The 64,417-nt window shown below is 38.2% G+C and overlaps 1 protein-coding gene across 1 annotated transcript; it reads left to right on the plus strand.

Moving 5' to 3' along the window:
* Positions 1-21,074: 21,074 nt before the first annotated feature.
* SULT1C3 (sulfotransferase family 1C member 3) lies at positions 21,075-36,746 on the plus strand (the record flags this gene model as incomplete). Its single annotated transcript, XM_080916919.1, has 7 exons — positions 21,075-21,246; positions 24,036-24,164; positions 26,507-26,604; positions 33,271-33,397; positions 34,773-34,867; positions 36,240-36,420; positions 36,634-36,746. The coding sequence occupies 7 exons, from the start codon at positions 21,075-21,077 to the stop codon at positions 36,744-36,746; spliced, it is 915 nt and encodes a 304-aa protein (XP_080773045.1).
* Positions 36,747-64,417: the final 27,671 nt, after the last annotated feature.

Consider the following 64,417-nt stretch of genomic DNA (forward strand, 5'->3'; position numbering starts at 1 on the left):
CTACAAGTATAAGCAAAAAGCGAAAGAAAAACCCAGCCCTACACAGGTTGCTTTTGATCTTGATACTTTATGCCAGAAGTAGCAAAGTAATAAGAATACAAGAACAACAGGGAGATATTTTTACTTTCTTCTGTTCTAAATTTAGGAAAGTTGTGTGTGTGTGTGTGTGTGTGTGTGTGTGTGTGTGTGTGTGTGTGTGTGTGTGTGTGTTAGGTGGGTGTGGATGTGTCTGTATAAATCTGTGTCTTAGTATGTATATGTATGTTATTTTTCTTTCTCTATATCTTTCATAAAGAATGGTATAGTGAGTTCTTGTCCCATAGAAAGAATGTGGAATTTTGAACCCTCAATGTCTCCTGCCTCCTCACAGGAGAACCATTTCTTAACTTTATTCTAGAATCAAGTGAACTTACAAGAAGACAGTGGAGGAGGGAAGAGGTGGGCTTTCTTGTGTGAAAGTTGGAGAATGTATCAGTAAACTTTCCATATCTGTAACAGGATTCTTATAAAAGATAGCTTAGAAGTACTAAATATTTGTTTTGGCTCATGGTGTTGAAAGCTGTAGTTTGTGATCCTTATGGCCTTATGATATATTTGTCTGCACTGAGATCAAGAATATCATGAGAAAGAATGTATGGGTTGCTTCATGACAACCAGAGAGCAAAATGACAAAGTCTTAAATCCTCTTCAAGGCCATGCCTCCAATGACCTATTTTTCTTCCTTTACATTTCACCTCCAAAAGGTTCACACCAGTTCTCTCTACAGCTTCTGCTAAGGAGCAAGTTCTGGACAACAATGAGCCCTTGGGAGAATGTTGAAATAAAAAACTCAGGACCCACAGAAAGCTCCAAATGTTCACATCCTTCCCAGAATACAAAATTTATTCAGTCTAGTGTAGTTCCAAATGTTGATTGAGATTCCAGGCATAGTTCACCCATCTTGAGTGTATCAAAAGTTGTCTGGAATCTCAGATGCCCACACAGTGGCACAAATGAAACACAATTGAAAATATAAGGAACTCAAGTACTTGACAACATCACTAAGTGACTTACTAAGCATGCTTTTCTAAGTCCTACTGTGTGCAATACTGAATGTTTTTATTCTCAGTGTCAGTTATTACAAGTATTTATCACAAAGCTAACTTTTAAAACTGAAGTACTTAGGCTTGATTTTTAAACTGAACTAAAGAGAGCAAAATAATAATGTAATGATAAACTTTTGGCGCTATTTTTATATTCTGCTTCTAACACTGGAAAGCATGATGGTTTAAATGAGAATGGCCTCCAGCAGTATATATACATATACATATACACATACACATACACATACACACATATACATAAACATATATATATACTTATACATATACAGACATAACACACACACACACACACACACACACACACACACACATATCGATTAGTCATCAGGGAGGGACACTATTTAAAAAGGAGAAGAAATCCTAGAGTGGGAGTGTATATATGTTGCCTTATTGTAGAAAATATGATTTTTAAGGTTTCAAAAGTCCATGCCATACCCAGGCTTTTTCTGTTGGCTTACAGGTCAGGATATAGCTCTTAGCTAATTATCAAGTATCATGGCTGCGTATTGCCATTTAAATTAATCAAATTATATATATATATGGTATCTCTTTTTCATGGTGTCTCTTGACAGCAATAGAACCATAACTAAGACAGAAACAATTCCTATATACCCATTCTGGTAAAAACAGGTACTCTGCAAGCACATCTGCCATAAGACTCACGCCCTTTCTGAAACAGGAAAGCCATATAAGAACACACATACTTTTCTTTCAGATGTATCCAGTTTTGTCATCAGCACACACATTTAACAGTTTACAACCTTCATAACTCTAACTCTGAAGGCTTCTAACTCTTCCAGCTTCTGCACAAAAAAAGGCCATAGAAATATGCAGACATCAATACATGTGTGAACTTGAAATCTTGTTAGACAGCATTAGGCAACTTCTTAAAATGATGTTATAAGCAAAGAGTTTTTCACCAGTATTTCTACTTTAAAAAAATCCAATAAGTTCTTCTTACTTATTACAGAGCAATCGAATTCTAGAAGCTGGTGAATGTCAACTAAGGCCCAAGTATCACTCCTGCACCATAAATTTTATTTATCAAGCATCAAGTAAAGTAGAAGTTTAAAGGGTTCATCCAAGAGCTTGCAGAAGGAAGAATAAGGGACAAGCTATCCTATTAATACCCCATGTGTAGCTTCTGTGTCTAACTTTCTTTTAGCCAAGGCCTCAAATTATATAGAAATCACCAGAATGCAGACATAATGTGGCACCAATACTGGATGAACATAGAAACAGACACGGCAATAAAGACTGCATGCATTTGAGCCCTGACCTGTGCTTCCACAGGGACCACAACTGGGTCCATGGCCCTACAGAAGCAACAGTCTGTTACCACCAGTGGCCAGATGATGTCCCTGTTATTGGCTGCACCCTGGGGACATCTGAGGTCTTGATGTCTGAGGTTGTACAGAACTGGCTCCGCCCCCACCTGAGCAGTGTGGGAGAGCCGGCCCTGGAAGCATGAGGGCAGGATGATGACTTGGTCCCTGTCAGTTGTAGCACTCAGGAAATTGGGCATCACACATTTAAAGAGGTGCAGGTGAGGGTGTGGAGCATGGGAGAGCTGGCCCTGCCACTCATGTCCCATGGGGTGGCATGTAAAAGAGAGATATGCCCTCCTTCCCCCTCACCTCTCAACACCTGCAGCAGGAGTAAGACATGTCCTTTGGGTCATGAAGGCAGGAATACTTGACCCTGCCACTCACAGCTGCAGCACTCATGGGAACAGGCCCTTTTCGTCCCCTAGACAGCAGAGTAAAGATGAGTCTGGTGGCAGGAACACGGGTGAGCCAGCCCTGAGTGCAGGAGCGTGGGAGGTCAGATCTGGCCACCTGTCTACTGCCTGATTAGATGGTGAAAGAAGACATGGACCCCCCACGTAGCCCTTGCCACTTATGACATGCAGAAGAGATGTCCCTAACCCTTACCTGTTGCAGTGCTCAGGAGAGCCGGCCCTGCCCATAACCTGTGCAGTACAACAGAATTGGTCCCGAATGTGGAGGCTGCAGGTGATCCAGCCCAAAAGCATGAGTGTGAGAAAGCCAGCCTTGCCTTGTGTTTGCTGTGTGGTGGTGACGGCAAGGGAGAGATTTCCTCCCCAACCCTTGTACCCTGCCATTTATAGCAAACTTCAGAGCTGGCCCTGGGCTCATGAGAGCAGGAGACCTGGTCCTACCGCAGCGTTCAGAAGAGCAGGCCTCACCTGGGCAGCACAGCAGAGCTGATCCTGACGGCAAGTGAGGTGCGAGCAAGCTGACCCTGAGGGTATAAGCATGAAAGAGATGTGTGTCAGCCTGTGTGACCAAGGGTGCTTTGTCCCACCCTCACCCCTTTCCACCTATGGATACCAGGAAAGCTGACTATGGAGTTACGAAAGCTAGAGAACCAGTCATGTCTCTCACCAGCTGCAATACTCAGGGGAGTGGCCCCACACCTCTCCTAGAAAGCAGGATGGTGTTGGCCCTGCTTGTGCTGGTTGCTGGTGTGCCAGCCCCAAAGCTGTGAAAGTGGGAATTCTAGTGGACTGAACAGATCAAATGCCTCTCAGACCTAGATCCAGTGTTTTGAATTGTCCCACCCTGACATTTACCCCTTTGTTGAACTGTTAGAGTGCAAGGAGGAGACTGTCCTATAGATCTAAAACTACAGGATCCCCATGACACAGGATAACAGCAGACTTTCTGAGAGGATGTCAGTCCTGGTGAATTTGTTAAGCAGCTGAAGGTATTTGCCACAAGTCTGGTGATCTGAGTTCTATCCCCAGGACTCCACATGGTTAAAAAAGAGAACTGACTCCCACAAATTACCCTCTGTCCTCCACAGACACACAGTAGCACACACAGTTCCACTCATATGTACATATAAACATAAATGCATAGATACATATATACATACATACATGTAATTTAGCTTATAGAAGAATCAAGGAGGGTGAAACTTGAAAAGGACACTCAAGGCATTAACACTCAAGGTACACTGGGCTCAGCATGGACACTTATGGAGACAAAGCTGCCTAAACACAAAGAAACACTCTGAGTCCGGCACAATACGCACAAAATAAGTAGAAAAAAATAGCATTTCAAGTTTGAGTCAATATCAAGACTGCAAGAGACACATGAAGATTTGTCCTAACCCTGTGGTGGGTACCATAAAATGAACAAATCTGTGACAGAGAGATGACAGAGTGCTTAAGAACCACCACAAACTGTAGATTTTAAAAGGCCCAAGTGAAGTTCAGCTGTCCTAATGTAGACAGTTTCTCCTCTAAAGTCTTACTGGAAAAATGGAGTTAATATCTACTGGCCAAATTTTCCACAGGGCATCTTCTCAAAAAACTTACAGGGTGAGTCTGGCTTCTGACCCTGGAGCTCCACCACAAATCCTCGCAGGAGATAGCTATATGGGGATTTCTTTTGCGAATTTACTGCCACCATCTATAGAAAAGCATCTTCTAGCCTCGAATCCTCTAGGACACACGCAGACAGACCTCTCAGGAGTGTTGTATCAGTTTTCATTTTACTTCTTATGTGATTTTTCTGCTAGTGAGCATTCATCCATCACTCTATACCATCCACAATTCTTAGTGTAGCAGAGATAAACTTACAATGAGGCAGGCCTATTTCTATGCAGGCCACATAGGTAGGATTATATTTTTCATCTATATATGACCTATGGACATTCTTACATTACTGTATATCACTTCATTGAGGCATCTCTGCCACATATTTTTCCACATCCAAAGGTATTCACCCCTCTGTACAGACTATAACAATCATTTTGCTCTGGCTGCTAGCTGCATATTACAGAATACACAAGTTTGTATCAATTTCTTGGGAGTGATGAAATAAAAACTAATATTTTGAAGCTTAAACATGAGGGATTTTTGTCTTATAGTCCTAAGGACTAAAATTTTGAGAACAAGATGTGCACATACCTAGTTTCTCCTTCACTTTCCTTAGCTGGTAGATGCCTTGTTCACATCTACCTGTTTCACTGGACTAGTACTCTCTTTAAAGAGGTAGTTCATAATCTATATATGTCACAACCCCAAAAGACCATCAGAAAACACATATATTTACATCATGACTCATAAAAATAGCAAAATTACAGTTATGAAGTAGCAACAAGAATAATTTTATAGTGGGAATCACAACATAATGAAAAGTATTAAAGGTCCACAACATTAGAAAGGTTAAGAACCCCTGTTCTAAAAACAATGCTTTAACATAGTGACCTCTTAAAGAGCATAATTGAAAACACAATTAAGTTCTGAGGTACAAAATGTTAAAATCTAAACATATAAGTAGATTATGACCATAAGAAACAAATTTTATATAACAAGATCATATGTGACTTGAGATGGTTAGAGCCAAAGAAAATGGCTTTACATTAAGACTACACCTTACCTCTTCATCTTGGGATAAAATATCATGTCTGAGTTTATCAGTTCTTTATCCTGCTCAACCTGCCAATTGAAGTTGAAACACCTTCCCACTACTCTCTCTATCCTGCCACCTAGTCAATGTCCATTTTTCTGCTTGATCTAGATCTGTATCTATATGGTACAGCCTGTCTTGAAGAAGCCGTACATATAGAACTACTCAGAAAAGCCTGTGTCTCTAACATCCAATATGCCAAATACAACTGGTTACCATCTAGCTCTAAATTCTTGTTTCAAAGGGTTTTTGCACAGCTAACCACATTGAGATAAATCTATCCCATTCATACCCCTAGATCCCATGGTGCTTTTCTCTCAGATCAGCTTTGTGACGCTCATTACAAACCACCACAGATAACAGACAATGCACAGGTAAGATTCACCTCCTCATTTCACAACATTCAAGAAGGAGCACTAGATTTGCTGTTTACTGGGCTACTACCCCATAAATGTTTACTATTGCTCGTTATAGTCATGATGCTTTCTGAGAAGTTGTTTTTACTCGGTAAGATTTTTCTCTTTTCATTTGGTTGGGAAGAAGGAAATCAGTGGAAGATTACACCTAGCTTTCTTCCCTATGCCCATTTATCATAGTCTCTAATCCTGTTCTACCTCGTTATAAGCTGGTAAACAATTCCTTAATCCTCTTGTGGCTGCACACGAGACAGCTTATCATCACAAGTTAAGAAATCTTATTAGTCCCCAAACAACAGAACCTCAAATTCTGGCTTACTTTGGAAACATTTCCCATCATGAGAGAAGCAAGTAATCCCTGCAGGTGTCCAAGAAGTAAGACAATCCACCTCAACAGGTGTTGGCACTGAAAAGTAGTCAACAAGCTAGGCAGATGTGACCTGAGATTTATCCTAGCTCATGGGCAATATCAAACTGTAATAATGTTAAATAGCATTAATCATTGCACATGTTCCCATAGTCTTTGCCAAAACATTAAATGCAGAACAAATGTCTTCTGCATTTGAGAATGAGAAAATGCTGCTGAGCAGTTATTTGACTACAGAAGTTTTTTTTTTTTTTTTTTTTTTTTTTTTTTCCTGAGCTGTTCTCACCATTGCATTTTTGCCTCTTATAAATGGCTCTCTTGAAGTATTCAGTATACTTTCCATTAAGTAAAAAGCAAAACACTAATTTTTAAGTCTAGAATTTTAAGTTTTCAATGACACACTTTTGATTTAGAATAAACCCCAAATTATCTCCAAGTTTCCAGACTTACCTTTCTAAGCTGTGTGATGAGCCCCTATGACTACCCACATTCAGATTTCCTATGAATTCAGCTTAAGCTCCAGCACTGGGGTTTGGAATCTACTGTTCCTTTGCATGCACACCCTTTGCCACAGAATTCACCATCGTGGCATCTCACGTCTCAGAGTTTATCTCACTACTTAACCAATAACCCAGAATTCCCATTACTTACTGACTTTTTTTCCTATTTTCTTGCACAGCCTAGAACCTGTTATAAATTTATGTATTGTTACCTGTGTCTTTAAGTTGAAGTAGAAGCTTCTCTGCATGGCACCAATGCTCAGACCATATAGAAAGTACATTGGTCATTACATTCATTGATACATGAAGGTCACATGGATAGGAAGCTGTTATGAAGATCTCATGTCTATGGCATTTGACTAAAGCTGAATTGCCCTATAGTTTTGTACTATGAATAATTACCATCTGTAGGCAAGAATTTATTTCTGAAGCCTATTTAATAGGAGTTTAACCTCTCCTCTTGCCTACCATGCACCAGACGTAGTGGAAGAAAAAAAATTAGGATATGGGTGAAGTGGATCTGTTTAGCAATAGTTATTTGGGAATGAACTCAGTCTTCTTTGTCAGTAGTTCAGTCTCATAGCAAACACCAAATACAAATCAGAAGCTGTAATACAGTCTTCTTCGTAGGTAGACACCACACAAACTACCAGCTATAGTTAAATTCTCAGAAAGCTACAAGGTTCACCAACTGTCCTGAAGCCACTGAAGCATCAACAAGCCTCAGGAACTTTAGCTATTTTTCCTCAATAGCAGTGTTACCACAAGTGGATATCAACAATACTATGTAAGGCAAACCAATACATGTGTGTCCTTAGCAAAGAATATCGAGGCAGAGAAAAACCAAACCAATGCTTCAGTTCCCACTATCTGTGGGGTCATATTTATATTCCTTCGTCACATGCCCTTTCACATGTTTCTAATAGCAGAACATCCTTTCACCTGTGTCTGCTTCAGGTAAATGTTCTTTTATGTGGCTGCCTTAGCAAAACATACTTTCATTTGTGTTCCCCAGCAAACATCATTTGACATAACTGACTTTCCAATGAAACTAGAAGTTTTCACTTCAGCTATCTCCGCTACTTCATAGACCTTACAAGCTGCTCATTCCTTTCAAATTTATCCAGATGAGAATGGGACTCTAGTCTACCCTGGGCTTTTCTTCTCAGAATGTATTCTACTCTTCTTGGTAAGTTCAGTGAGAAGTTCTGAGGCATTTGTATATGAACAGTAGAACTCACAAATAAGGCATCTGTTAAATCACATTTTGAAATATCAAATGTTCATTCATATTAACAGTGTCATTGAACATATAGAACAGTTTGAAGAAATGGTCAATAGAAGAAAGTGTTCCATTTTTTTTAACTCTTCCTTCAAGATAAATATAAATCTTGGAGTAAATTGAAATCAGAAACATGCATTCAGAGTCTTGTTGCTTTAAACAAATATTTTTAGAAGGTATTTGACTATCAAAATGTTTAATTATGACTTGGTACGTTCCTAAGATTATTAGTTTAGCCCAAAGCTAATTAGTTCATTTTCAAGGGCCTCCATGCCTACTAACTCACTGCCTAACAAAGGAACAGAGCTCTGGTTCCAAGAGCATGTGAAGCTCTCTGGGAGTATGGTGGTATTCCTATAATGGCAGGCACACCCTTGTTTCTTTCTTTCCCTTTGCACTGCACTGAAAAACAGGTAACTGGCTAATCTTTGGCACTCCCTAAAGGGGAGGAGAAAACAGGATTAATGTAGAAAGTGCCCACAGGCTTCCCCTGCAAGTGGTGTGAATCTGGCAGAATTCAAGAGCCATCCTGGACGACCAGTCTAAAGGCAGTGAAATCCTCAACTGTCAACAAGCAGCGAGTAAAAGCCAAGGTCTAGAAAGGCTCTCACCTGAAATCTTGTGAGTATTATTGTCTTCCTTGGCGATTCTTGAGGACCGATAGCAAGGTCAGTAAGAGGGGAAGAGCTAGCCACTGTTTATAGCAGAGAAGAGAGTACTACATTTCCAATGATGGAGAAATTGTTGTTTTGCCTCTAGCCCCAAATTTCTCAAGTTCTGGATTCGATCGATCTTATTGTTAGATTTAAGAGCAATGTTTAGCTGAAGGATTTGCAGAAGTCTCTCTGATCAAAAATTGTCAAGTACTTTCTTCCCTGAAAAGAAACACTAAGGTTAAAAGAATCTGCCATCAAGCAGGATCTTGATCCAGCTTCTCTGGAGATATAAACCTTCAATGAAGCTGAAATACTAGCTACTATAGAAATGAACTTACTATCTTAAACCCTACTCACTGGGGAAAGGAAATATATTATGGTCCTAAGACTTCCTAAAAGAGTCTAAGGATGGATATAATCTAGGATTTTAAGAGGCTAAGTCCTAAGATATAAAACAGAGGGATTGCATGTTGGAGGCTAGTGGGCCATTCAGTGAATTCAGGCAGGCCTATTTCCATGGCATGGAACTGTCTCAAAACAAAACAAAATACCCCTAGGACTTCAGATAATAACATAAGAGAATATGGCATATATAGCCATTGATACTTATATTTAAAAACATAGAATAGTCTTAACCCAAAAATACGGTTAACTATATGAAAGAACAGATATGCTGAGGTAGACATTGCTGCAGAAATATTTCTCTAGGTTGTGTAAAAAAGTCTTAAAACATCTCCAAAGTTGCTTTGTGGAACTAGCCAAACTCATAGGAAAATCAAGACAGATATAATAGGAATAAGAGAAGAAGAGCTTTTTGGGATGGGGACACTCTCAAATAGAGATGAGTCCTGAGACATAGCCCATTTCCATAGAAAAGGGAGTCTAATTATAGTAAACACACCAAGAGTGACCTTGTAGAAGAGGTGTAGTACACAGACCCCTATGCTGGTGTGGACCTGGCAAAGGAAGGTAATATTATTTCTTCAAATTTGAAATAACAAGCTGCCTGTCAAATATATATGCAACTCATGTTCACATTTCATACTCAGTGGGAGGATCAAATTTTATTAATTTTATTTTTTTTCATTCAATTTAGATAAATGTTTGTCAATCTTGTTAATATTTCCAAATAACCAACTTTCCATTTCATTGGTTCTTTGTACTGCTTTTTGGTTTGTTCTATTTCATCAATTTCAGCACTGATTTGCTTCTTATTTTGTTCAATCTAACACTGGCCAATTCTGTTTTGTCTTTGAGAAAGGGCCTTATTGTGTAAGCCCAGCAAACCTAGAACTCATTAGATAGACCAGAAACTCACAGAGATCGGCCTGCCTCTGCCTCTGCCTCTGCAATGCTGAGGTTAAATGAGTGTCCCAAAATATTTTGCTTTTATGATTTTGTGTTGGTTCATTCTTGTTTTTCCAAGGTGTTTAGATATAACATTAAGATACTAATTTGTCATATCAAAAATTTATGTTAGCATTTGGTGCTAAAAACTTTCTTTTTAGAATGACCTTCATTGTGTCTAAAGGGTTTTAGTTGGTGATATTTTCATTTCATTCAATTCCAGAAAGTTTTAAATTTCCTCTTTTATTTTTTCTTTAACCCAGTTATCATGAAATAGGATATCTGTGGGTTCCTAAACTTTCTGTAGTTTCTATTGTTGTTGATGCCTAGTTGTACTCTATTGTGATCAGATAGACTCCATGGTGTTATTTTCATTTCCCAATATAGTTTTTGTTTTTGAGATTATAATTTAATTTCATTTCTCCTTTTCCTTTCCACCCTTAAAAACCTCCCATATGCTCCTGTCCCCTCTCCTTCACATCTATAAACATTTTTACTAATTTTTATCAAATGTATTTATGTACATAAATATGTAGCCCTAAATATAACTGGTTTATACCATATAAGGTCAATTGTATGCATGTTTTCAGGGCTGTTAGACACTAGACTATACTTCCCTGTGGAAGACCACCTTTCCCTCTTCCAGCTTTCCTATAGGTATTTAGTAAGGTCAAGGCCTCATGAATTTTTCCCCTATCCAGTAGTTTGGGCAGTAATGTTGGTGAAACTTTTTTATATTAATAGATATATACAAATATGTTCTGATATTAGTAGAAGACACAATCTCACAGCAAAGGCACTGATCCTTGGATCTCACAGTCTTTATGCCTTCCCTTCAGAATTATTCCCAGAGCCTTAAGCATGGTAATATTGTACAGATGTATCAGTGATAATGAGATTCCACAACTCTGCATTGTTATTGGTTATTGTTCTCTGGATCTCCATCTTTTACATGAGAAGTTGATGAGAAGTGAAAACAAAACTTATCTGTGGGTATAAAAACTTGCTTCAGGTTCTAATATGTAGTCAGATTTTAATGAAGGTACTAGAGCTTTCATACAATACTGTTAAGTTAGTAGTATACAATCTCTTAATTTTTTAAAATTTTAAAATCTGTACATTTATCTTTGTTTTGCAAAATAAAGTCGTTAAAAAATTTTTTTAAATCTTTTTTATTAGATACTCTGTATTTACATTTGAGATGTTGTCCTTTTACCCCTGCCTGCTCCCATCCCACTTCCCCCTACAGTTGCCTTCACAAAGGTGCACTCCCTTCTGATCCCCCTCTCCACCCCATTGCCTTGTCATTGCCCTACATTGGAAAAACGTGCCCTCTCTGGAACAAAAGTCTCTTCTCACATTGGTGCCAGACACTACTATCTTCAGCTACATATGCAACTGGATCAAAAGGTCTCTCAAAGTGCACACAGAGGTTGGTGTTTTACTCCACGGGTGTTTTGGAGGGTTTGGTTGGTTGATAATGTTATCTTTCCATGAGGTTCCAACCCCTTTCAGCTCTGTAGGTCCTTTTCTAAGAAACCTTATTGGGATTCGACAGTTCAGACTGATGGCTAGCTGCAAACATTTTCAGCTGTATCTGTATGACTCTAGCATAGTCCCAGAGGGGTCATCTCTGTCTGGTTCCTGCCAATAAGTACGTTTTGGAACTAGCATTAGTGCTTGGATTTGGTGACTGCATATGTGGTGGATCCCCAGGTAAGGCGGCTTCTGAGTGATTTTTTTCTTCAGTTCCTGTTTCACTCTTTGACCTTGCATTTCCTCCCATGAGAGTTTTGTTCTCTTTACTAAGAAGAACTGAGGCCTCCCTATTTTGGCCTTCCTTCTTTTTGAGCTTCATAATGTCTGTGAATTGTTTCTTGGGTATTGTATATTCTGAGATTTCTGGTACTATTATCCACATATCAGTGAGTGCATATCATGTGTCTTCTTTTATGACTGCGTTACCTCACTCAGGATGATAGTCTCAAGTCCCATCCTTTGGCCTATGAATTTCATGAAGTCATTGTTTCTAATAACTGAGTAGTACTCCATTGTGTAAACATACCACATTTTCTGTATCCATTCTGTATCCATGTGTTGATGGACATCTGGTTTCTTTTCAGCTTCTGAATACTATAAATACAGCTGCTATAGACATGGTGGAGCATGTGTCTTTGTTATAGGTTGAAGCACCTTTGGGGTATATGCCCAGAAGTGGAATAGCTGGGTCCACAGGTAGTACTATGTCCAATTTTCTGAGTAACAACCAGACTGATTTTCAGGGTGGTTGTACCAGCTTACAACCCCACCAACAGTGGAGGGTTATTTCTTTTTCATCCCATCCTCGCTAACATCTGCTGTCACCTGAGTTTTCAATATTAGCTATTCTAACTGGTGTGAGGTGGAATCTCAGAGTAGTTTGATTTGCATGTCCCTGATGATTAGGGATGTTGACTATTTCTTTAAGTGTCTCTCAGCCATTCAATGTTCCTCAGTTGAGAATTCTTTGTTTAGCTGTTTACCCCATTTTTAATAGGATTATTTAATTCTCTATAGTCTAGCCTTCTGAGTTCTTTTTACAAATTGGATACTAGCCATCCATCAAATATAGAATTGGTAAAGATCCTTTCCCAACCTGTAGGCTGCCATTTTGTCTTCTTAACATTGTCCTTAGCCTTACAGAAGCTTTGCAATTTCATGAAGTCCTATTTGTCCATTCTTCATCTTAGAACAGTAGCCATTGGTGTTCTGTCCAGGAAACTTTCCCCTGTGCCTATGTTTTCTAAACTCTTTCCCACTTTCTCTTCTAATAGTTTCAGTGTACCTGGTTTTATGTGGAAATCTTTGATCCACACAGACTTGAGCTTTGTACAAGGGACTAGGAAAGGATCAATTTGCATTGTTTTGCATGCTTACTGCCAGTAGAACCAACACCATTTTTTGAAGAGGCTGCCCCTTTTTCATTGAATGTTTTTAGCTCCTTCTTTCAAAGATCAAGTGACCATATATGTGAGGATCCATTTCCCAGTCCTCAGTTCTGCTCCATTGACCTAACTGTCTATCTCTGTACCAATACTATGCAGTTTTTAATTACACTTGCTTTGTAATTTAGCTTGAGATCAGGGATGGTGATTCCACCACAAGTGTTTTTATTCTTAAGAATAGATTTTGCTATTCTAGGTTTGTGTTATTCTAGATAAATTTTCAAATTGCTTTTTCCAACTCTGTGAAGAATTAAGTTGGAATTTTGATGGGGATTGCATTGAATCTGTAGAGTACTTTTGTCAAGATGGCCATTTTTACAATGTTGATCCTGCCAATCCATGAGCATGGGAGATCTTTCCATCATATGATAACTCCTCTAACTTCCATCATCTGAGACCCTCTTTCAACTTTAGAGTCTTGAAGTTCTTGTCATACAGACACTTGCTTAGTTAGGGTGACACCAAGGTATTTTATAGTCTTTGTGACCATTGTGAAGGCTGTTGTTTACCTAATTTTTTCTCAGCCTGTTTATCTTTTGAGTAGAGAAAGGCTACTAATTTGTTTGACTTAATTATATATCTAGCCACATTGCTGAAGTTTCTTATCAGCTCTAAAATTTCTGTGGTGGAATTTTATTAGACACACAAGTTTATGATCATATCATCTGCAAAAGGTGATATTTTGATTTCTTGCTTTCCGATGTGAATCCCCTTAATTTCTTTTTGTTGTCTAATTACTCTGGTCAGGACTTCCAGTACTATATTGAATAGGTAGGGGATCAGTGGGCAGCCTTGTCTTGTCAGTGAATTCAGGCAGGCCTATTTCCATGGCATGGAACTGTGCTCTTTTAGGGTCTGCAACATATCTGTCCAAAACTGTTTTGGCTTTTAAAGTTTCTGTTGAGAAGTCAGATGTAATTCTAACCCATGTGCCTTTATAGTTTACTTGACTTTTTTCCTTTGAGGTATTTACTATTTTTTTTCTTCTGCTCATTTAGTGTTCTGATTATTATATGTCTTGGGAACTTTTTCTACTCTTGTCTATTTGGTGTTCAGCATGCACCTTGATAGGTATCTCCTTCTTTAGGTCAGTAACATTTTCTTCTATTATTTGTTAAAAGTACTTTCTCTGCCTTTACCTGGGTTGCTTTACCTTTCTATTCTTTTAATTATAATAATTCTTATATTTGGTGTTTTTTAGTGTTCCGTATTTCTGGGAAGGTTTTTACTAGGAGATTTTTTTTTGTTTGTTTTAAAATGTATTCATATACTTTTATGCAAAAATGCTTAAAATTTGTACATTTATCTTTGTTTTTTTAAACAAAGTTCTTCAATAAAAAAGATTTTCTTTGACTGATGTATTCATTCTTCTATCATGTCTTGCATGCCTAAAACTCTCAATTCTGTATCTTTTATTCTACTAGCAAAACTTGCCTCTTTGATTTCTGCCTGATTTCCTAAATTTTTTATTTTCAGAATTTCTTCAGTTTGTATTTTATTTATTGATTCTATTTCCACTTTCGGGTTTTAAATGGCTTTACTCATTTTCTACCACTGTGTCTTCATAAATTTATTTAAGGAATTTATTCATTTCCTTCTTAAGGATCTCTATCTTTTTCATAAATCCACCTTAAGTTCTTTTTTACTGTTTCAGCTATGTTAGAATACTCAAGACCTGATTTGGTGGGTTTATTTGGCTCTTTTGGAAACATATTACACTACCTGTCGTTGGTTATGTTTTTACATGGAATATACATATGTGAGATTGTAAAGATTGTAATTCTTGGTACTGATATTGTTTATTCTGATACTTCTCAGAAAAAAAGCAATTCAACCATTTTGCACCAAGTTTAAAGCAGATTCATTAAATATTAAATAGAGAGCAAGATATGGACTTTGTTCAGCAAAATTTGTGGAATTTCCCAGTTGTGTGTTCCTGGAACACATTATTTATAAAGACAAATATGTAGTCAACCTTAGTATCCCATAAGGCTTTCTTTTATTTTCCAAGACCTACAACTCCTAGCATTCTAGGAAGTTACCTTCTTTTCCTTAGGCAACTGGGACTTACAAGTTAATTTTGGGCATTACAATATCTTGTCTTCTCTTTGGTGAATTAAGTGTTTCATTTCTTATTTTTGTATCCTCTATGTTACTTAGGAGGATGTGGTGGCTGTGTGTTACCTGGTAGAAAATTCTTTTGTGGTCCTGATAGATGTGGTCACTGGGTGTTCCAAGTAAAATGTGTTTCTGGTTATTGGGAACTGAGTTAGGAATGAAATTGACTGGGAGGTGGCTCTGGGGATGATCTAAGAAGGAATAAAGCTAGGTGTTTCATGGGTCTCTCTTTAATTTCCTAAAAATGAGAACAGAGTGTGGAGAGGCCATGGCAGAAGTTTTACTACAGAGCATGTGTTGAGACTGGGGGATTAGACTTTATAGAATGAAGAGAGAGAGGCATAGATCTGTAGTTAGCCTACTAAATTTTCTTGTCAGAGTAGCTTGTGAGTTTTCTGGGAGTGTCTGTAATGCTGGAGTCTACTACAAATCAATGAGTATGGGAAAGGTAGTTAAGGGAGGAAGATCTGTGTGATCCTCTGGAAATGGTTACAGGAAGTTGGGGAAGGAGGCTATAGCCAGTGATTTACAGAGACATTGTTAAGACTGAAATTTTTGATATTGAAAAGCAGAGGGAATAGTGAAGCCTACCTGATTCCCTAGAGGAATAGCCCTTGGTTTCCATGGACTAGGTAGTTTGGTTTTAAGTAAAGTCAAAGCACAGTATTGGCTTCTCTCGTCACCTAGAGAAGCTGTTCTCAATCTTTGGGTTATAACCTCTTTGGGAGTTACCTGTCAGATATCATGCATATCAGATATTTACACTATGATTTATAATAGTAACAAAATTACAGTTAGGAAGGAACAACAAAATAATTCAATGTTTGGGAATCACTGAGGCATGATGTGTGTTAGAACCACCGATCTAGAGTAATCTCCTATGCTCTTTTCTTTTGCAGTACTCACCTTTGAGCATTTCTCTTATGTACAACGTGACTCACATCCTGAATACACAATATTTTTCCCATTTATATTTAGATTAAATAATTTGGCAAAAATACTACAAAAAATATTGTTCATATTTTAACCCTATTGACAACTTGTAAAAGATAAGATGTTGAATGAAGAAATGAGATCACATGAGATTTTCTCACATTTTTAACTAGCCTTTTCAGTTTCCTTGCTAATTTTTTCTTCCTATATTTGAGGTGGAACTCAGTCCCTTGTAAATTCTCAAATCTCTAAACTACAGCATCAACTACAGTAAAAATATACAGAAAGTATTAATTTTCATTTTATTTTTAAATACAAAAGAAATCCAAGTTACAAAATACTGTGAAGATAATAACATATCTAAATCTGAACTATGATTATAATTTATTATATGATTATGATTTCTGTGGTGAAGGAGGAAAGGAGGGAGAAAAATTCACAAGATTTTAGCTATCTATAATACTGCACCTATTAAAACAAATTAGGCAAATTGTTATCTTTTGAGTGTCAGATTTCAGGCTATTCTTAGGTCCATTTTCGTTGTTTTTTATTTTTATTTTATTTTATTTTATTTTATTTACTTATTTTGTGACTGGCACATAGTGCCACATGCCTTTAGTCTCAGAAGTGGGTGGATCTCTGTTTTCAGGCCAGATAAGTCAAGCCCCAGGGAAGTCAACCCTACATAGTGAGAACCTTAACACCATGCCCCCAGAAAAGCAAACAACTCCAAAACCAACACAAATATAGAAAGGAGAAAAGAAAGAAATAAGAAAGAAAGAGAAAAAGAAAGAAAGAAAGAAAGAAAGAAAGAAAGAAAGAAAGAAAGAAAGAAAGAAAGAAAGAAAGAAAGGAAGGAAGGAAGGAAGGAAAAAAGGAAGGAAGGAAGGAAGAAAAGAGAAGGAAGAGAAAAGGAAAGAGAAAGACATAGGTACAGTAGGAACATATGAATGGAAGGTTATGGGTAAAGTTCCCACAAACATCCATGGGTGGGAGTCTGCTGTAACTGCATTGCTACTGTCAACTGAGAGTTAATGCATACCATCTGCTCTTACCTACTACCATTGCACAGATGTGGAAGTCGAGTGGTTTTTCTCTTTATTCTCCTATACTGTGGCTTTGTCCCCTTCAGATGCTTTCCCTAAGAGGAGAGTAGCTATGCAACATTTTGCTGCTCTAGCCCCAGAATCTCTGGCAGGGAACTCAGGGCATGAGTGATCTCCTCTTAAGGGCAACTACATGAAGTAATTACAAGAACTCATAAAAGAACTTTGAGAACTAGAATCTCCATTTCTTCATGCAGGGTCTGACTGTGTCTGGCAGGTCTGTTCTTGTCCCTCTGACTTTACAACAGGGACTTTACTCAAGGCTGAGGAGTTTCTAGAGTGCTTCTGGGATGTTGTTGTTTTATTTTTCTCATCCAGTCATTACAAGTTTCTAATCCTAGCCTAAAAAATCAAATAAACATTATTTCATACTTTCCCCCTGGGTGTGTGGGATTGTTCCCTTTCCAAACATAAGGTCACCTGGTACCCTCAGGAATAAGTAGGTATCCAGGATGAGAAGAGTTGTTGCTACAAGTTTGATTTTGCCACATTGGGTACACAGGTACAAAAAAAATGTATCATCAAATGATTTATAAAGAAAAGTCTTGTTGGAACTTCAGCGGTTTCCAAGAAACAGACGGGAACAGGTATTAGGGGATTACCCAGTGATTTTGCAGATACCAGTTTCAATGTCTGGCTCTCACTTCTGGGTAACTGCTGTGTCAGATTCATATTGTTGATTAATAGATTACTTCAAAGTTGGGGATTTTAAAGCAACATAAGCTTTCTACCTTCCTCGTTCTGAGACACAAGTTATAAGGTCAGGCTTTCAGTGAAGCTGCTCTCCTGGAAGTCCTAGGAAGGAGAGAAGGGACTGTCTGCCTACATTCTTAACTTCAGCTCTTCCACATGGTGTCTTCAACTCCATCTCTATCTGTCTCCATGTCTTCATCTCTGCCTTTCTTTCTCTCTCTCGATTAGTGGCTGGTTTCAAACTCACTATGTAGCTGAGGGTAAGCTTGATCTTCCTTCCTCACTTCCGGGATGACAAGTCTACCCCAGTATGCCTAGGTTTTACACATACATCCTATGGAGCTCGTATAACAACTGGTATTCACAGTCATGTTATCATGCAGTCATTTCTGCCCCCTAATCACTTCCAGCTTTCCCTGTTCATCTTCCCTTCTAGCTGCACATTTCCATTTGCCTCCACTGTGCCCACAGTTTCACCTTCCTGATGAGACCACATGGCTGGAACTGAATAGTATGTCACCTTTTCAGACAGCTTTCTTGCACTTAGTAGTGTACACTGAGACTCCCTCTGCATCTTTCTGTTGCTTCGTAGAGCATTCATTTTTCCAAAATAAAGTCAGTCTCTGAGAAAAAAGCAGAAATTTCAGAAATCGCTCTTACCTCAGGCTCCTTCAGGACTTACCTGCAGATCCTACTGCCCTAATTCCTCACCTCTGATGTTGGTGAACTAAATCCCTGGGAAAGGCCAACACATTGCCAGTAAGTATGTCATTTTAGAATGAAAGAGGAAAGAATGTCCTTAAAAGATAGTTGTCATGTGTGTTTAAATTATCCCAGAATCCTTTCATATTCTCCCATTTATTTATTTATTTATTTATTCATTCATTCATTCATTCATTCATTCCTTCATTCACTTTACATCCTGATCACACTCCCCCTTTTTCCCAGTCCTATCCTTACAAATTGCTCCCCCCATTACTCCCTACTCTTCCCTCAGAGAAGAGGAAGCTCCCTTTCTAGTTTGGAAACCTGGAATAAAATATAGGTTAAATGAACCTTCTCTGGTTAAAGCTGCTGAGACAGGAGCAGCCCACCAGGTAGAGCCCACTACCTCTGGGACCAGGGCACAAATCCTGCCACATTCTCAGACACTTCTGTAGTTGCCTAGAAATAAGTAAATGTCTGGCCTTAGGAATGGAAAATAAGAAAATAAATGTCACCAGGGAGAAGAGGAGAGATGGGTATCTCAGTGTATCTTACACAGCTGCAGTATGAGAGGAAAAAGCTGCCAAACCGCAGAACAGCATGCTCTAGCCTTTGCTTGCTGGGTCACTTTGCATGCTATGAGTAACAGCAGAATGTTCAAAGAATACTTGTCTCTTATAAATGGAGTGGCCGTACAGTAACTTTATTGAATTCATATGCAACATTCAGACCTATGGGTGACAGTGTAAACCCTCATTCTTCAAATGAATAGCCTACCTTAAAAATTAACCTAAATCTTGTAACTTAAGCTTTTTTGTGTGGTAACTCAGACCATTCAAATATAAACTTGATAAAACTGAATTTTCATACAAAATGCCCCAATAATACATTAAGCTCAAACTGCAAGTTTCACCTGTCAGATGTTTCATTATGTCAAACTCTTAGCCACACAAGCATTTGCTAATCATCCCAAGATCATGCTTATAATCTTAGCACACACCCAGAACTGCTGTGGCTTTTCTTAGTTTACTTCTATATGAAAAGGATGTGATCATATACATCTCTGCAGTCCTCCTGCTCCAGCCTCCAAGTGCTAGGGCGAACTACAGGTATGCAACAGCACATACAGATCCATGAAATATGATTCTAAGACTTCAAGAATTTGAAACAAAAATTATTCATCATAATAATCGCTGTCATGTCCCAATTCATTGTATTGTAGGAGATTGAGGGTTTCTGCTTGAGATTTAATAATAAAGTGACAGAGACATCTGTATAGTATGGTCCTGTTACTGTTTGTACTGCGGGCAGTTCCTCAGTTAGCCACCTAGACTCATCCGAGCTCCCCTACGACTGTTCTCTGCCATGTAGTTCTCTCTCTTCTACCTCCCTGCTATGCTCCAATTCCCCTCAAAGCACACACCTATAAATCTTTATTCATGCATAACCCTTTAGTCTCTCCTACAAAAAAAGCTCAATAGTACAGTGGGGAAAGTTGCAGAGCTTCCACAGTCAGCAGCAGGACTATGGCTAGTAAATTGTTGCCTTTTGGCCAGGCTGAGGGTTCTGTGACCTCCCAAGGGCAGTTTGCTTTTGAACCTGATAATCTCAGAGTCTAATTGATCACTCTGTTTACATGTATTTGGGTAGGTGGGGAATCAACAAACATTTACATATAGAAAGTAGGTCTTGTGGGCTATAGAAATGATAATACCTATGTGCTGCCAGCACATGACACTGCCAGCACAGCAGTTATCAATTGAGAATACAGGGGCACACATTCATAGCCAGTTCATCCAGTATGTGTGGGGGTAATTACCCCAACACCATTGGTTTTGTTCTTCAAGACACATAGAATAGCTTTAGATGGTGGTTGATCTTCAGCTGAGCCCTACCACTGCTGACTTACAGAAAGATTTTTGTCAGCCAGACTTCTCTACTATGACCCTTTGATGAACATAGTTTCATAGGGAAGGACCCTAAAGGGATGCCCCATGAAGTCATTTCTATAAACTTTGTACTAGTCAGGTCAGAAACACTTTAGTGAGTCTACCTGCACCCACTTCAGAAGTGCTGTGAATCCAATTCATTTCATACTTCTTGAACCCCTCAGTAAGCCATGAACTATGGCATAACCATATCTCTGCCTTTTTCTTCAGTCTCAGGCTGGTTCCAAAGAGACAACACAAAATGGCAGATTACTCTGTCTTTCCTTCTTTCCTGGTAGCTGTCCCCTCAGAGATGTTTGTAGGCGTGTTGCAAATGTTCCACATGCTGACAACTTTATGTTTTTTAATAAATAAAGACAAAACATGCCAGTAACTCTTCTGACTACCTAAGAGAAATGCTTCCAAAATTGTCTAAATATTAAAAATAATGTTAATTCCCCTTTCTACAGAACCTTCCGAGTCCCCATTCTAAGATGTCCTTGGAAGAAATGAAAGACCTTTACATTGATGGACATAACCTGCAACCAGAAACCAGGGAAGTGAATGGGATTCTCATGTCCAAGATGATGAGTGATAATTGGGACAAAATCTGGAACTTCCAAGCAAAGCCTGATGATCTCCTCATTGCAACTTATGCAAAAGCCGGTAGGTATAAGGAAGAGTAGTAGAAAAGGCCACTTACACAGAACAAGTGCTTCCTAATATGAGCATCCATACTAAAAGAGGATGGGTGGGGCTTTATCTAGGCAAGTCCCTATAAAAAATAAAACAAACAGAACAAAATAACTACCCCAACTCATAAGGGTCAATACCCTATACTACTGGATTCTCCTTTAATTAAGCACTTGAAAGACAGAGATGACCCAACCATAACAAAACCCTAAAGACTAAATAAAATTACAAAATGTTCACACAGAAATTACAAAGCACAGACTGTGGAAAACGAAATGGGAATTCTTGGATTCTGTCAGCCTAGCCACCCTTCTGCATTCGCCTCTCTAGCCCTAAACAGTGCCTTCTAGTGGCCTATATTGGCATGAACTTGAGCACCTGCAGCCCAGATGGAGTACTGAGAACTCATGCATACCCATTGTGAGAAAAATAGAGAAGAGTTTCCAGTTATTAGAATCCTAGGGAACAAAGAGGGGACTATGGGATTGGATCAGAAAAGACAAAGAATGCCATGGGCCTAATCAGGGAGAAAGGCAAGGAACATTGTCTAAGTCAGGGTTTCTATTCGTGCACAAAACACCATGACCAAGAAGCAAGTTGGGGATGAAAGGTTTATTCAGCTTACACTTCCACATTGCTGTTCATCACCAAAGGAAGTCAGGACTGGAACCCAAGCAGGTTAGGAAGCAGGAGCTGATGCAGAGGCTGTGGAGGGATGTTACTTACTGGCATGCTTCCCTGGCTTGCTCAGCCTGCTTTCTTATAGAACCCAGGGCTACCAGCCCAGAGATGGCATCCCCCACAATGGGCTGAACCCTCCCGCCTTGATCACTAGTTGAGAAAATGCCTTACAGCTGAATCTCGTGGAGCCATTTCCCTAACTGAGGCTCCTTTGTCTGTGATTAACTCCAGCTTCTGTCAAGTTGACACAAAACCAGCAAGTACAAACATCTTCCTTGGGGAAACATTGGTCAATGACTAGTGGGAATTTCCCCTCCTCATTGCCATTTTGACAACCCACGCAGTGTGATAGAGTTTAGTTTGGACATGTGATTTAGTACCAGAAACTTCTGACATGAATATACAGCTGAATTTTGAAAACATGACACCACTGAACTTCATATTAGTGGGCATGTCAACTGCTATTGCTCATTGAGGCAAGATTTAGCTTAGGAGTTTCTAAGCAGGGATTCTGGTAGCTATGGGCTCTCAATTTCTGTCTGGTTTTCACTGGACATGGGGTTTTCCCACATCTGAACTCAAACATGCACTTTTTCTTAGAGGAGAAGGTTTTAATAAATCAGGCTTGAAAACTATGCAGCTACCTGCAAGGACCTCTGACCTTTGTCCAATGGTCTGTTCTCCCCGCTCTCCACCCTCCTCTATTCCCCTCTATTTTTTCCTGTCCCCTCCATCCTTTCTCCTGTCCCATCTTTTGCTTTATTGCAGTATTTCTCTCAGCATTGCTCAACCTCCCATAAACACTACATACACACTTCCAGGTGGAACAAACTTGGCCTGGTCCCCTCCAGATAATATTATTTTCTAGGGCAGGTGACATTCTATTTTTACTTCCATTCTTCATGTCAAAACAGCCATAGTTCTACTCAAGCCTTTTGTCAATTAGAAACCTTCCTGTTCAAGCACATTTTTTTTCTAACCAGCCTTCCTGTGGCAATGACTACCTTTTGGTTATGTGTCGCGCGCCTCTCACGTCCCACTGATAGAAACAGGCGTGCAACAACACAAGATTCTTCTGTGGACAACTTTTATTGTACAGCATTCTGAGCAGGGGACTTCCTGAGCAGGAAACTTCTCTCTGAGCAGGGGACTTCTACCGGGGTCTTCTGTATAGGCGATCTCTCACGTGCGACCTCCCCTCGTGGGATCTCCCCTCACCGGGTCTTCCTCATGTGATCTCTCTTACTGGGTCTCTCTCCCACATGCGATCTCTCTGCAATCTCTCCTATCGGGTCTCTCTCTCCACGTGGGATCTCCCGCAATCTCTTCTTGTGGGGGAGAAATGCACTGCTTATATATGCCTAAGAGACTTGTGTTGCTACCTGATTGGTGCATCCTCCAGTAGCTCATTCACGTGCCCCGAGATTGGGCTATGACTTATGTGATTGCCAAGCCACACGAGGGGAAAGATTTTTGTAGGCTGAACAATGGGCGGGAAGCTGGCGCCATCTATTGGCGCCAATGGCTTCCTACAGTTATGTGCATACCTAGTGTGTTTGTTTTATCTGTGAGAAAAACAAACCATCAAAAGTAGTGACTGTATCTTGTTACAAGAAAACTATAGCCTTTGACTCAAGTAGCTAATTACCTAACCAAAATGGAAGCTTTTCTTAATTTGAAAGAGTATATGTCCAGTAGTCAAGAAGGAGTCTCTGTCATGTCTCCCCCAGAAAGGACCATCAGCTTATGAGAACAAGTGCATTGGCTCATTCAACTTTGATTCAATCCATATTTGCCTGACTTCATATTTATTCACTCAAACTCCATTTATGGGAGACAAAGTACTTTATTGAAGGCCAGTCAGAAAGAGGAAAGAGAATTTTTAAAAAGCATGCACTACAAGCACACAGTGAGGAGCACAGAGGGCCACTGGTGTTTAGAAGAAGACAAATAATGTAATAGGTGAGTTGACTCTATCTAGAATCCAGCCAATCTGAACACAGCTTTGTTCACTCTATGTGACTGATTAAATTAAGTTGAATTGTGCCATGAGTAGAAATAAAAATAACTAATGCTTCTAGGTACGACCTGGACACAGGAAATTGTGGACATGATCCAAAATGATGGGGATCTTCAAAAGTGCCAGAGGGCCAACACGTATGACAGACACCCTTTCATTGAGTGGACTTTGCCTCCACCCCTCAACTCAGGTGAGTTCAACCAACTGGAGGACAGGAGACTGTAATCATTTTTAATCACTGTGCAGTATCAGTTTTTACCCCAGAGAAAGATAATTTCTATGGTCTTCCTTCTAAAAAAAATCACTTTTAAATGGAACCAGAAAGGATTGTGAAAGCAGCCCAGGATAACACAATTCCTTTCCTAAAATCAAAATTATATAGCATAAGGCACACAGCCCATGGTGTGCAAACATCTGAAGTGCCAAGCATGTATAAGAAAGAGGTCAATAAAGTCATGGGCCATATGTGTCACCAAAGTCTGAAAATTAAATGTCTGTTGCCCCAGGGAAGGCACTTTGGGAGCAGTAGAGTGGTTGGCCATATGTCAGATAGATTTAGGCCACTGATCCTGCCGATTAGAAGATAATAAAAGCCCAACTTCTGACCCTTTTTTATAAGGCTTGAAAAGAAACGTTTTGTTCTACCACATGCTCAACCATGCTGTACTTACTTAGCAGAGGTTTAAAAAATAAGGCCACTATTTCTGTAAGTTCTTAAGCGATCCACCAAAGCAGATCTTTGTTTTGCCAATTTGATCATGTCAAACATCATCATATAATGGCAGATAACATGCATTATCATACGAAATCAGAGGAAAGGAGCATAATTAGAACAAAAACAAGACCAAACACCAGCTGAGCAACCTCCAAACACTCTAATTTCATGTATGATGTCAAAGCTCTTCAGATCTCCAACTCCTTTTAGTTTTGATTAACTGCAAAAATATTTTTTTCCAATTTGGGCTGGTTCTACTACCTGTTAGCTACTTTTCTTAGCAGGTACCCCATGTCACTAAAACCTCCAACATCTTGGGGTCTCCAAGGCAATCCAGGCTTTACATTCACAGCTTTGTGCAATAAACTTTCTAGGTCTCTATGCAGAGACACTCTTTTTTATTTCTTACAACTTTATTTAAAGAAGAAAGATACATGTACAGATTTTTAAAAGCATTTTGGCAATTCTTTTAGAGGTTTGATAGCATGCATTGAAATACCACTAGCTACCATAAGCATAAAATACGTGTAGAACAGAATGTAACATAGGAACAGTCAGAGTTTTCTTGGTGTGTATAGACTAAACATAATGATCTTTGGATACCAAAAATTGCCACAAGGCTATATTCCTACCTTTGATTATTAATGATTTAAGGTCTGAGAGGGTACCACACTCTGAGAGGGTGCTATGCACTTTTTTTCCCTAAGAATGACTGAGGCTTTCATTATTTGGCCTTTGTTATCCTTGAGCTTCATATGGCCTGTGAGTTGTTTCTGGGGTGTTCAGAGCTTTCTGGGGTTAGTATCCAATTATCAGTGACTGCATATTATGTCTGTTGTGTGACTGGGTTACCTCACTCAGGATGATATTCTCTAGATGCATCTATTTTCCTAGGAATTTCATAAAGTCATTATTTCTAATAGGTGAGTAGTATTCTGTTGTATAAATATACCACAATTTTTGTATCCATTCATCTACTGAAGGACATCTGTGTTCTTTCCAGCTTCTGGTTATTATAAATAGGGCTGCAGTGAACATTGTGGTGCATGTGTCCTTATTGTATGTTGGAGCATTTCTGGGGTATATGCCCAGAAGTGGGATAACTAGGTCTTCAGGTAGGACTATGTCCAATTTTCTGAGAAACCACCAGACTGATTTCCAGAGTGTTTGTACCAGCATACAACCCCAACAGCAGTGGAGGAGTGTTCCTCTTTCTCCACATCCTCACAAGTATCTGGTGTATTCTGAGTTTTTGATCTTAGCCACTCTGACTGGTGTGAGGTGGAATCTCAGGGTTGTTTTGATTTGAATTTCCCTGATGACTAATACTTCCTTAATGTCGTGCACTTCCTTAAATGCTTCTCAGCCATTCGATAATCCTCAATTGAGAATTTTTCGTTTAGCTCTGTACCCCATTATTTGATAGGATTGTTTGATTCTCTGGAGTGTAACTTCTTGAGTTCTTTGTATATATTGGATATTAGACCTCTATCTGATGTAGGGTTGGTAAAGATCTTTTCCCACTCTGTTGGCTCAGCATATTTGTCCTTTAAATAGAGGAAGGTTACTGATTTGTTTGAGTTAATTTTATATCCAGCTACTTTACTGCAGTTGTTTATCAGCTGTAAAAGTTCCCTGGTGGAATTTTTGGGGTCACTTTAGTATACCACAAGATGGAGAGAGGCATAGATAGGTCTTACATGTTTAAGACTGTAGAGTCAATCATTTAGTCAATACAGTTTTTAGTGTTTAACAAAACATTGAGTGCACATAGCTAAGGAGAAAGATCTGGCTACACAAAGTTGTCTTACTCCTAGGTCTGGATCTGGCTAACAAAATGCCATCTCCTAGAACACTGAAGACTCACCTGCCTGTTCAGCTGATTCCACCTTCTTTCTGGAAAGAAAACTCAAAGGTAAAACCAACCCAATTTTATTCATTAAACCTGACACTACCTGTAGAAATGATACAGAACATGGTGGCATTAACCCAGAACCCACATTCTCCTTTTTGCACGCACCTTTCTTTCAGAATATTATTGTTGGGTACCATTGGAAGTTTTCATGCAAAGTTCTGATCATCTGCTCACAAACCTGTATTAAATGAGAGAAGTCAATTACACAAAGGCTTCCTTTTTGGAAGTAGAGTTTGAATTTTGAACCTCTATGATGCAGGGACCAAAAAAGACTTACAGGAGAGAAAGCTCCATGGGTAAAGCATGACAGTGAGTTTGTATATCTTTGGAACCCTAAAAAGACAGAAGATAGTAAACACTCAGGCCTCACTGCAGGCCCATGCAATATTCAACAGTATATTAAGAGTTCTCCTAAAGCCAACTATCTGAGAGCCTTACCTGCCTCTGGGTTTCTGCTGTGCCAACCGCTTAGCCACAAGTATCCCTTATGAAATGTACCCATGTCTAGAACATGATAGTTCATTAAGTCTATAGTAGTTAAAGCCATCTGACAATACACTTCCTACAGCAATAGACCAGACAATTCTTTCTAATAGACACCAAGGAGAACATGTCCACCTTGTAGGTGAAACTTGCTCCTCTTACTCTTGGAATGACAACTCTAATTTGGTAATGTGTAGAAACTTGATATACTCTTGCAGTAACCTTACCTCATGAAGCTAAATCCAACTATAATGTTTCTGTTTCCTCTATTTAATTTTTTGACACTTCTTAATTAAAATCCTATATAAGGATAAACACAGATTCTGACTAAACTCAACCTTCTCATACATTTTTAACTCTGCACATACTAACAACACAGATAAAAGAAGAGGGTTTGATATTGGGGCCTTCTTAAAGGAGGTCCAAAAGCTTTAACATTGGCCACTTCCAGGATAACAGGATAATGTACAATCTTTAGTTTGTAAGGCTATACTATATTACCTAAGAGTAGCTATCTGAGATGTTTGTATATATGTATGTATGTATGTATATATGTATGTATGTATATGTATGTACATGTTTACATACACACACATTAAGGGAAGAAGATAAAGGTAAGTAGTTTAGGGAAAAATATTTGTCTTGGGTACACATTTCAAATAGACTGATCTTGGCAGCTGGGGTCAAGGGAGTCCCAAACCCAGGGAAAGAGGACTAGATCCCAACATTAGCAATAGGTAGATGGGGAAAGAGGCTGTTGATGGACAGTACTTATTTGGTGTCCATTTGACCAATGAGAGGTAGATTTAAGTGAATTCCCTGAAGCTTTAAAAAATCTTTTTAAGTATCCAAAAAGATAAATTCTAGATATCTTAGTATTATCACTGTTTGTAATATGTACTAAGATCTATATTGTAGAAAAACCAACAAACTCATGTTATTAAGTCACAGTAAAACCTACAATAAAATGATTTGGATGAGATGCATGAACACTCTATTCTCTCTCCAGAAGACTAGGTGTATATAGTTCTAGCACAATAAAAAGCACTTCTTATCACAATTTAAAGTTTTACATCCTCCATCCTTCATTACTTGAATTTACTAACCTTAAAATACCATCTTTGACCATTACTTTCTTAGATCCTATACTTAAGCTTTCATATCCTTAGACCTAACATTAACTTCCACTTTTTCTTATCCAAATATTTACCATGAGACAGAGGTAACCGGTTGATTACTGGGAGCACTCCCTGTAAGTTGGGTTTCTTTAGTTAAAGGAATCATAAGAAGTTACATCTTTCACTAGTCTAGTCTTTAAATCCATCAAAGACGTGAGAAGAATAAATTGTACCTGAGTAAGCAAGAAGTGCTGGTGAAGCAGCTTCTGAGTTTACCAGAAATTACTAGCTACTTAGCCCCCAGGTTACTCTGTGGTCTCTGTGGCATCTTTCTTTAGTTCTCAGGCCTTAGAAGACTTTTTCTGTGAAGCAGGAACTTGGGAAGGATATCTTACCTTTGTCTAGGCAAAGTAAGGAAGTCAATTTACCTGCCCTACCTGTTCACAGTGTGGACACTGTTCTGTCAACAGTCAAGGTAAAGGACAGTCTACAGACCAGTGCCAGCTTTGACACATTTGAAACAAGGTTCAAGTGGAAGGTTTTCTATACTCATCTTCTTCAGGGGAGGTTGCTGTTGTCATGCCTATTATTAAAAAATTTTTAGCAAACCTTTTCAATGACATATTCTGCATGTCTGTGAAGTGGCTCGGGACTATCTGCCTATCTAAACAAACAAACTGCTTGTTCAAGATATATGTCCCAGGCTTAACCTTGAAGACATATACTGGAGGCTAAACAAGGCCATCCCTGTTATATTTGAGTCTTCATGATTTTGAATTGACTTTGTTACTTTTCTAGTAACAAAAGTTTTAATCATAGATACAGTTTATAGATACTGGTAACTTTATTGAACCATTATATACCATTTTAGTTCTATGCACGTGTATGTGTGTGTGTGTGTGTGTGTGTGTGTGTGTGTGTGTGTGTGTGTGGTGTATGTGTGTGTGTGTGTGTGTGTGTGTTAGTTTATCTAAATAGCTAAAGCATAAAGACAAGTTACAAAAATAACATTAGCAAAATGAGGCTATAATATTTTAAGCTAGTGATTTTTAACCTTTTTAATGTTGGAATTAAAAACAAAATTTTTTCTCCAAACCATAACAGACATGGCTGCCAGCCATGTGGCTGCCATTAGTCAAGATGGTGGTAAAACCATGACTCTTCCTTCTTTATCTTATAGTCAAGATGGCAGCCAGCATGCATTGTTTATATCTTTCTCACTGCCAACTGGGGTATAGTCAAAAAGCTATGGCAGATGATTTAAAAGGCCAAGGATGTTCCATCACCACAACTGTTGTTGGGACATGAGAGAGGTGGGTGCAGAGACACAGGCAGCACCTAGAGCTTCCTGTGCAAAGGTGCTCAGCAACTTAAGCTGTTTTGCTGTGAATAAGATGGAAGGGGTATAAGGGCATTATTTCCAAAAAGCCCAGGCTCCGGAAGTTCAGACTGAAGCTGTTCATGTAAGGTTTGTGATAAAGCTAATTTGGATAAATTTCACAGCAGGCATCAGTGGTGTCCATTTTCTCAGCCTGTGCCAGTAGGTACTGGAAGACCCAGTGTTCAGTGCCCAGCTCATAAGCCTGGATTTGGACAATAGGAGTGAGATAGCCTCCGGTCAAACATCTTTTAAATCTGAAGATTCCATTGTAAGAAAGTCTGTGTTTTCTCTAGACTGGACAATCTATCCCTGGCAAGCCCTCAGCTTAGCAGAGAGTCTGATGTTTAGGTCCTATACCCAGAATAAGTACTCAAAACTTAAAGACAGTCTCTGGGAACTGATTACACATCAAGTCCAAAGTTGATCATGTTAGGCCAAAAGAAAAATAGGGGAATGTAGTAGGCTCCCTGTCTGACTTGACCTGACCTGTGCTGGAGGCTGATTCCTCTGAGTCTCACCACCAGATGATAGGTTATCTTCACCAATGAAATGAGTCAATTCAAGTCAAATTAAAGTTTAAAAGCAGGTTTACTGCGGGCAGTTCTCAGTTGGGTTCACCAGTCCCAATGTAAGAGACCAGGGGAACTGCCATGTACATAGGAAGCCAGAGAGAAGAGGGAAGAGTGAGAGCAAGAGAGAGCAAGAAAGAGCAAGAGAGAGCAAGAGAGAGAAAGACAGAGCAAGAGAGAGCAAGAGAGAGAGAAGCCCAGCCCTTGGTGCTGGAAAGTTCAGCATAGTGGGTGGAGTATGCCAGCCATGCCCTGTAACTGGTAGGGATTAAGGGATGCTGGAAAAACCTGGCAGCCAGGTACACTTTGATGTGTTAAATTTACACCTCAGCCACTAGTCCCCAGTTGAAACTCAACATAAAGTATGAGAGAAGGCACCATTGGAGTTTGACCAGAATCCAAAACAGAAATAGAAAAGAAAAAGAAGGAAGAGTTCAGAAGGGCAGACAGGCCTTCAAATGACTGCTATGTGGCAAGAATTCTAGGAATGAAAAGTGCATTATCTCATTAAAGGGCTACTTATTCCTATCGTCTCTTCAGCAAGGCCTAATTCAATCATCTCTCTAAGAGGTGGTCATTTGACCAAGTGATTGGCCAGTCAAACTGAATTAACTGACTCTTTAGGCAGGAAGAAATGCTGTGTTTACCACGGGGTATATTTCATTCTTTATGTAAGAAGGCAAAAGCTTTTTCTTAATGGGCCTTCAGTCCTGCTCTAACCAGATTATTGCCAACCTTGTAGAGGTAATGTCAGAAGAAACTCAAACACCTATTTAATTCAACACTAACACCCCTTTGTAAAATCAGTCTTATTAATACTGAAAACTTCCTGGATGGTAGTGCCTCTTTTTATCCACTTAGTTGTGATAGTAAATGCTTTCTGAGACCTTTCTCTACACTTTTCATCTTATGATGGTATGGTGGGCTTAACAGTGGCTATCCAGTGCTGTCTGTAGTATAGTCACTAGAACGTGGGAATTTACTATTGCCAAATTGGCCTTGCAGGTGTGATTAAGGATGTAGTAAACAACCTAAATTATCTGGGCCTTAGATTTCACCATAGAGGTTTATGTAAAAGAGGCAAGCAGAAATAGAAGATGAAGCAACCAAAGCAAGAAAAAATGAGTAATTTTAGGAAAGAGCCAGCAGCTATGAAATGTACGTGATTTCCAATGCTAGAAATGATATGGAAATGCACTGTCCGCTACAATCACGAAAATGAATAAGCCCTGCTGATAGCTTTACTTTATCCCAATGAAACATGGGGTCCAGAACTCTAAGATCATATATCTAATTGCTTTCAGCCACTATATGTATTTATGATAACTTGTTTACAAGATGAACTAGAAGCTAAAATAAGTTATCAGACTCTTAAAATTATATTTGACTTTAGATTCAATATTGTAAGCTCTCTTGCATATATCTGTTCTGCCTAGGACTTCTCTTGTTTCCTATTTCTTAGCTCATGAACACGGCACCCAACATAGATGTACTTTACAAAATAGAAGCTGAAAATTAAATCTAGAAGTATTAGTTTGATATCCATAATCCCTGTAATGTGATGTAATGTGTGTGTGTGTGTGTGTGTGTGTGTGTGTGTGTGTGTGTGTGTGTGTGTGTGTGATATTAATAAGTGTAGTGCCTCACATTTTTTGGGTTCTCAAGTGCTTTCATGAACATTGGGTGGAAAGCCATTAGGAAGAAACAGTCAGGAAGGACTGAAAATATTGGTAGAAATGCAATTGGAAAAGTTCATGCTCAGGTACTTCACCAGAAGAAAAACAAATGACTGAAGTACCATACAAAGATGCTTAAGAATACATTAGTTTTCTTATATCAGACAAGAAGCATTGTAGTACTCCTTAAGCAAAATGCTTTACACAAGGTACTGATGAAGGAAGGAGAGGTTAATTTTGGTTCATTGTTCTGGAGGTTCAAACTTAACATGAGTCAGTGTCCATGACTGACCCTCTAGTAAGAGTAAACATATCATGGTAGAAATAAAAATCAAAGTGAGAGTTAAATATCAAAGTAGAAATGAAAGACAGGGAAAGAAAAAGGAAGAAGGAAGGAGAGGACCACAATATCTATGAAATGTCCACAGTACCTCTTTGTTGCACTATGCTGAAAATGTCTGGCCATTTAGGGAATGCAGTTCATGTCAAATCATAACAGTTTCTTTCTCCCCCAACATTGCTGCAAACATATATAGACACACAAGAATGGAGTCACATGACAAGAAATGGAAGGGGACAAACAGCAAGATAAGATAAGAGGATATCTATCTTTTGTCAGATCATACCATTGTCTTTTTTACTCCAGAATGCCCTGGCCAAGAAGAACTTAACAGTGACACAAAAGGTGAAAAGTGGGGGAGAAAATTCATCTGTGAGATTGATGTTTATCTATGGAGAAGAGACTGGCTGGCTCATAGCCTTTGCTTCTCTCATATCCAGTTGAGTCTCTTGGTTAAGCAAAAGCTAGAGAGGATTTTCAAATAATGAAACACACTGCTGCATGGGTTAAATGTTTTGTCCTCCAAATTTATAAATTGAAAATTTAATTCCCAAGTTGATAGGATTAGGAGGTAGATCGTTAGTGATCATGTTATAAAAGTGGGGCCTCATGACTGAGGTATTGACATTTATTATTTATTCTCTGAGGAATCTGGATTTCCCAAGACAATTACACCTTCATTTTAGTTTCTCTATCCTCCAGAACTGTGAGAAATTGTTTTGTTTAAAAGGCACCCAGTCTCCAGCATCTTCTTACAGCAGTATAACTGGATGAAGTAACTATGGGTAGCTTCCTCATTTCTCAAATTAGTTAAGGGTAATAGCACCATTTAGCATGTAAATCACAACCCGATTAAAATAGAAAAAGGAATGTAATTGCTAGTAATGTTAATAATACAGTGATAAATCAGAATGATTCATAAACAAATTAGAAAAGATGGCCATGTTGATCATAAAAATACATGCACACCCAATTCCAAAATAATTTGACCTGCAATATAAAGAATACTTTCAAAGAACATAAGTGTCCATACTGACTAGTGATAATATTTTCTCTTCTTTTCTCTTTGCTTCCTGTTCCCTTTGCTGGACAAACCTAGATTATCTATGTGGCCAGAAATGCCAAGGATTGCCTGATATCTTACTATTATTTCTCAAGAATGAATAAAATGCTGCCTGACCCTGGTACCCTGGGAGAATACATTGAAACATTCAAAGCTGGAAAAGGTATGTGAAACAAAATGGTGGTGTCCTATTTCCTAACCCATGAAATGACAACAGAGAAGATTTTCAGTAGACATTTGCATCAGTGTCAATCAGGGAAGATTATATACTGAGAATAGGTCATTTCCAAAGAGTTTGGCAAAGAGACTGTTGACAGTTGTGAGCAAAGTTAGGGAAAGTAAGCAAGGGCTAGTGGGGGTTTCTGGTTTTCCCTATCCTCTGATGCTATCAGTGGGATGGGGGGGACCTTTAATGGGAACTGAGCTTTGACAATGCCAGCAGCCAGCCACAGTGAGCCAAGGGGAATTACACCAAGGAAACAAATCCAACATTCTCCTATCTCCAAAAGCCTTTCAGTGACTCTTTGAACAAAGTCTGCCCATAAGGTGATTTCTACTTGCTGTCCATGTTTGTCAGAACCAGCAAAAGATAACCAGCATCTTTCTTATCACTAACCATCCCAAAAAGCCAAGTTGTCCAGATACCAGGTAGTAAGACATTTCCTCTAGTTTATTTCAAAGTCATACTATTAGAATGTCTCATATATATATACAAATATAACATTGCATATATATGCATATGTTAAATGAATAAAGTCGTAATTTAAATAATTATTACTATTGCATAACATTAATCTATGTGCATTATGATGATGCAAGAAAAATAAAAGTTTTGAACTCAGTCATAAAACAACCCTCTACAGCAGAGAAAGTTAAATGGTGAGAATAAAAAACAAGGAATTCAGAATGTATCTTATTATCTGACTCAATACTCTTAGAAAAGGAAGAGGGCTCAGCAGCATCCAAGATCCAGGGGCAGTGAATTACTACAAGTTTGCAACCTTCTGGCCACAGCGGGGGAGCTGTATATTCAAATTGTAAGAGTATTCATAAGCCCTGTGATAGCCCAAGCCATATCAAATTCTAGCATCAATAGAAGCTGTGCATAAAATTCTTCCCCTAACAAATGAGTCACTGGGGATTGTTATTTGCTGAAAGATAACATCAGGTCAGTTTAACCTAACAGTATATATTTCCTTTGATAAGTATACTATGCTCCAGTGGAAGACACCATATTCAAAAATATTTGGGGGAGTCCAAATTGGCCCTGATGGGAATAAAAAGATACAAAGTTGGGTGGGTGTAAAAGGGGAAATACTTCTGGTAAGTCTTAGGGGAGAGGGCTGAAAAATTATTAAATGTGTGGTGGTGGGGTGTCTGTGGGTGTCTTTGTGTTTATGTAAAACTATATTCTGCAAGAAAGAATTCTATTAAGGACCTTTGTATTCTTTTATTTATTAATTTTTTTATTTGACACAGACATGCTCATTTGATAATTTTTAAGGTGACAGTGACATCACCTTTCTTTTCCTTCTCAGTGCTATGGGGCTCCTGGTATGACCATGTAAAGGGATGGTGGGATGTGAAAGACCAACACCGTATTCTCTACCTCTTCTATGAAGACATGAAAGAGGTGATGTCAGTGTGTTCTCAACCGTGTCATTCCCCCATCCTCATATACAACAATCCCAGTGACACTCTAGGATATCGGCTTGTCTGCAGAAGATCCTTGAGGGACACTCTCTGCTTCCTTGATACCCTAAAACTTTGTCTTCCCCTAGAAACTCTGCAACTCAATTTTTCCCTAGAAACTCTAACCTTCCCCCCTTTGTACTCATAGTTTTCACAGTATCTTTTCTCTTTAAAAAAACAAGTTTTATATTCATGTCAACTGACCAGATTCTGACACTCATTACCCATGTTTCATTATCTAAAAAGCTGGTTGTTTTCCATCTCACAGAGTGACTAGAAATTTATCAAGTTGTAGTTGTAAAGAAAGTGCAGCTTCTTTCTCCCTTTGCCACACCACTGAAGTCCATCATAAACTAAGTTCTAGTCCATGTGAACACTGGCGGGATTAGTCACATGCAGTGGGGTACTAAAATGACATCATTCTCTGTTTCATTGTGAGTAAATAGAATGTAATGTCTAAAATTAACCTGTAAGCCACACCTGCTCAGGAATGAATTAACTTCCTGAAATACTGGGAGTTATAGCTTTTAGAAAATAACCTCATGGGAAAAAACAAAAGCCTCTAGGATTGTCTTTATAAACTCCTGCAACACATGTCTCAAGGCCTTTACATCTAGGAAACTCTAGGGAATGGTCCTGACCAAGGTCTATCTCTTAGTTGGTACTTAATATTTAATAAAGATTGCTTAAAATTTGACCCAAATTTTAAGTTGTTATTTCTGGCAAATCTTAGGATTAATATAGAGCACATATCTACTCTCACAATCCTGTGGAATGGTATGCTCATGTTACAAATCCACCTTCTACATGCAAACTAAGAAGTCTAGTGTAATTTAATCAGAAGCTTTATTTTCTTTTCTTTCATCAGAATGAGGCAAGCTGCAAGGGTTCATATCCTTGGGTTGATTTGGTAACTCTTTTATTCATTCTCTTATTAGACTTCTCATAGTTCACAATCTTTTTTTTTTTTTTTTTTTGCTAGCTATTATAGCCACTATACCGAAGTTAATCGCAACAGAACCTCAGCTTCACATGATCTTCACAGTCTCTGACACACAGTAAATAGAACAGCTCCCCTACTAAGAGTCCAGGTCCTGTCTCTCGAGGCATGTGATCCCTTGCTACAAGTGAATCTCCTAGATGGCAAGAGTAGAATATGGCATGATCAATACCCTGCACTAAAACTACTTAAGATAAATTTCAATTGTTTCCTTGAAACATTTTTTCCTAAATATCATTTGTCAATACTTACTAAATATCGTCTTTAATGGAAGACCAAAATTATTTATTTTGTATAACTGTTCTGCATACAGGACCCTAAAAGAGAAATTGAGAAGATAGTAAAATTTCTGGAAAAAGACATATCAGAGGAAGTTCTAAATAAAATCATTTATCACACCTCTTTTGATGTAATGAAGGAAAACCCAATGGCCAACTATACCACTCTACCCTCCTCTATCATGGACCACTCTATATCTCCTTTCATGAGGAAAGGTAGGTGATATTGACATTTTGATATATCAAATAACTCTCATGGTCTTACTTATATTTTCTACTGATATACCATGCTACCTGACTTAATTTGCTAAGAGGTGTAGTGTAAGAGAAAGGTTGTATGTGTACCTGTCCATCTTGGTGCAGGTCATCAGGGTGTATAGGCACTCCTTCTGTGTCTACAGCACTTCCTAAGAGTTCACTTTGTTTCAGGGATGCCTGGAGACTGGAAGAACTACTTTACTGTAGCACAAAATGAGGATTTTGATGAAGACTACCGGAAGAAGATGGAAGGGAGCACTATTACTTTCCGCACAGAGATCTGAGAGCAGTGGAGAAGAGGGAAGCCCTAGACTTCCTGGATATATGCTTTAGCTGTTTAATCTTCCATTCCTGAGCTGTTGCAAAATTCTGTATGTCCTATGATACTGTTTCATCAAAATGTAATTATACCTTCTACAGAATGATTTTGGTTACATTATGTGATTATTCTTATTGATACCTACTAAACAACCATGTACCTTTACTGCATTTAGGCAAAATAAACAAAATACCTTCACTGGTCTACAATTGTCTTGTTTTACAACAAAATCCATGAATATAAAGACACACAGGAGAACATGATTAGATATAAGAAAGTAAAAATTAAAAGCAAAGGGAATGAAAAGAGAGTACTGAGCATAAACCAAATGCTAGCTAGTTTTCTTAACAATTATCTTCATCTGTTCTATGATACTTTAACAAAACACCTAATTTGTTTGTAAACAATAAAAAACTATTTCTTATGTGCTGCATTGAAACCTGGGTACTAAGGTCAAAGCTCCACACTGGCAAGCCCCTTCTTATTGTACCCTCACATGATGGCTGACAGAAGGCACAGAGGGGTAGCAGAAGAGGTCAAATACATGTTTTCATCATGGACCTGTGCTAACTCATTTACATGATGCCGTACTTACATATCCTGAGTCCATTGCAATGAAGACTCAGTTTCCAACATATAACAAACATTGCTATATATTCAAACTATAGCTGTAGCCCAAGAATAAGATGTCCCACTTCAAGATTCCTCCACTATATAACAACAACAACAAAGTCGGGCATAAAAGCTGCCTTTGAAGTTGTCAAGGTTATCTATGAGATTCCTAAAATTGTTGTGCTCGGTCACTTCCCCAAAATAGAAGGTAAGTCCCTACTGTTGGTGACATTTTACACTTTGGACCATGCACACAACCCAGAAGCTCTGAATTGGATTTGTCTTGAAATTAGACACCCTGAGTGATGTGGGGACTATCATTTTTTCTTCAACAATGCAGGATTAATCCCTCTGAATTGCTGGATAGATTGTTTCTACTGGCAAAGAATATCATCAGAATTTAAGTAGTCAGTGTTTCCAGTTCCATCAGTCTTTCTATATCATCTCAGATTTAGTTTATAGTGTCCCTTTCTTCTAAATTGATGGTCTCACTTTAAGAGTAGACTCCATGTGAGGCTTGAAGTTTATTGTCATTGAGGTATTTGAACAAAGAAATTATGTGTTCAGTTTTCCACAATATAAATCCTCTGTCTCTTGGTCTCTATTGGTCTGTCTTGGAAAAACAGCTTTCAGGTAAATTTATGTGCATTTTGAAGTAGGAGTTTGTGTCCTAGAACTCATTCTAGAAACAAGCATTCAAACTTCTTACTTCACAGAAATAGTTCATAATATATATTCATAATATCATACATTTTATATATATATATATATATAATCCAGACTGTTGTTTGATTAAAACATAGACAGTGGCTATGCTTTTCCAGTGCATGTACTCCCAGTATTCTTTTTACTACTATAAAAAGTCATGGGTCTTTTCTATCTAGCCGCATTAAAAAGTTGATTTTAAACAAATGAACCAATCAGAAAATTTTTCTTTAAGATGTTTACTTTTGAACTGCTATCTAGAGAAGTAGAAACAATAGTACATGCACCATGTATGCACACATATGCACATAGGAACACAGTGTCACAGAAGACAGAAAGTCCAAACATTATACAGTTTATATTCCAGTTTTAGTCTAAAGGCAAGCAGATGTCACACTAAGTAGAGTAAAAGGCTGTAGATATCAGGGTGCTAGGATATTCCTTATTACTGCAGAACTTCCCTAGCAAAGTCCTGTGTTTGATCATCATTACTGAAAGCTCATGTAAGGGATAATCAGGACATTTTTTAGCTTTTTAGAATTGCTAATTATTTCAGTGGTTCAGCTAATCAAGTAAGGCCCACACACATGACAGAAGCTAAACTTTACTCATCTACTGGTTTAATATTAATCACATCCAGTATCTACCCAGAAATATCTAAGGTAATGTTTGACTAAATATTTAGGCACTCCACAGTCAGTCTTTTATTTAAAAATAAGCCAGAAGCTGGAAGGAACCAAGATGTCCTTCAGAAGATGAATGGATACAAAAATTGTGGTACATATACACAATGGAATACTACTCAGCCACCAGAAACAATGACTTGACCAAATTCTTAAGAAAATGGCTGCATCTAGAGAATATCATCCTGAGTGAGATAACCCAGTCACAAAAGAACAGACATAATATGCAGTCACTAATAGTGGGATGCTAACCCCAGAGGCTTGCACTCCACCAAAAACAACTCACAGACTGTATGAAGTCCATGAAATAAAGAAAACAAAACAAAACAAAAAAAAATATTTACAAAACAAGAAAACTTTAACTATTTCCATGTTACATTTTGTTTTACATGTACTTTATGCTTATTGTAACTATTAAGTTTTCAAGGCATACTATCAAACCTTGAAAAAAATCAAGTACTGACTAAAAAATATATTCATATAGTTTTATGTAAAAATTATGTTAAAATCTGAAAAAAGTACTGACAAAAATGTATAATTTTAAGCAAAATTGTTTAAAATCTGTACATTTATCTTTGTTTTGTAAAATAAAGTTGTTTAAAAAAAATAAGCTGTCATAAGCAGCAAGGCTGATGTATTAAAACACTTACTTTAAATATTTTACATTTCAGAAATGCCCATACTTCTGTAGTAAGTTTAGTGTTTGGGGGCCTCTCTGAACTTCTGACCTCTTTAGTTCTTTGGTTAGCTAGTTGGTCAATGTTGATACATTTTATTGTGATGGGAAACTCATTATGACACAAGATACAACTCAAAGTACTCAGGAAGTCCCTGAAATGTACGAAATGTATAAAGATCCTCTTTCTTCAGGGATATATGAGCAATAAGAATGGCTGAGGACACTCTGTTCCTGTCAAAATACCTGCAAGTTATCCAGGCACCTCTGGGTTGCAGTTTTCATATATTTCAATGCTGATATAGGTTTTGAGTGATGTAGCTGCCTTTGGTTGTCTATGTTTTTGTAAGTAAAACCAATAAACTTACTGTCTCCCAAAATTGGACTTTGGTAGTATTGTTATTTCATCTGTTACTGATTCCTGATTCTGAGTGAATAGACATTTATTCTGTACCCCTCGTGAAGAGTGTCATACAATAGTATCACTTATCTAGGATTTTATACCATCTCTGTAATTCTTTTCTCATTATCTAATCCTGTCTCTTCAGCCCTTATTATTATTTAGTTCCAAATTATTGTTTTCCTGTATTGTAACATTTACTTTTTACAGTCTAGTTGTTGGCCTCCTCTAGGTCTGCCCTCCCACAGTTCCTCATCCCATTCCTCCTCTCCCTGTCTTCAAGAGGATGTTCTCCCCACCCCTACAAGACCTCCAGACTCCCACAGGCCTCAGGTCTCTCAAGGCTAAGGCATGTTTTCTCCCACTGAGGCCAGATCAGGCAGTCCTCTGCTGTATATGTGCCCAGCATCAGACCAGTTCATGCATGCTACCTGATTGGTGGTTCAGTCTCGGAGAGATCTCAGGAGTCTGGGCTGGTCCTCCTATGAGGGTGTCCTCTTCCTCTGCTTCTTCCAGCCTTTACCTAACTCACTATAAGGGTCCCAAACTTAAGCCCCCAACTTTAGTTGGATGTGAGTATATGCATCTGTCTCAGTCAGTTACTTGTTGGACTTCTCAGGGGACATCCATGCTAGACTTACATTTATAAGCATGTCATAGCATCAGTATGGTGTCAGGCTTTGGAGACTGCCTTAAAATGGATCCCAAGTTGGGCTGGTCACTAGACCACCTTTTCCTCATTCTTTGTTCCATTCTTGTCCCTGTAGTCTTTTTAGAAAGGAACAAGTCTGGGTAAAAATCTTTTACTGTGGGATGGCAACCCCATCCCTCCACTTGACGCCCAGCCTTTCTAATGGAGATGGTTTCTACTAGTCTCCTCTCCTCACTGTAGGGCATTTCACCTAAGGTCCTTTTCTTTGAATCTCTCACTTTTCAGGCTCTTGTATTTGCTAGAGCCACCCTTTCTCACAGGGGCATATTTTCATTTATTTCGTTGGCCCTCAGAGCTTCTCTCCTGGCTCTCCCCACCCCCATACCTGATCTGGTTTCCCTTTTCCCCTCCCCTTCCCCTGTCCCACCCAGGTCAAATATTCTACCAGAGAACATCTATAACTAATAAACAACTTTAACAAAATAGCTGGATATAAAATGAACTCAAACAAATCAGTAGTTTTCTTTTATACAAATGATTAACAGGCTGAAAAAGAAACCAGGGAAACAACACCCTTCACAATAGTCACAAATAATATAAAATATCTTGGGGTAACTCTAACCAAATTAGTGAAAGATCTTATGACAAGAACTTCAAGTCTTTCAAGAAAGAAATCAAAGAAGACCTTTGAAAATGAAGAGATTTACCATGCTCATGGATTGGTAGGATTGATATAGTAAAAATTGCCATTCTATCAAAAGCACTCTATAGATTCAATACAATCTCCATCAAAATTCTAACACAATTCTTCACAGGCATGGAAAGAGCAATTCTCATATGTAATAACAAAAAATCCAGAGAAATGAAAACAATTTTGAACAATAAAGAACATTGAGGGAAACCACTATTCCCGACCTCAAACAATAGTGATAAAAGCTACATGTTATTAGTACAGGTAGGTAGAATAGAACTGAAGTTTCAAAAATAAAACCACACACTTATGGACACTTGATCTTTGACAGAAATGTCAAAATATACAATGGGAAAAAGAAAGCATCTTCAATAAATGGTTCTGATCTAACTGGTAGCCTGTATGTAGAAAAATATAAATAGATCCATATTAGTAATCTTGCACAAATCTCAAGTCCATGTGGTTTAAGAACATCAAAATAAAACCAGATATATTGAATCTAATATAAGATAAAGTAGGAAAGAGCTTCTAATTCATTGTGGAGAGGAATTTTCTAAATGGAACTTTGATGTCTTAGACTCTAAGATCAGGAATTAATAAATGGAACCTCATGAAATGCAAAAGCTTCTTCTGGAAGTCAAATTATGCTTAAAGAGTAACATCACATATATCATTTTTGTGCTCACAATCTTTGGAGATCAGTATCAGATAAAAATATATAACTTAGCTTGTGGCTAGATTCATGCACAGTACCACCTCTCTACTACAAATGTTAAATACCAGCGATTTTCATGCTTTCAGATATTAGAGGCCTAGAGTCCTAAATATATTTTATTTATGCGGGTTGTAGCTTTTGGTGTTTTTTTATATTTATAGATTGAAACAGAGAAACTGTTACTATTCAAAAGAAGGTTTATAATAAACCATTAGTCATCAAATACTGATACCATGTTGTGATAAGTGATGGAGGAACTAGCCCTGAACTCCTATAGGAATCTGAGAAACTAACATCATCTCATACTATGAAAATCTTCTGGACCTGGTAGAGTCCTTGACAGGGTCTCAGTTTCTACAGAGATTTCCAGGGTGTAATTTACAAACTGCTGCTCAGTCTTAAACTCAAAGCAAAACAGTGTATGTTGCTCAACATCCAAACTCCTATCTTTAGTCAATCTGCTACTCTATCTGGTTTGTTTCTGCCCCAGTTCACATATTACATGTTAAGTGACAACATCTTCCTAGAAGTGTCATTCCTTTTGTGCAGTTTTGTAGGATACATTACTATTTCTCTCCTCTTCTTTTTTCCTCCTCTCCTTCTCTTTCCTGCCTCTCCCCTTCTTCTCTGCCTCCCCCCTTCTCTTACAACTTTAAAAGCACTTTATTAATATCTGTTATTATACATATGTGTTTTCCCTCCTACTATTTCTAGTTACATCTTCATCTCTTTTTGTTGTGTTCTTATATGTTTTGCCTTTCAAAGATCCCATTCAAACACCTGCTATTATGGATTTTCCTTTGCAGAAATATCACTCCCTAAATGTACAGTTTTTTTGAAATTATCAAGAGACCCCACCTTTCCCTGATTATTATGTACACACATGACCAAGACTGGGTAGGTCTTATATTCTACTCTCAGATTTGAATTATAAACCAACTAAATTTATTTGCTACTCACTCAACTTATGAGAACTGCTTTAGAGATGGCCACTTGGGATCTCGTTTATAGGTTCTTTGTTCTTGGTTTTTTTTTTTTTTTTTTTTTTTTTTTTCTCAGTTCTGTGAGCAATTCCATGTCCTTTCCAGCTGGAAAAAGGTGATCCATGTTGCCTACTACCACAGAAACAAATGAACAGATACAAAAGCAGAATCCTTAAACTGTACTTTAGTCAGATTTTCAGCATTCTAGGTACTAAGTAAATTATTGTCCCTAAGTCTTCCTTCTCTGGCACATCTCAAGCTAGCATGCATGACAAATAATCAGAACAAAGGCAAGAAATCATTCTAAAGGTTACTCTAGTCTCTCTGGTCAAGTGAGCAGCCTTGTCTCTGACATTTATGGTATTAATGCATTTTCTGCTACATTCCTTTCTCTGTATAATGAATAATTCACATATACCCAAGACTGGTGAAATTTGCATTATTTCTGTATCACCATCTGTGCTACATTTAGGTTCAAAGTTAATGTAGAACAAACAACAGTGAGAGAAACACTCCTCCACTGTTTGTGGGGTTGTAAGCTGGTATAATCACTCTGTAAATCAGTTTGGTGGTTCCTCAGAAAATTAGACATAGTTCTACCTGAGGACCCAGCTATACCATTCCTGGGCATATACCCAAAAGACACTTGCAACATCTAGCAAGGACAAATGTTCTACCATGTTCATAGCAGCTTTATTTATAATAGCTAGAAGTTGGAAAAATCCAGATATAACAGAGGAATGAATACAGAAAGTGTGGTACATATACACAATGGAGTACTACTTAGCCATTAAAAGCAATAACTTCATAAAATTATTAGGCAAATTGATGGAACTAGAAGCTATCATCCTGAGTGAGGTAACCAGTCACAAAAGAACACTCATGGTATGCACTCACTGATAAGCAGATACTAACTCAAAAGACTTAGAATACTCAAGAAACAATTCACAGAAATTAAGAAGCTCAAAGTAAAAGAATGCTGGAAAGTGATTGCCTCAGTTCTTCTTAAAAGGGAGAACAAAACACTCATGGGAGGAAATAATGGGGCAAATAGAGGAGCAGTTATTGAAAAAAAAAAAACTGATCCAGAGACTGCCTCGCCTGGGAATCTACCCCTTATCCAGCCACTAAGCCCATGCACTATTGCTGATGCCAAGTAATGCTTACTGGCAGGAATCTGATATGGATACCGCCTAACAGACTCTGCTAGTGCCAAACTGATACAGAGGTGGATGGTTGCAGCTAACCATTGGACTGAATACGGGGACCACAATGAAGGAGTTAGAGAAAGGACTTAAGGAGCTGAAAGGGTCTGCAACCTCATGGGAAGAACAAAATTATCAACTAACCAAAGCCACCACAGCTCCCAGAGACTAAATCACCAACCAAATATTCCCAGAATGTCTCTCAATTTTCTTTCTTAAGAAAAAATAAAAAAATAAAAATGTAAAAGCACACCACACACACACCATACACACACACTGTCATTGTTAGGTTTCAAACCTGGGACAGATGGCTAAGATGCCTATTTAATATATCAAAGCAGACATCGGTCACCATGTTCTACCTAATCCCTCAATTTCCTGTAACATAACCTTCCTGGGTGTCATACACTAACCCCTTCATTAAATTTCCCAGTCCAGTGAGATGGGCTGCTTTTTTCTAGGTAATCCAGACATTTTGGTTATCTACCCCTCCTTGTACCTACACCTGGTTTCTCCCTCTCACTTCTCTCTCCACCCCCTACCTGCCACCCACACATTTACTCACTCTTTTTGGCCTTGTCCTCATTGGAGTCTCCAAGATGTCCCTGCCTCTGACTAGGCTCTCTCCCATAGCTACAATAAACCTTCTCGTCCAACATACTTAGGAGCCATCGTTTCATTTCATTTTTCTTTCTTTTTCTTTCTTTTTATCCAGCATTCATTCCTTTCGTGTTAGCTCACTACTTGAGAATGAAGTGTACCTTACAGCGTGATTTATATTTCCAGTTTCACTGCATTGTAGAAATCTTATTTTGCAATCCTACCAGGTATCAATTGCAAGTAGCTTCTTTGATTTTTTTTTAACTTTATCTTAAAAAGCAAAGATAAAAGAAAAATTTTAAACATTTTTTGCATAATGTATACAAATACAATTGTGTCAGTGCTTAGCTTTTTTTTTCTTTTTTTTTTTTTTTTTTTAAGGTTTGAAACTCTGCATTAAGGTCTTACTAGTTACAATGAGCAAAAAATACATGTAGAACAGGATGTAACCCGGAATTAGTCAAAGATTTCTTGGTGTATAAGAATTGAGCATAATGGTTTCTTTTTTGTTTGTTTATGTGTTTTGCTTTGTTTTCTTTTGTTTTTTTTTTTTTGTTTTTTTTTTTTTTTTTTTTGAACTTCACACAGTCTGTGAGTTGTTTCTGGGGCAGTCCGCACTTCTGGGATTAGCATCCCACTATCAGTGACTGCATATTATGTCTGTTCTTTTGTGACTGGGTTATCTCACTCAGGATGATATACTCTAGATGCAGCCATTTTCTTAAGAATTTGGTTAAGTCATTGTTTCTGATGGCTGAGTAGTACTCCATTGTGTAAATGTACCACAATTTTTGTATTCATTAATCTACTGAAGGACATGTGGGTTATTTCCACCTTCTGGCTATTATAAAAAGACCTGCTATAAACATTGTGGTGCATGTATCTTTGTTGTATATTGGAGTGTCTCTGGGGTATATGCCCAGAAGTAGAATAGCTGGATCTTCAAGTAGTACTATGTCCAATTTTCTGAGGAATCGCCAGACTGATTTCCAGAGTGGTTGCATCAGTTTACAACGCCACCAACAGTGGAGAAGTGTTCCTCTTTCTCTGCAACCTCGCCAGCATCTGCTGTCATCTGAGTTTTGGATCTTGGCCAATTGAGAATGTTTTGTTTAGCTCTGTACCCCATTTTTAATAGGGTTGTTTGATTATATGGTGTCTAGCTTTTTGAATTCTTTGTATAACTTGGATATAAGGCCTCTATCTGATGTGGAGTTGGTAAAGATTTTTCCCATTCTGTTGGCTGCCATTTTGTTTGCTTGACAATGTCCTTAGCCTTACAGAAACTTTGTAATCTAATTAAGTCCCATTTGTTAATCATTGACCTTAGGGCTTGAGCCATTGCTGTTTTGTTCAGAAAATTTTCTCCTGTGCCTATGTGTTCTAAGGTTTTCCCTACTTTCTCATCTAATAGTTTCAGTTCTCAATGGAGGAATATCAAATGGCTGAGAAACATCTGAGGTAGTGCTCAACATCCTTAGCCATAAGGGAAATGCAAATCAAAACAACCTGAGATTCCACCTCACACCTGTCAGAATGACCAAGATCCAAAACTCAGATGACAACAGATGCTGGCTAGAATGTAGAGAAAGAGAAACACTATTCCTCTGTTGGTGGGATTGTAAACTGATAGAACCACTCTGGAAATCAGTCTGTCAGTTCCTAAGAAAATTGAACATAGTACTACCTGAAGACCCAGTTATTCCACTTCTGGGCATTTACCCCGAGATGCTCCAACATACAACAAAGACACATGCACCACAATGTTCATAACAGCTCTATTTATAATAGCCATAAGCTGGAAAGATCCCAGATGTCCTTCAGTAGATGAATGGATACAAAAATTGTGGTATATTTACACAATGGAGTACTACTCATCTATCAGAAACAATGGCTTAATGAAATTCTTAATAAAATAGATGCATCTAGATAATGTCATCCTGAGTGAGATAACCCAATCACAAAAGAACAGACATAATACGCAGTCACTGATAATGGGATACTAACCCCAGAAAGCTCTGAACCCCCCAGAAACAACTCACAGAATGTGTCAAGTTCAAGGAAAAAAAAGAATATATTTTAATTAAAATAGAACTGTATCACCTCCCCCTTTCCTTCCTACAGCCCCTTCTAGTTTCCCTCCCATCCCCTCAAATTAATAACCTCTTTTCTATATTATTCTTACATATATACATATGTGTATGTATATGTACCCACAAATACTTAATTACAACCTTAAAAATGTATTCATATACTTTATGCAAAAATGCTTAAAAATTTTGTACTTTATCTTTGTTTTTTAAAATAGCGCTAAAAAATTTAAAAAAAAATAATGTGTTGTCAGGGCTTTTAAAATATTCTTATTTCCAATTGTACTTACATATGAATTTATATTTATTCTACATGTTATGCAAAAAAAAAAGAAATTAATATCTAAACTTAGACCGAAGGCATGGTGCAACGTTCCTGGAAATTTACTTTCAAAACATCAATAACACACACAAAAAAAGACTAACCTCTAGTTATTTGATTTTTTAAAGTGTTCATGTGTATCATTAATTTATTAATATGAAAATTTCCAGGTATTTTTGTGCAGGCTTTCTGAAAGTCACAGAGATTCAGAGAGACAATCTACATTCTCAGAAAAGAACAGATGCCAGCCAAGACTACCAAGTAAAACTATCAAACATATTCATGGTTACAGGAAAACATTTTATGATTAAAAAATATTTTCAAAAGTTTCTGTTAACCAATCCAATTGTACACCAGATGCTAGTTATAGATCCAAGAAGACACACTCAATAAATAATTCCAGAACAGTAAACCAAAAGAGCTCTAAGAAGTAAAAGAGGAATACAACAAAATAATAAGAATTAATAAACACTCTATAGTAAAAAAAAAAAAAATGTCAATTTTGTTAACTGCCCACCCCCCAGAATATATAGAGTAAGAGATTGGATTAGAAAATGAAATTCATCTTTCTGCTGCCTCTAAGAAAAACACCTTTCTACGAAGTTCAAACACCACCTTAGGGTTAAGGACAGAAATCTGAATTCTTGTAAATAAAAAAGAAACAAGCAGGCATAACTACTTAATATTTGACAAATACACTTTGAATAAAAATTAATCAGAAGAGGTAAGGAACTATGCTACATATTCATTAAAGTAAAAAGCCACAAAGAGGACATTAAAATTTGAAACAGTTATGCATCATGCTGGGTCCAGAGTGGTTGGGGAAGAGAGAGTGTGATATAGTTCTCACCCCTAGAACAGAGATAGCAGGTTGCAGGTCTCCTTGAGTGCTGATGATTACTGTAAGTGTAAGGCTTGTTTGCATAATAAGGTACATAATTTACTTTGTGTTTTTCCTGCCAAGGTTATCTGGGAGTGTTATCCCTGCCAAGATTAATGACTACATCATAATCAGAAGCAGAAAGATTCCTGGTAGCCAGAATGCTTTTGGTGATTCTCAGCCAAATAGTGACCCCCCCCCCAGGACAACTTTTAAAGCTGTAGGAAAGAATTCTGAAACGTGAGTTCAGAAATATAAACATTTGTATTAGAACTGTTCTTTACAGGATTTCTCAACTATGCTAAATATGTAATCCACAGATTCAGTGCAATTCCATCAAAATTCCAACTCAATTAATCATACAGTTGAAAAGATCAATTTGCAAATTCTTCTGGAATAATAAAACACCTAGAATAGAAAAATCTGTTCTCAACAACAAAAAAATTTCCAGGGAACCTTCATTCCTTACCTGAAGCTATATTACATAGCAATTGTGATAAAAACAAAACAAAAAGTGCATAGTATGGGTATGGACATAGGAAGGTAGATAAATGGAAGAGAATTGAAGAGCCAGAAATTAACCCACACACCTATGGACACTTGATCTTTGACAAAGAAGCTAAAAACATTCAATGAAAAAAGGACAGCCTCTTCAACAAATAGTGTTGGTTCAAATGACAGTCAGCATACAGAAGAATGCAAATCAATCCTTTTTTATCTCCTTGTGCAAAGCTCAAATGCATGTGGATCAAAGACCTCCACATAAAACCAGGTATATTGAAACTATTAGAAGATAAAGCAGGGAAGAGCTTAGAACACATAGGCACAGGGATAAAGTTCCTGAACAGAACATCATTGGTTAATGCTCTAATATCAAGAATCGACAATGGGACCTCAGGAAATTGCAAAGCTTCTGTAAGGTTAAAGACACTGTCAAGAAGACATAATGCCAGTCAACAGATTGGGAAAGAAACTTTACCAATCGTATATTGGATAGAGGGCTAGTATCCAATATGTACAAAGAACTCAATAAATTAGATATCAGAGAATCAAACAATTTATTAAAAATAAGGCACAGAGCTAAACAAAAAATTCTCAACTGAGTAATACCGAATGGCTGTGAAGCACCTAAAGAAATGCCAAAAATCCCTAGTCATCAGGGAAATACAAATCAAAACCACCCTCACACCAGTCAGAATGGCTAAGATCAAAAAATCAGATGACAGATGATGCTGGCTAGGATCTGCAGAAAGAAGAACACTTTTCCACTGTTGTTGGGGTTGTTAGCTGGTACAACCACTCTGGAAATTAGTTTGGTGGTTCCTCAGAAAATTGCACATAGTACTACTGGAAAACCTAGCTATTTCACTTCTGGGCATATGCTCCCACATCTAACAAGGACACATGCTACACCATGTTCATAGCAGTCTTATTTGTAATACACAGAAGCTGGAAAGAATCTAGATGTCCTTCAACAGAGGAATGGATATAGTAATTGTGGTGCAATTATACAATGGAGTACTACACAGCTATTAGAAACAATGACTTTATGAAATTCCCAGCCAAACTAGAGAATATCATCCTGAGTGAGGTAACCCAGTCACTAAAGAGCACCTATGGTATGCACTCACGGATAAGCGAATACTAATCCCAGAAAGCTCTAAATATTCAAGAAAAAATTTGCAGACTTTATGAAGCTCAAAAAGAAGAAATCCAGAATGAGGATACCTCAGACCTTCTTAGGAGGGAGAACAAAATACTCATGAGAGGAAATACAAGGTTATATAGAGGAACAGGGATTGAAGTAATGATCATTCAGAGGTAGACTTACCCAGAATCCACCGCATATGCAGCCACCAAACCCAAGCACTGTTGCTGATGCCAAGAAATACTTACTGGCCGGAACCAGATAGAGATGCCTCTTGAGGGGCTATGCCAGAGTCATACAGATACAGCTGAGCATGTTTGCAGCTATCGATCAGTCTGGACACAGGGACCTCAATGAAGGTGCTAAAGAAAGGACTCAAGGAGCTAAAAGGGGTTGCAACCTCATGGGAAGAACAACATTATCAACCAACCAAACCCTCCAAAACTCCCATGGACTAAAACACCAACCTTTGAGCACACATTTAGAGACCTATAGATCTAGTTACATATGTAGCTGAAGATACCAGTGTCTGGCATCGATGTGAGAAGAGGCTTTTGGTCCAGGGAAGGCATGATTTCCCAATGTAGAGGAATGCCAAGGCAAAGAGGTAGAGAGGGTTATTATGAGTGAGTGTATCTTCATGAAGACAAGTGGAGGGGAAGGGGAAATGGAAGCGGAAAGGGGTAAGGGGAAAATGTTTGAAATGTGAATACAGAGAGTATCTAATAAAAAATGTAAAAAAAAGTAAATGTGGGTTTGGGGCATAGATGTTAAAAATTGAGATACCATATTGATAATTTTTTTGATGAGAATAAAGTGGTCTTTCCTGTCTTTTTTGATTAAAAAATTACTTTTCAAATGCTTTTTAAGCATCTAATGAGATAATCATTTCTTTTCTTTTCTTTTTTTGAGTTTGTTTATATGTATTACATTGTATTACATTGAAGGATTTCTATATATGGGACCATCCCTGCATCACTTGGATGAAGCCTACTTGATCATCATTTTGAAGTGTTCTTGGATTCAGTTTTCAAGAATTTTATTGAGTATTTTTGTATTGATATTCATGAAGAAAATGGATCTGAAGTTCTCTTTATTTGTAGGGTCTTTTTGTGGTTTAGGTATAAGAATAATTGTGGTTTCAGAGAATACATTGGGCAGTGTTCCTTCTTTTTCTATTATGTGGAAAAGATTGGAGAGTATTGATATTAGGTCTTCTATGAAGGTCTGACAGAATTCTGCACTTAACCCATCTGGTCCTTGGCTTTTATTTGGTTACAAGACTTTTTTATTCTATTTCTTGGTTTCTGTTCCTTAGGTTCTTGTGCTTGCCTCTTGCCACCTTGTGTTCTGTGATGTTTGTTGGTCTTGCTGTCTCTAATTGGAACTTGTCCCTCCAGTAGGCCTGTGTGCCTGTGGGCATAGGGGTGACAGTGCCTCTGGGTGATCAGCTTTCTGCAGGCAGGTTATAAGTCCCAGTGGCAGTGGAATGTCTCTACCTCTGAGTGTAGATGGAGACCAGAAGTGTCCAGTCCCAGGCAGCACCACAATTCTGGTGCCCTGTTAGTTTCTGGTGGGTCTCTCTTTAGACTGTCAGTGGAGAGAAAGTGGAGTATCACCTGTGGGCTTAGGAGTGAGAGAGCTCCTTGGTAATCAACTCTCTGTGGGCAGGTTATGGAATCTTTATTTCATTACACACTGCATATTTGACATAATTCCTAGTAATCATCTATGAATGGTAGTGATTATAGTTACTAAAACAATATCAGTATCTCTTTATTTATTTTTTCTCTTTTATTTACAAAGAAGGATCCTCTGAGGATATTTCTATCTTTTTATAGAATTCAAAGCCTCCTATTACCTGTTCATAGAACGTTTGAATTTCTACTAGAAAAGGTTGCCAGAAGCTACTGGCCATCATCAGTGGTCTCCTTAAGTCTCAAAAGACATGAGGATAGTGAACTGTTCTTTCTCTAGTATAGGAAGATCTTCAAGAAGTATGTGCTTCAGGTACTTTCCTCCAACTTTGAGAATTAATTCAACCCATATACACTTTTCTCCATTGTACACAGAAATTGGTTGGACAGAAATTCAACCCTGATTTTAAACTTACTTGCCACCAATACTGTGAAAAGTAATCTTACTAATCATAATACAATATGGTAATACCGAAAAAATGATTCTGAGAAGAACGTCAATATTCTTTCATGACCCCAGGATGGGGTGACAGTGGGTGGAGTCCTATGCTGCCAGTTAACCTTGGATCAGGGAACTCACTAACCTGAAGGAAGACCTTGGTAAAACATTCTCAGAAGCAAAATGTGCATTTATTCTGCTTTCTATCCTGACAGACACATACTGCTTCTGCTTAAATACTAACTGTAAGTAATTTAAGATATATTTTACTCCTGACTTTACTTAGTCTTTAAATGAAATAGACTTAAACACTGAATAGAAAATATGCTGTTATGATGTAGAGATGGCTCAGCCATTAAAGCCTAAATTCAAAACCAAAAAAAAAACATAAGAAGATAAGCTACTCACTTTGAAAGATGAGTGGTGTTGTTGGTTCTTTAATCGACTAGGGCAAACTCCAAATATGTCTTTTTAAAAATACAGTTTAGACTTGTTTCCTTTTATGTTTGAATGCTTTACCTATGTCCACAGAAACAAATTTTTTGTAGATTTTCTTTTTAAACGTCCCTTTACTTGATCTGTCAGAAGTGTTCTGAATATTTAGGACTTTCACTGCTTATCTTCCCTGGTTTCTAGCTGTCTGTTTCAAGTGTGGCAAGCTGTTTACTATTTCTGTTTTTTTATTTACTAACATCTGGTTGGTGGTCAACAATATGTTGTTTGGTAGAGGAAGCAAACAGAACTGTTCCAGGGATGAGTGTCGCTTTAGTTTATTACTACAACCACGAGGAAGCAGTTGCAAGTAATGCTCACTAAATACATATCCCATGGTGGTAAAGACTTTGGACATTTTTCATTTTACAATCACCCTAAGTCAATAGCTGTTCAATTGATAAATGGCAATGTTATATGGGGGGAAATGTGTAAGGTGACACTGTGAGTGTGAAATGGTTATATGCAGTGTAGGATATCCCTACACAGGCACCAGGATACAAGGACTTCTGCTACAGGGCAATGTGACTTGCAAGTCAACAAAGAAAACTTTCTTTGGAAAAGAAGTGTTAGAAGACAAACCAGCTATGTAGGAACTACAGGATCAAAAAATATGTTAAGCTTTAATATTGTGGTTAAAGCAATTTTGGAAGGTAGAAAAAGTAACATATTCTCAGTTTGATATGAGGAAGTCAAAGACACTGAGAAATAAGAATTGCCTCCATGCCAAACAATGAAGACACTCCACATGTTACTTTTGTTAATTCTGAAAGCTCTGCATAGATACTACCACTCACATACACAATTGGCAATCATGATTTTATTTTATGAAAGCAAAAATTCCTATACGCATCAGTCAGCCATTTACAAAAGTTTCAACAACCCCAGACAGGCCTATTTATAGGAAACTAAGGGAAATTTAGTTACAGATAGATGATCTAAAACTTCACTGGTAGGTATTGGGGATGTTACATAATTCAGTGTCTGAATGGTTTGTGTCCATGTGCTCAATACACTGTATTCCTGTGTTACTTACATTTAACTACAGGATGAGATACCCAGACCATATTTGGCTGCCCAGCAGAGATAGGCCATCCTGATATAATATATTTTCTCAATTCTGTGGCTATTTCCAGACTATTCTTTAGATGAGAAACATTATGGCCTTGTTCCTGGACATTATGATCTGTACCTGGAACTGGTGACTTATTTCCTACCTCCTAGAACTAATGACTTAGTGAGATTTTATGGTCAGTTCCTGAAATGAATAATGTTCCTAAGGTTCTAAAGTCCTAAGGACCTAAGATCAGGCCTGTAGTATGTTGTCCTCTCACCGTTAACCAAACATGGCTTTAAGAGCACTTAAAGAGCACTTTGTGTGCTCTAAGAGCAGCCACTGTCCTAATTTTTCAAATGAACATTCACTTTATTTTCTTGATGCAAGGGAATGAACTCACAGCCTTCAGAGTGCTAGGCAGGTCTTCTCCCACTGAGATATACCCCAGCCTGATTCATGTTCTTTAAAATTTATAAAAATTAGTGATAAAAATTTCTAGACATAATAGTTTAGGTTGAGTTGTTGATCTTTTTAGTCTCTGTAAGTATGCTCTTTTATGAAAAAAAAATTATACCTCTAAATTTATGCCTTTAAATGTTTTTTTTTTTCTTTTTTGTATCATTGTCCTGCAAAGTCATGCAGGTTTGGATCCTACTGATTTTACTTTGTGCTAATGTTTTATATATTTCTGTCTTCATCACTTCCCAAATATTCTTACTTAGTATGGATGGAGTTTCAGTGATTTAGCAAGACTAGTTGATAAGGAAAGTATTGTTTATCGAGAAATAAACAGCTCTGCGGAGTGCACACGGAAAGGGCACCCCCTGCCCTGACCTGCCCTGTCCTCCCCGATCCAGTGACCGGGAACAGATCTTAGGAACTTCTGTTCCCACCCGGAGACGACTTCAAGACGCAGAGCGGAGCCTGGCCCAACTGCCAGCCGGAAAGGCGGCTCATACAGGCTGAGCAACTGTGACCGGGAACAGATCTTAGGAACTTCTGTTCCCACCAGGAGACGACTTCAGGACACAGAGCGGAGCCTGGCCCAACTGCCAGCCAGAAAGGCGGCTCGTACAGGCTGAGCAACTGTGACCGGGAACAGATCTTAGAAACTTCTGTTCCCACCCGGAGACGACTTCAGGACACAGAGCAGAGCCTGGCCCAACTGCCAGCCAGAAAGGCGGCTCATACAGGGTGAGCAACTGGTGAGTGGGAGACCTAGGCTGCTGGGGAGAAGAGGGATCTCTGCGGAGTGCACACAGAAAGGGCACCCCCTGCCCTGACCTGCCCTGTCCTTTTCGATCCAGTGACCAGGAACAGATCTTAGGAACTTCTGTTCCCACCCGGAGACGACTTCAGGACACAGAGCAGAGCCTGGCCCAACTGCCAGCAGGAAAGGCGGCTCGTACAGGCTGAGCAACTGGTGAGTTGGAGACCTAGGCTGCTGGGGAGCAGAGGGATCTCTGCGGAGTGCACACGGAAAGGGCACCCCCTGCCCTGACCTGCCCTGTCCTCCCTGATCCAGTGACCGGGAACAGATCTTAGGAACTTCTATTCCCACCCGGAGACAACTTCAGGACGCAGAGCAGAGCCTGGCCCACCTTCCAGCCAGAAAGGTGGCTCAGAGAGGCGGAGCATCTGTGACCAGGAACAGATCTTAGGAACGTCTGTTACCACCCGGAGGCGACTTCAGGACACAGAGCAGAGCCTGGCCCAGCTACCACCCGGAACCTGGGCTGCCGGGGAGTAGAGAGATATCTGCGGAGTGCACAAGGAAAGTGTACCAGGGAAACAGACCAGATACAAGAGAAAGGCAAGAACATATCACTGACAACAAAATGGCAATAGGAAAGAGAAAGAGTATATCACAAGGAAACCAAGACAATCTAGCAACACCAGAACCCAGCTCTCCGATAGTAGCAAACATCGGAATTCCAAACACTCCAGAGAAAGAAGACACAGACCTGAAATCATGCCTCAAGACGCTAATAGAGTTACTTAAACAAGAAAGAGAGGAAAAGCAAAAAGATTCAGAAGCTTTTAAAGAAGAAACAAAAAAAAAAAAACACTCAAAGAAATCAAAGAACAAGAGGAAAACAGAACCAAAGAAATAAAGGAATGGAAGAGGGAAATTAAAACAGAAATTGACACAATAAATAAAGCGCAAAAAGAGATAACCCTAGAGTCAGAACACCAAAAAAAGAAATCAGGAGTCACAGAAGCAAGCATTTCCAACAGATTACAAGAGATCGAGGAGAGAATCTCAGGGGCAGAAGACAACATTGCAAACATAGACAAAACAGCCAGAGAAGATGCAAAAAACAAAAAGCTCCTAACCCAAAATGTCCAGGAAATACAAGACACAATGAGAAGACCGAACCTAAGGATAATAGGAATAGAAGAGGGAGAAGAGTATCAACTAAGAGGCACAGTAAATATCTTCAACAAAATCATAGAAGAAAACGTCCCTACCCTCAAGAATGAGATGACCACGAGCATAAAAGAAGCCTTCAGAACTCCAAATAGGTTGGACCAGAAAAGAAATACCTCCCGACACATAATAGTAAAAACATCAAGTGCCCAAAGTAAAGAAAGGATACTAAAAGCGGTAAGGGAAAAAGGTCAGGTAACATATAAAGGCAGACCAATCAGACTCACACCCGATTTCTCAACAGAGACTATGAAAGCTAGAAGAGCCTGGACAGACATCATGCACTCCTTAAGAGAGCACAAGTGCCAGCCCAAGCTGCTATACCCAGCAAAACTATCAATCACCATCGATGGAGAGACAAAGATATTTCAAGACAAATCAAAATTCACACAATATCTGACCACAAACCCAGCACTACAACGAATTATAGGTGGAAAACCCAATACAAGGAGGGAAAATATAGCCTAGTAAAAACAAGAAAACTCCTAAACAAGAAAACTAAAAGAAGAAAAAAACACAGACACAACTCAACCCAAAAAAGCAAAAATGGCAGGAAACAGAAACAATTATTCCTTGATATCTATTAACATAAATGGTCTCAACTCCCCAATAAAGAGACATAGACTATCAGACTGGATACATAAACAAAATCCAGCCTTTTGCTGCATACAGGAAACTCATCTCAGAGACAGAGACAGACACTATCTCAGAGTAAAAGGGTGGGAAAAAAACTTCCAAGCAAACAGCTCCAAGAAGCAAGCAGGAGTGGCTATTCTAATATCGAATAAAGTAAATTTCCAACCAAAAGTTATCAAAAAAGATAAGGAAGGACACTTTTTACTCATTACCGGGGAAATCTGTCAGGAGGAACTCTCAATCCTTAACATATATGCTCCAAATAAAAAATCACCCACATTCATAAAAGAAACTCTACTAAAGCTCAAAAAATACATTTCACCCCACACAATAATAGTGGGAGACTTTAATACCCCACTCTCACCAATGGACAGATCAGGGAAACAGAAACTGAACGAGGACACTGCAAAACTAGCAGAGACTTTGAACCAACTAGAATTAATAGATATATACAGAACATACTATCCTAAAGTAAAAGAATACACCTTCTTCTCACCACCCCATGGCACCTTCTCGAAAATTGACCACATAATTGGACACAGAACGAGCCTTCATCGATATAAGAAGATTGAAATACTCCCATGCATCCTCTCAGATCACCATGGTCTACGGCTGGTCTTTAACAACAACAAAGACAACAAAATGTCCACATACACATGGAAACTAAACAATGCTCTGTTAAAGGATAGCAGGGTCAAAGAAGAAATAAAGAAAGAAATTAAGGACTTTCTAGAATTCAACGAAAACGATAACACAATATACCCAAACCTATGGGATGCAATGAAAGCAGTATTGAGAGGAAAACTCATAGCCCTAAGTGCTTCCAAAAAGAAACTGGAGAGAGCTCACATCAGCAACCTGACAGCACAGCTAAAAGCCCTAGAACAAAAGGAAGCAGATATACCCAAAAACAGTAGACGGCAAGAAATAATCAAAATTAGGGCAGAAATAGACCAAATAGAAACAAAAAGAACCATTGAAAAAATCAACAAAACAAAGAGTTGGTTCTTTGAGAAAATCAACAAGATTGATAAACCCCTAGCCAGACTAACTAAAGGGCAAAGAGAGAGTATCCAAATTAACAAAATCAGAAAGGAACGTGGTGACATAACAACTGAAACTAAGGAAATTCAAGAAATCATCAGATCCTACTACAAAAACTTATACTCCACAAAATTGGAAAATCTGGAGGAAATGGATGAATTCCTAGACAGATACAAGGTCCCAAAGTTTAACCAGGACCAAGTAAACCATCTAAATAACCCTATAACACCTAAAGAAATAGAAGAAGTCATCAAAAGCCTCCCAACCAAAAAAAAGCCCAGGTCCAGACGGGTTCAGTGCAGAATTTTATCAGACATTTATTGGGGATATAACACCAATATTCGCCAAACTATTCCAAAAGATAGAATCAGATGGAATATTACCCAACTCATTTTTTGAGGCTACAATAACCCTCGTACCTAAACCACACAAAGACCCTACAAGGAAAGAGAACTTCAGACCAATCTCACTTATGAACATTGATGCAAAAATACTCAACAAAATCCTTGCAAACCGAATCCAAGAACACATCAAAACCATCATTCATCATGACCAAGTAGGCTTCATCCCTGGGATGCAGGGATGGTTTAACATAAGGAAATCCATCAATGTAATCCACCATATAAACAAACTTAAAGACCAAAATCACATGGTCCAGATGGGTTTAATGCAGAATTTTATCAGACATTTATTGATGACATAATACCAATACTCTCCAAACTATTCCACAAAATATAATCAGATGGAGCACTACCTAACTCATTTTTTGAGGCTACAATAACCCTTATTCCTAAACCACACAGAGACTCGACAAGAAAAGAGAACCTCAGACCAATCTTACTAATGAACATTGATACAAAAATACTCAAAAGAAAATCCTTGCAAACTGAATCCAAGAACACATTGTAATTATCATTCACCATGATAAGTAGTTGTCATCCCTGGATGCAGGTATGGTTTAATATACGGAAATCCTTCAATGTAATCCACCATATAAACAAACTCAAAGAAAAAAACACATATTCATCTCAATACATGCTGAGAAAGCATTTGACAAAATTCAACACCCCTTCATATTAAAAGTCCTGGAAAGAACAGGAATCCAATGCACATACCTAAATATAATTAAAGAAATATATAGCAAACCAATAGCTAACATCAAACTTAACAGTGGGAAACTTGAAGCAATCTCACTAAAATCAGGAACTAGACAAAGCTGCCCACTCTTCCCCTACCTATTCAACATAGCACTGGAAATCCTGATTGGAGCAATTAGACAGCAAAAGGAAATCAAAGGGATACAAATTCGAAAGGAAGAAGTACAAACATCACTATTTGCAGATGACATGATATTGTACTTAAGCGACCCCACAAATTCCTCCACAGAACCCCTACAGTTGATAAAGAAGTTCAGCAAAGTGGCTGGATAAATAATTAACTCAAACAAATCAGTATTCTTCCTCTACTCAAAAGACAAAAAGGTGGAGAAAGAAATTTGGGAAAAGATACCCTTCACAATAGTCACAAAAAATATAAAATACATTGGTGTGACTTTAACTAAGCAAGTGAAGGACCTGTACGACAAGAACTTCAAACCTCTAAAGAAAGAAATCGAGGAAGATCTCAGATAATGGAAAGATCTCCCATGCTAAAGTATTGGAAGAATTAACATTGTAAAAATGGCCATCTTACTAAAACCAATCTACAGATTCAATGCAATCCCCATCAAAATACCAACCCAATTCTTCATTGAGTTGGAAAGAGCAATGTGCAATTTCATCTGGAATAACAACAGATCTAGAATAGCGAAATCCATCCTCAACACCATGAAAATATCTCTGGGAATCACTATCCCTGACCTCCAGCTATACTACAAGGCAATTGTGCTAAAAACTGCATGGTAGTGGTACAGAAATACACACGTGAATCAATGGAATAGAATAGAGGATCCAAAAATGAGCCCTCACATATATGGGCACCTGATTTTTGATAAAGGAGCCGTAAACATTCAATGGAAAAAAGGACAGCCTATTCAAAAGATGGTGTCGGTCCAACTGGCACTCAGCATGCAGAAGAATGAAAATAGACCCTTTCTTATCTCCTTGTACAAGGCTCAAGTGCAAGTGGATCAAAGATCTCCACAGTAAACCAGGTACACTGAAACTATTAGATGAGAATGTAAAGAAAACCTTAGAACACCTAGGCACTGGTGAAATTTTCCTAAACAAAACACCAATGGCTTGTGCTCAAAGACTGACAAATGGGACTTAATGAGATTGCAAAGTTTCTGTAAGGCTAAGGACACTGTCAAGAAAACAAAACGGCAGCCAACAGAGTGGGAAAAAACTTTACAAACCCCACATCAGATAGAGGCCTAATATCTAAGGTATAGGAAGAACTCAAGAAGCTAGACACCAGAGAATCAAACAACCCTATTAAGAAATGAAGTACAGAGCTAAACAAAAAGTTCCCAATTGAGGAATATCAAATGGCTGAGAAACATTTGAGGAAGTGCTCGAGACATCATTAGCCATCAAGGAAATGCAAATTAAAACAACCCTGAGATTCCACCTCACACCAATCAGGTTGGCCAAGATCAAAAATTCAGTTGACATCAGATGCTGGCGAGGATGTGGAGAAAGAGGAACACTTCTCCTTTGGTGGGGTTGTAAACTGGTACAACCACTCTTTAAATCAGTCTGGCGATTCCTCAGAAAACTGGACATAGTACTACCTGAAGACCCAGTTATTCTACTTCTGGGCATTTACCCCAGAGGTGCTCCAACATACAACAAAAACACATGCACCACACTTTTCATAGCAGCCCTATTTATAATAGCCAGAAGCTGGAAAGAACCCAGATGTCCTTCAGTTGATCAATGGATACAAAATCTGTGGTACATTTACACAATGGAGTACTACTCAGCTATCAGAAACAATGACTTTATGAAATTCTTAAGAAAATGGATGCATCTAGAGAATATCATCCTGAGTGAGATAACCCAGTCACAAAAAAACAGACATAATATGTAGTCAATGATAATTGGATACAAACCCCAGAAAGCTCAAAATTCCCCAGAAACAACTCGCAGACTGTGTGAAGTTCAAGAAAAAGAAAAGAAAAGAAAAGAAAAACCCATTATGTTTACTCCTTACACAGCAAAAAAACTTTGACTAAATCCAGGTTACATCCTATTTTTCATGTACTTTATGCTCATTGTAACTAGTATGATCTTATTGCACACTATCAAATCTTTAAAAAAAAAGCCAAGCAATGACAAAAAAATGTATTTTTGTTTTTTAAAATAAAGTTCTTCAATTAAAACAAAAAATTAAAATAAAAAATGAAAAAGTCTTTAAAAAATAGTCAAAGACAATGCAAAATGCAAAAATCTCCTAACCCAAAACATATATGAATTCCAGGACACAATGAGATGACTAAACCTTAGGATAATAGGTATAGATGAGAGCAAAGATTCCCAACTTAAAGAGCTAGGAAAATCTTTAACAAAACTATAGAAGAAAATTTCCCTAACCTAAAGAAAGGGATGCCCATGAACATACAAGAAGCATGCAGAATACCAAATAGATTTAATCAGAAAAGGAATTCCCCCTATTATATTAATAGTCAAAACAAAAAATTCACAAAACAAAGAAGAACATTAAAAGCAGCAAGGGAAAAACATCAAGTAACATATAAAGGCAAACATATCAGAATTACACCATACTGCTCACCAGAGTCTATGAAAACCAGAAGATCCTGGGTAGAGGTCCTACAGAACCTAAAAGAACCCAAATGCCAGTACAGGCTACTATCCCCAGCAATATTCTCAATTACTATACATAAAGAAACAAACATATTTCATGACAAAACCAAATTTATACAAACATGGCCCTAAAAACGATAGTATATAATAATAATAATAGTTATTATTATTATTATTATATTTATAATTTATATATTTACTATTATATTTATAATTATAATTATAAACCTCAACACAAGAAGGGAAACTATATCCTAGATCAGAAAAAGTAAGAAAGAAACCTACACATTGGGAAAAGTCTTTACCAACCCTACAGCTGATAGAGAGCTAATATCCAATCTATATGAAGAACTCTAGAAGATAGACTCCAGAGAACCATGTAAAAACCCTATTAAAAACTGGGGTACAGAGTTGAACAGAGAATTCTCAACTGTGAAATCTTGAATGTCTGGGAAGCACTTAAAGAAATGTTTAACATTTTTTGTCATCAGAGAAATGCAAATTAAAGCAACCCTGAAATTCCACCTCACAGAATTCAGAATTTCTAAGATCAAAAACTCAGATGACAGCAGATGCTGGCAAGGATGTGGAGAAAGAGGAAAACTCTTCCCTTGTTGGTGGTATTGGAAGCGGGTACAACCACTCTGGAAATCAGTCTGACAGTTCCTCAGAAAGTTGAAAATAGTTCTACCTGAAGACTCTGCTATACCATTACTAAGCATATACCCAAAATATGCTCCATAACAATAACACATCCTCCACTATGTTCATAGCTGCCTTATTCATAAAAGCCAGACTCTGGTAACAACCCAGATGTCTCTACACAGAGGAATAGATATAAAAATATGTTATACATTTACACAATGGAGTACTACTTGGCTATTAAAAACAATGGCATTATGAAGAAATTAAGCAAATGGATGGAACTAGAAAATATCATTCTGAGTGAAGTAACCCAGTCATAAAAGAACACACATGGTATGTACATACTGATAAGTGGAAATTAGGCAAAAGGCTTGGAATAACCACAATACAACTCACAGACCAAATGACGTTCAAGAAGAAGGACGACCAAAGTGTGGATGCTTCGGTCTTTCTTAGAAGGCTGAACAAATACTTACAGGAGGTAATGGGTGAAAGGGACTTTGGAGGAATAGAGGAATGCTAGGGGAAAAGTGGGGGAGGAGATGTTGATGATGTACGGAGTGTAAGGAAATTCAACAGCAATGTATAGCAAAGAGTAATAGGGAACTGGGAATAGCCACCAAAAAGTCCCAGATGCCGAGAAAGCAAGAGGCTTCCAGGACCCAATGGGACTGACACTAGCTAAAATAGACTACAAAGGGCAGGGAGACCATGTAGAGACCATACCTACAGGATAGGCAAGGCCCCTAATCAGGGAATTGCTCCTCTCTAAAAGAAACAGAGACAAAGTATGGAGCAGAAACTGAAGGAAAGGCCATCCAAAGACTGCCTTTCCTGGGGATCCAGCCCATATTCAGACACTACACCAAGACACTATTGCAGATGCCAAGAAGTACTTGCTGACAGAAGCCTGGTAAAGCTGTCTCCTAAGAAGCTCTGCCAGAGCCTGACAAATGCAGATGCAGGTGCTCACAGCCAACCTTTGGGTTAAGCACAGGTACCCCAATGGAGGAGTTAGGGAAAGCTGAAGGAGCTGAAGGGTTTTGCAACCCTGTAGGTTAATCAACAATATCAACCAACCAGAACCTCAAAGCTCTCAGAGACTAAACCACTAAGCAATGAGTATATATTGGGGGGGGGGGGTTGGGCTCCAACTTTATAGCAGTAGATAGCCTTGTCTGGCATCAATGGGGACAGAAGCCCTTTGTCCTGTGAAGGCTTGTTTCTCCAGTGTAGGAAAATGCCAGTGTGGTGAGGTGGGAGTGGTTGGGTGAGTGTGGGAGCATCCTCATAGAAGAAGGGGTGGCAGGATGGTATAGAAGGTTTGAGGAGGGGGAAATGAGGAAGGAGATAACATTTGATATGTACATAAATAAAATATCCAATTGAAAAAATATTTTTAAAAAGGCCTTAATCTCAATTTCCCTTTACCTATGAGATGGTAGTGGTGACAAAGTCATCACTATATTCTGAGGGTTCCCACATCTTAGAACAATGTTTTATTAGATATTAGGATGAGAACATATTTGAATACTGTTATACTACATACCAAAATTTACATTTAGAAAGAACACAAATACATCAAGCAATAACAATTCCTGTGTTAGAAAGTTTTCTTTGTGCATATGAACTTATTGCAGGAGCTACTTAAATTTCATTGGACACCTAAAACTTAAAATGAGGTATAATTTTTAAAAGAATGATAAGATTTGTAGATATATACTAGCTGAGTTCCTGAGTAAGCCATTTATTTTGTATTTTCCAAGCCTACCCATATTTAGAGGGATGATAATTATTACTTATGGTAAACTTCTGATGTGAATTAAAAAGGAAGAAAGAATTTAGGGAAGGACCTAACATAGAAGGTCTGTTAGAAGGTATCAGTGCTCCAAATCAACTGAAGGTAGCTTACAGTTGTCACCTCAGCAATGAGGAGATTGAGGTAGGAGGATTGTGAATTCAGAGCTAGTTTGGGCTACACAGTGAGCAATGGGGTCATTCTGGCATATGAGACCTTACCCACTCTCAGCCCTAAAAGAAAAGGCGGGAAGGAGAAATGGCAATACTCTGTTTTCCTCTGCTGAAGCTGATTATACCACATCTCAGAGTTTCATAAGAAGTCCACATTATTTGTCTAGAACTATAGCTCCTTCTTTATTTGAAATATTTTCAAGAAGAACTGGCTTTTCACTTTTAAAAAGCATTGCATTCATTCTTGAAAACTCAGCTTTCTATGGGAATCTGTCAACCAGATTGCCTGGCCAGCCTGGGTATTTTTTTCCTTTCTTTCTCTCACTGGACTGGATGAGTGATTTTCTTTACTCAATTTCCAGCAATTGTTTACTGCTAAATTTTTCATAAAGACCCTTCCCTCCTAATGTTCTGCAGCTTGAGTTAAGTAAAAATTAAAAACAATTTGCTTATAATAAAAGTGCTCAGCAAGCCATTATGTCAGTCGCTGAACATTATCTTGTTATCTCTCTGAGCAGCATCAGTAGTTGCTGTCTGGAACTGCAATAACCACTTACGGTTGAGAAATAGAGGCTCACTCCTCCTACCTTTCTAT

This window comes from Micromys minutus (assembly GCF_963924665.1).
Source record: "Micromys minutus genome assembly, chromosome: 5".
Lineage (NCBI taxonomy): Eukaryota > Metazoa > Chordata > Mammalia > Rodentia > Muridae > Micromys > Micromys minutus.